A 72,089-nucleotide genomic window follows, 5' to 3' on the forward strand; every position below is an offset into this window, starting at 1 on the left:
ACACAATGCCTGGTACAGAATATGTGGTCAGAGAACACTTGCTGGATAGATTGATGTCTTCAGAACACTGTGAGTCAGGGTAGACAGATGTGAGTGAGGAGGATCAGAAAATGCCTAGGAAGTTTCCTAACATGAACTTGCATTCCATGAGCCTCTTTCTTTCACATACCACATCAACTCCATCAGCAAAGCCTGTCAGCTCTAGTTTCAATAAATCCAGAACCCAACCGCTTCTTACCACTTGTGCGGCTTCCACCCTGATATGAGTTACCACTCTCTTCTGAAGTATTGCAATACCCTCCTAACTGGCTTCTTTCCATCAATCCTTCCCTTCTTCCAGGGAATTCTCCATACAGCAATCAGAGCAATTCTTTCAAAACATAAGTCAGATCATGTCACTTCTCTGTCTTAAACCCTCCAATGACTTTCTGTGTTACTCAGAACTAAAGCCAAAGTCTTTACAACAGCTCTCAGCCCACTGTCCCACCTCCCCTTGTCTCTCTCCTCCTTGCTTCCTTGGGTCCTTCACCTCACCTCCTTGCTATTCCTCCAATACGCCAAGAATGCTCCTACATCATGGCCTTGCATCTGCATGTAATAAGTGCTATATGAATATGAACATTTATGGCTATTATTGTTGTTCCCTTTATTCAGTTCTCTCTCTTTCCCTAGCATTGGCATGACTGGCTTCCTTGCTTCACACTACTCCAATATCACTCGATTAAGGAGACTTTTCTTCATTAACTGGTACATCAATCTGGGCCTCAGCAGAAAAACAGACATCACATTGCCATTTTATGGGTTGAATTGTATTCTCCCAAAGATACGGAGAGAACTGAAACCCCAGCACCTCAGAATGTGACCTTATCTGGAAATGGGGTCATTGCAGATACAATTAGTTAAAGTCATATTGGAGTAGGGAGGGACCGTTAATCCAATATGACTGGTGTCCTCATAAGAAGAGACATAGGGATGTGGACACACAAAGGCAGATGATGATGGAGGCAGACACCAAAGTGCTGCGGCTGCAAGCCACAGAATGCCAAGGATTGTTGGAAAAGCACCAGAAGCTAGAAAGAGATGAGGAAGAACTCTCCCAAATCTCAGAGGAAATACAGCCCTATCAACACCTTAATTTTGAACTTCAAGCCACCAGAAATGTGAAAAAAAAAAAATTTTTTTTTTTGAGATGAAGTTTCGCTCTTGTTGCCCAGGCTGGAGTGCAATGGTGTGATCTTGGCTCACGACAACCTCCACCTCCTGGGTTCAAGTGATTTTCCTGCCTCAGCCTTCCGAGTAGCTGGGATTACAGGCATGTGCCACCAGGCCTGGCTAATTTTGTATTTTTAGTAGAGACGGGGTTTCTCCATGTTAGTCAGGCTGGTCTCGAACTCCCGACCTCAGGTGATCTGCCCACCTCAGCCTCCCAAAGTGCTGGGATTACAGGCGTAAGCCACTGCGCCTGGCCAAATTTTGGTTATTTTAAGCCACCCAATTTGTGGTACTTTGTTATGGTGGCCCTAAGAAACTAATATGGATATATATTCTGAAAACATTCACGAAACAGATGCTTTGCAATGATGTGGGAGAGAGAACAGGGAAACTGCAGGGAGAGTACATATCCCTGGAGTGAGAAATAAGGGTCCTCTAGGCTTGAGGGGGCAAAGTGAGGAGCAGTTACCAGAATCACCTGGAAAGGAGCCACGCTACAGAAGCAGTGACCTTGTATCAAGTGCACTGCCAATGTCAAAGAGGAATAAATTCCCTAACTTCACCCTCCTCCCTCAAACCTATCTCCTGCAGAGATGCCCCAGGAAGCCAATTGCGGTAGTCCTGCAGATTAGGCTTCTTGGGGTTAATTTCTGGGTGAAGAAGGAGACAAAAAGAATACTGGGGGTGGGGTGGAAATGAAACATAAATGGAACAATCTGTAAAGCAATATTCCCTTTCCAGAGCACTATTCATCCTCTTCATGCATTTTTTAAAAATGGTGCTTATCATCTGATGTATAATTTTTTTTATTTTTAGTGTATTATCCGTTTATTATCATACTAGAATAAACTCCATGGGTGCAAGGACTTTGTTCTGTTTCCTACTGAATCCTTAAAAATTATTTGTTGGACGAATGAATTGTCTAGTCTGGCATTTTTACCCTGGATTTTTTAAGTCAGCAGCTGCTGTATCTCTTCTTGCTCAGCCTCTTCCCTAAAACCATTTGATGGATTTCCAAAAATGCAAGCAATGCTTGTTATGAAGCATGGAATTTAATCTTGGCCCAATAGCTCTAGAAGGGAGGCTCAAGGCCCATCCTACAATGCCTTGCTGACAAGAGCTTCATCTTGGTGGGATTTTTGTGTTCTGGAGTAGGAGTGGAAGTGTCATTATCTAGCATGTCTAGTGTGCAGTTTTTCTAGAAATTCAAAACAAAATTTTATCTTAACATTGTACTTCAGAAAAATGATATTGTGCAAACATTTTAATTAACTGACATCTAAAATCTGTTGCCACAACCACAGTCATGTGCCAATGACATTTTAGTCCATGCTGAACCACATTTATGTATGACATTTTAATGGAGCTGAAAAATTCCTATCACCTAGTGATATCTTGGGTGTCATAATGTTGAAGTGCTATGCATTATTTACAAGTTTGTGGTGATGCTGGTATAAATATACCTATTGCACTACAAGTCATATGAAAGTCTAACACATAAAATTATGTATTGTATATAGTACCTGATGATAAATGATTGTTATTGGTTTATGTATTAACATACTACACTTTTAAAATTTGGGACAAGGTCTCACTGTGTCTCCCAGGCTGGAGTGCAGTGGCACAATCACAGCTCACTGAAGCCTCAACCTCCTGGACTCTAGGGATCCTCCCACCTCAGCCTCCAGAGCAGCTGGGACTACAGGCGTGCATCACCATGCCTGGCTAATTTTTAAAAAAATTTTTTTTTGTAGAGACAAAGTCTTCCTATGTTGCCCAGGCTGATCTTGAACTCCTGGGTTCAAGCGATCCTTCCATTTTAGCCTTCCAAAGTGTTGAAATTACAGGTGTGAGCCACAGTGCCCAGCTTGTACTATACTTTTTTTTTGAGACAGGATCTTGCTCCGTAGCCCAGACTGGAGTGCAGTGGTACAATCTTGGCTCACTGCAACCTCTGCCTCCTGTCCTCAGGTGATCCTCCCACCTCGGCCTCCCAAGTAGCAGAGACTATAGGTGCGTGCCACCACACTTGGCAATTTTTATTTTTTGTAGAGAAAGGGTCTCGCTATGTTGCCCAGGCTGGTCTCAAACTCCTGAACTTACGCATTCTGCCTGTCTCGGCCTCCCAAAGTGCTGGGATTACAGGCATGAGCTACTGCGCCTGGCCTTGTAGTATACTTTTTATTGTTCTTTTAGAGTGTACTCCTTCCACCTATAAAACAAAAGTTAACTGTAATATAGCCTCAGGCAGGTCCTTCAGGAGGTATTCCAGAAGAAGGCATTGTTATCATAGGAGATGACAGCACCATGGGTGTTATTGCCCTTGAGGCCCTTCAGTTTGACAAGATGTCGAGGTACAGGATGGTGATATTGACAATCCTAACCTGGTGTAGGCTTAGGCTAATGTGTGTTTCTTAGTTCTTAACAACAACAACAAAAAAGTTTAAAAAGTAAAAAAACAAAAAAAGAAAAGAAATAGGAAAAAAAAAAATGACCAGGGGCAATGGCTCATGCTTGTAATCCTAGCATTTTGGGAGGCTAAAGTGGGAAGATCTCTTGAGACCAGGAGTTCGAGACTGCAGTGAGCTATGATCATGCCACTGCCCTGCAGCCTAGGTGACAGAGCAAGATGCTGTCTCAAAAAAAAAAAAAAAAAAAAAAAAAAAAAGCTTATAGAATAAGGATATAAAGAAAATAGTTTTTTTATAGCTGTACAATGTTTGTATTATAAGCTGTTACCAAACAGTTAAAAAAATTAGAAGTTCATAAAGTTACAGCAAGCTAATTTATTATTGAAAAAGGAAACACTTTAAATTTAGTGTAGCTTACGTGTGCAGTGTTTATATATAAAGTCTATAGTAGTGTACAGTAACACCCTAGACCCTCACATTCACACACCAGTCACTCATTGATTCACCCAGAGCATTTTCCAGTCCTGAAAGCTCCATTCATAATAAGCACCCTATACAGGTGTGCCCTTTTAAATCTTTTTACACCACTTTTTTAACCATACCTTTTCTATGTTTAGATACACGAGTACTTACCATTGTGTTACAATTATCTACAGTACTGAGTACAGTAACATGCTGTGCAGGTTTGTAGCCCAGGAGCAATACACTATATCACGTAGCCTAGATGTGTAGTAGGCTATACCATGTAGGGTGTAATATATTACATTCTATGATGTTTGCACAACAATGGAATCGCCTAATGACACACTCCTCAGAATAAATTTCTTCATTAAGTGACGCATGACTGTATTTGTGGAAACATATTCTTTTTTTTTTTTGAGACAGAGTCTCGCTCTGTCTCCCAGGCTGGAGTGCTGTGGTGCTATCTCAGCTCACTGCAACCTCTGCCTCCCAGGTTCAAGTGATTGTTGTGCCTCAGCCTCCCAAGTAGCTGGGACTACAGGCACGTGACATCACGACTGGCTAACTTTTGTATTTTTAGTAGAGATGGGGTTTCACTATATTGCCCAGGCTGGTCTCGAACTCCTGAGCTCGTGATCCACCCATCTCGGCCTCCCAAAATGCTGCAATTACAAGTGTGAGCCACTGCACCCGGCTGGGAAAATATATTCTTTTCTATGTCTAGAAAGTTTCTAAGAACTCAAAGCAATGCTTACTTCTAGGGAGGTGGGAGGAAGACTTTCATTTTCAACCAATCCCTCCTTTTCTACAGTGGTTTTTTTTTCCTTTTGCCACAAGCAAAAAAAAAAAACTTTTTTTTTTTTCGCATTCACTAATATATGGGAAGGCATCTCTCTCCTTGTTTTTCCGCAGACAATAATAGTTGTAGCAGGAAGCTTTTAATATTATAACTGTACAGCATATTTCAGGTTTTTAAATATTTTCACATTTTCTTATAACTGTTGTAAATTATAACTAAAATGACCTTACCATGTTTTCAAACAACATGTACAGAACATCCACATTGTGCTAGTTACTTCAGATAACAAGATGCACAGGACTGACTCAGCCCCTGTCTTGTGGAGTCTACAACTGAGTTAGGAGTCAGTCAGCATCCACTACTGAGCACCTACTGTGTTCTAGGCACTGTTGTAGGTGAAAACAGTCGTGAATATAGGAGTGTCTCTCCCTAAAAAGCAAGTTGCTTGCCTAGAAAAAAGGCTTAGGCCAGGTGCAGACACTCATGCCTGTAATCCTAGCACTTTGGGAGGCCAAGACGGGCAGATCACAAGGTCAGTAGTTCGAGACCAGCCTGGCCAATATGGTGAAACCTCCACCTCTACTAAAAATACAAAATTAGCCAGGCATGGTGGCACGCACCTGTAATCCTAACTACTTGGGAGGCTGAGGCTGGAGAATTGCTTGAACCTGGGAGGCAGAGGTTGCAGTGAGTCAAGATTGCACCACTGCACTCCAGAGTGAGACTCCATCTCAAAAAAAAAAAAAGAGAAAAAGGTTTAATACATGTTTAATGTATATTATTAAATTTGTTGGAGAAGTCCTCTCTAAAAAAGTAAAATTTGAATTGGAACCTGAAGTTGAAAAGGAGTTAGCCATTCAAAGATCTGGGAAGATAGAGTTTCAAGCTGAAGGAACCTCAAGTGCAAAGGCCCTGAGGCTAGAAACAGCTTAGCCTGTTTGAGGGCTGAAAGGGAAATGGATCACAGTGAATGAGTAGGTGAGAGAAGGAAAGAGATGAGGTCAGAGAAATTGGTAGGAGTCAGATCACGTGGGCTCTCCAACACCATGTAAAGAGTTTGACTTTTATTCTAAAATGTAGATATTAAGCATAGATACGACATGCTCTGATTTATGGGTTTAAAAGGCCACTCTGGCTGCTGGGGAGGCTGTTGGGGGTAGAGTGGAAGTGGAAAGACCAGGTGGGACGCAGGTGAAGGATAATGATGGATTAGCTTAGGACTGTAGAAGTAGAAACGGTGGAAAAAAGGTTGACTTGGGGATATACTTTGGAGAATAAGGTTGACAGGGCTTGATAATGAATTGCATGTGGTGGCTGGGAGTGGGTAGGGAAGACAGTTATCACGGATGAAGACCAGATTTTTGGTCTGAGCACCTGGGTAGATTGTGGGGCCATAAACTAAGATGCGGGAAAACTGGGAGAGGAGCAGTTTGCAGGGGGGAAGGAGGTCCAAAGAGAAATCAATTGTTCTCTTTCACCATATTAAGTTTCAAAGGCTTGTTACATATTCAGGTGAAGATATTGCTTAGGCAATTGGCTAACTCTATAGCTAAGGGGAGAGGTCCAGGCTGAAGGTATTTCAAAACAAGGGCCAAGATGAAACCACCTGATGACTACGAGTAGCTATAGGAAGAGAGAAGGCAGAAGATTGCATGTTTAACTACTACGAAGCGAGTTATGTGCTGTGAAAGGGGAAATACCAGGTTATTGGAGGGAGAAGCTGGTCAAGGAAAGTTTCTTGGAAACATTAAACCCAAGCTCTTAGAAGCCACTGAAAACCAGGCAGTGACACTGTATTAGTGAGGATGCTGTCCCAGACAAGTAATTTGTAATTGGTCGTAGAGCTAGTGGCCTGACTAGAACTGTGTTTTATACTTGAACTAAATCAAATGTGCCACAGGCACATTTAAAACAGAGGAGATTATTTATAATATTATTATATTTATTATAATAAACTCCTGTTTATTATAAAACAGAGGAGAAGAGCTGGGCGTGATGGCTCACATGTAATCCCAGCACTTTGCGACACCGAACCAGGAGGAATTACTTGAGCCCAGGAGTTCAAGACCAGCCCTGGCAACATAGGGAGAACATATCTGTACAAAAATAAAATAAAATATCAGCTGGGAAGCAGTGGTGTGTGTCTGTGGTCCCAGCTACTCAAGAGACTGAGGTGGAAGGATCTCTTGAGCTCGGGAGGTTGAGGCTGCAGTGAGCCGTGTTTGTGCTACTGCACTCCAGCCTGGATGACAGTGTATTCCCCTCCTTTAAAACAAAAAAAGAGGGGAATAGTGCCACACCCTGGGATACAGGCTCTGGAGTCATTCTGTCTGAGGTCACATTCTGGATTTGCCATTTACTACCGGCTGGGTGATTCCAGGTGCATTACTCAACATCTCTGTACTTCAGTTTTCTATCTGTAAACGCACTTTCTACTAATAGCTAACGGTTTACAGACTGTTTATCATGATCCTGGTACTAAGATTTTACACACAGGGCCAGAGGCGGTGTCTCACACCTGTCATCCCAGCACTTTGGGAGGCTGAGGCGGGCGGATCACGAGGTCAGGAGATCGAGACCATCCTGGCTAACACGGTGAAACCCCGTCTCTACTAAAAATACAAAAAATTAGCCGGGCATGGTGGTGGGCGCCTGTAGTCCCAGCTACTCGGGAGGCTGAGGCAGGAGAATGGCGTGAACCCGGGAGGCGGAGCTTGCAGTGAGCAGAGATTACTCCACTGCACTCCAGCCTGGGCGACAGAGCGAGACTCCGCCTCAAAAAAAAAAAAAAAAAAAAAGATTTTACATGCAATATTCAACTCCCCCCTCCAATAATCAATGAGTGACATTATTATTTTCATTTTACTGCTGAGGATCCGGAAGCACATTCACCCATTCCACAAATATTTACTGTGCACCTGCAATGTGCCAGGCATGTTCATGGGGGAACACAGCAAAATCTTTGCCTCTGTGCAGCTTCAGTCTGGGGTTTACAGGAAAAGGAGAAAGATGATAAACAAGAGATATGTACATTACACGGTAATTAAAAGGGGATACCTGCTATACAAGAAAAACACAGCAGGATAAGACAGATAGGAAGTTGCGATTTTAAGTAAGGCAGCCACAGCAGACCTCACCAAGAAGGCAACATCTGAGCAAGGATGTTAAGGAGGGCAGCCGGGACAAGTGCAAAGGCAGGCCCTGAGGTGGGGGCAGCCTATAATCCACCCGTGGGGAGAGTAAGGCGACTCGGAGAAAGGCGAGGGACTAATACATCCGTTCTAATAACTCTGACTTTAACTCGGGGCTAGATGGGGAAACACCGGACAGTTGTACCCCGAGGTGCGACAGAACTTGACATTCGTTTTAAATCGGTCCATCTGTTTAGGCCCAAGGACCCAAGGCTAGTGAGGGAAAACAAAATTTGAAACGGGCAGTCCGGCTCAGTAGTCTGTGCTGTCGGGATTAAAGAATCAGTCGATACCCCCAGGGCTGAGCCCCGCAGCCAGTGCCCCGCGGGTGCTGGCCCCTAACTGTGGTTACCGCCATCCTTTCACTTAAACTCCGCCCCGATTACTCCCCCGCTCCAGGGCTCCGCATCCACTCTGCCGGGTCTCCACGTAGCGCTTCCCGGGCTACATATTGCGTAACTTCGGCAGTCAGGCGGAGTCTGCAGACGCGGAGAGGCGGCGGGCGGAGAGAACGCCCCAGCAATAGTCGCTAGGAGGAAACCCCGAGAGCCCCTGCCGCCCACGTAACGCGCCTGCGCAATCCGGGTCCAGGCCGCCGACATTCCAGAGCCGCTTTCCGCCCCGCCCCCAATTCCGGGGCGGAGTCGTCTGCCGCGCCTGCGCAAAGCGTCGCCGCACCCCCACGCCTGCGCGCTCCGCCCGCCCGGCCCCATCCCCCCAGGTTTTTCGCGTGGGGGAGGGGGCACGTCTCGGCGAGTCACGATGATGGCGGCCACCATCCTGTGGTGAGCTAGCGGATTCCCTGCTTGTCTCGCCGAGCCCCTTGCGTCTCCTGCACACTCAGTGGCTGGAGCTCGGCGCGTGAGGAAGCACGGCGGCCCGAGCTCGCGGGGAAGGCCGCAGTCGCGGAGGCAGCGGCGCGGTCCAGGGCACGGGCTGGGGGAGAGGCCGCTCCGCTGGGCGAATGTGACAAGCCCCCACCCCCACCGCCTTCCTCCCCAGAGCGCGAGGAGCGCGGGCGACCCCGGGGCCCCGCCAGGCCACAGACCCCGCCCAGCGGCCAGCACCCGGCGCAAGCCCGGCAGCAGAGCTGCGCGGCGGCACCATGCAGGTCACCCTGAAGACCCTCCAGCAGCAGACCTTCAAGATAGACATCGATCCCGAGGAGACGGTATGCGCGCGGGCCGGGGGCAGGGGCGGCCGCGTGCGGGCCGCGGGGAGCGCCAGTAGCTCGCGGGGCCGGCGGCGCGCTCCAGCGGGGGAAGCCCCGGAGGGCGCGTTGGGCCCTGAGTCCCGGTGCCGGCCCTGGCCGTGGCGGCGTACAGCGGAGCCAACTCTCCTGGCTTGGCCACGGGCTTTGTGGCAGGAGAAAGGGGAAGCAGTGGCCGGACGCCGAAGGCCTGGTGGCAGATGGCGTGGAGCGCACGCCCGCGGGCCTGGGCCTAGGAGCTCGTGCTAGCGGGGCCGGAGGGGGATGGGGAGGTCCAGGCCGTCTCGGCAGTGGGGCCTGGCTTTCTGGTGTGGGTGCACAGGTGGGGGAGGGAGACGTAGGCGTCGCCACTACCCATGTGTGGACCTGGTTAGGCGCTTAGGTCCCAGAGTTGGTAACCCGAGAAGATGAGCCTTAAAAAAAAAGTATCAGGTTCCATTTGCCGCCGAGTGAGAGGTGAGTAGTGGTGAAAATGAATTTACCCCTTTCCCCTCAGAATTGTTAACCCTTTTATTTGCAAATGAACCGTTCTGCTGCCTTCCTCCCGCCACCAAACCCACACCCTTGCGTAGATTGCGCTTTGAGGCCTCTTTAGTGTTGGTTTTAGCGTTAGAACCCTTCAAATCCATCCAGGCTCAAACTAAACTTAAGATTTAACGGGTTTTCTGCATTAGAAATCTTGGAATTGTAGGAGTTGGAACCCTGCACCCACCCTCCCCCGATCCCCCAAACAGTAGCGGTTCAAGGGGGAAAAAGAAAAAAAAACAAACTTTGAATCCCTTCTGCAGTTAAAGCCTTAAACATTTCAGAAGTCCACATTATACATTTTTCTGTATTTGTGACTGCATAAAGAGACACTGTTGAGGTCAGTACAACTTTATGCCAAGAAGCTAAAAACGCCGTGTGAATTTACTGCTTATGTTCGGGAATACACCGCTAAGATTGTCATAACGCTAAGTTTAAACCAGCAGCTTTCTGCCCAACTCTATTTTTAAAAGTAGTTGATTCTATTTTGGGTGGAGATCAGGGGCTTTGGTGTTAATTAAGTAGACCTAAGTTCCATTTGTGGTTTTGTAACTTATTTGCTATGACCTTGGGCAAATTACGCTATCTTAGTTTCATCTTCTGTATAATAGGGATAATGCCTGCCTTGCAGAGATGTGAAGATTAAATGGTATGTGTTTACTTGGTGGTCAGTAAGTGGAATCGATTATTTAAACAATGGATTCCTTTAAGTGGAGATACAGTGTTACGTTTTACTTATCTCATTTAATCTTAAGTTTTGTACATCTTTAATTTTTTAAAAAACAACCTTTTTGGGATTTTGGTACAAAATTATTTGATTTCAGAATATATGTAGGTGTATGCTGTGTGATTGACTTCTTAAAGGAACAGTAGATCTAAATTATACATGAGAAACTTTTCAGTGTCCTCAGAAGTAATTGACAACACCCTGTGGACTGACAGCACTAATAGAATCAGATTCCTCTTGAGTATTTCTTTACTGCTTAATGTGTATTAATAAGTTGAAAGGTGAAAGTTAGAATGGAGTTTGATGATTTCAGACAAACTGTGTGAAATGCCTATTTGACTTTGGTTCTTTGTGGTAACAAATGTTGGTGCCACAGTAACTTAATCGGCTTATAATACTCAGTTAATTTCAGAATTATTGAAACCTAAACAAATATTGTGGCTTTTTGGTGAATATTTGTGGGCGTATTGAAGTTATGCAGTGACTCTTTCAACAGCTCCACTAAAGTATTTATGATCTGTAGGGTTTGTTTAGCGTTTTAGGTGCTTTACACATGCAGTGTTAACTGAGAGTCAATGCTGTACCTGTGTTTATATAAATTCTTAACTATTTTTGCTGTTTTCCAGTTTATTTTCAAGGAAAAGTAGTATGTTATACTTCGGGAAGTATATTTTTGAGAAGCCCATTGTTAGGGAGTGGCTTCTACAGCTTTTGCTGCTATTTACATAACATATAATTTTGTTTCTATTAGTATAAAAAAACTAATACTGTTAGTCTGGGGCACGAAATTAAAGCATTTCCCCTGGGATATATGGAACGTTTGCATTTAATGACTTGTCAGTTTTTATTTTAATGACTTTAGGAAATAGTTTTCATGACAACATTTTCAATTCTGTATTTGTAGTGTGTTTTATTTAATATTTGTTTTTGATACGACACTTTAGAGTTCCAGTAAGAAATACACAAAATTGTATTTAATAGAGCAACACTAAGTGTTCTGTTTGTAAGTTGTTGTGAGAACTAGGTAACCAAGGATATTAGAAATAGATCTAAAATAAAGACAAGATTGGATCTTACTGAGACCTGTATTTTGGTCGTCTCAGAGTTTTGTCCTTGTTTAAGAAGGAACCAAGGAAATTAAGTAACTTACGTAGCCAGTATAGAAGCTCTTGTGAGCTTGAGATGAGAATGAGCAAAAATGGAAGAAAGGACTGTGCGATAAGGGGAATCATGGGAGTGATTCATTTGTTGAACAAGTAAATGTTTAGTGAGCTTTGCTGGCAGGACTGGAGGAGTACAGGGACCTGTAGAATGTGACCTGGGGCTTCTGGGAGCCTTATTGACTTAGTCAAAGCTCAGTAGCTATAGAGTAGGGGATATATACCTTGGAAAAAGCAAGATAATTTGTTTTAAGGTGTTTTTATTTGCGCTAGTTTTAACAAAACTTTCTTAGACTTATTAGGCATTTTGTACCATTTACTTGACTATTACCGTGGTACATTACATGACCACTGCCTTTAGTGTTAACCTTTACAAAGGTCTTTATTTTTACAATTGTAATGCAAACCGTCTTATAAAATATTCAAACAATACAGAAACAAAATGAGAAGGTGGTATGTGTGGGGTAGGGAAATCATTGCTAGGAGATGTTCTTCATTGTGTGCTCTTTTTTTTTTTTCTTACTGTAAAAATTGTGGGAGACATTTAAGTAGCCTACATATTAAAGCATTTTGAGATGTCTAATAGACCACTGCTTCTCTGAAATTTTTTAAAATTCTGAAGTTTAGGCTGGGCGCGGTGGCTCTTGCCTGTAATCCCAGCACTTTGGGAGACCGAGGCGGGCAGATCACAAGGTCAGGAGATTGAGACCATCCTGGCTAACACAGTGAAACCTCGGCTCTACTAAAAAAATACAAAAAATTAGCCAGGTGTGGTGGCATGCTCCTCCCGAGTAGTCCCAGCTACTTGGGAGACTGAGGCAGGAGAATCGCTTGAACCCTGGAGGCAGAAGTTGCAGTGAGCTGAGATTGCGACATTGCACTGCAGCCTGGGCGACAGAGCGAGATTCTGTCTCAAAAAAAAAAAAAAAAAAAAAAATTTTTTTTGAAGTTTAATGGTGTCGTGGACATTTAGAGGGAAATGGAATAGTTTTTAAGTTCAGTGTTATAGTCACTTAGTTTTTTATATTACTGTTGCTTGAAGCCATTAAGAAAGGTAGATTTAAGAATAAACCTTTTGAGATAAAAAATACAGTGCAATATTTTATTGCATCACTGAAATGGTGAAAAGAAAGAGTATGTGGTATACAAATTAATCCTGCAGTCTAACTCTTGACACTGTTTGCTTTGAACAACTAAAAACAAAACTCAATAAATTTGAGATGAGACTTTAAATGCAAAAGCTGAAATGTGATTGTATTACTATATAAGTGACATTAAAATTCTACATATACTTTGGATGTGTTTGCTAAGAGAATTGTGAAGATATCATTGTTTTAATATCTGTAAATAGCATATTAGTATGCTGTGAAGAATTTTGTGGTTTATCTCTATAATGTGATTATTATAAAATACTGCTTTACCCAGCACTTTGGGAGGCCGCGGCGGGTGGATCACCTGAGGTCAGGAGTTCAAGACCAGCCTGACCAACATGGTGAAACCTGGTCTCTACTAAAAATAGAAAATTAGCTGGGTATGGTGATGCATACCTGTAATCCCAGCCACTTGGGAGGCTGAGGCAGGAGAGTCACTTGAACCCAGCAGGAGGAGGTTGCGGTGTGCTGAGATGGCGCCATTGCACTCCAGCCTGGACAACAAGAGCGAAACTCCATCTCAAAAAAAGAAAAAAAAAGTGTGTGTATATTGCTTTAGTACTTGTTCTGTATTATAATACAGTATTTACTAGTCATTTATCAGTGAATTATTCATGTGGTGGTTTATTGTATTTTCAATATAGTCATGCTAGATACAATTTCATATTATAGAAGTTTCCTAGATTAAGGCAATAAGTAGTACATGTATTAAAAATACTGAATCACAGAGGTGAAATTAAGAGTTCTTGGCATATTGGTAGAACAAGATACAGGAAGAAACTGAGAAATCTGGTACACTTTTTGCCAGACTTTTGCTGTTTTGATGCCGGGCACACAGTAGGCATTTAGTAAAGATCTTTGAATGAATTGAATGTATTCTTTTGGTAAACTGGCAAGGCAGTGATCCCCCAATGTAGTGTGTTTGCATGTTGATTTATTTGTTTAATAAATACTTTCTGTGTACTTACTAGATGTCAGGCCCTGCTGTGGTGGTGTGTGCATTCTAGTGGGATAAAACTGTCAAAAAACAAATTTTAAAAACCAGGTAATGGTGTAAGTGCTATGCAGAGAGTTGAAATAGGATAAAGTATTTGATAATACTTCACTGAGTGGCTACTTTTTTGTTTTGTTTTGTTTTGTTTTTGAGACTGAGTCTTATTCTGTAGCCTAAGCTGGAGTGCAGTGGTGCCATCTCGGCTCACCTTCAGCCCTGGGGCTCAAGCGATTCTCCTGCCTCAGCCTCCCAAGTAGCTGGGACTAGAGGTGTGCTCCATCACACGTGGTTAATTCCTTTGTATTTTTAGTAGAGATGGGGTTTCACCATGTTGCCCGGGTGGTCTCGAACTCCTGAACTCAGGAAATCTGGGTGGCTACTTTTAAATTTACTAGTCACTGAAGGCCTTTCTGAATAAGGTGACATTTAAGCTGAGAGCTGAGTAAAAATGAGCACTTGAGATGAGGAGAGTGTTTTCTGTAGGGAACTGCTAGGGCAAAGACCTTTAAGAATGTGTTTTGGGAACTAAAAAAGCCTGCATTGCTAAGGTGATGGATAAGAGATAAGAGAGTGAGTTAGGCAAGTGGCCAGAGCATTGTAGGCTAGGGGTTTTCAGGGTAAAATTGGAAACATTTACAAGCAGGACAGAAATCTTTGTTTATATATCTCTGTCTCTCTTTTCTCTCTCTTTTTCCCTCCCTCCCTTCTTTTCTCCCTTCCTCCCTTCCGTCTGTTTTCCTCTCCTTCCCTCCTTCCTTCCTTTCCTCCCTTCCTTCCCCACTCCCTCCTTTCCCTCCCTTACTTCCCTTCCTTTTTCGACAAGGTCTTGCCCTGTCACCCAGGCTAGAGTACAGTGGCATGATCATAGCTCACTGCAGCCCCAAACTCCTGGGTTCAAGTGATCCTCCACCCTAAGCCTTCCCCAGTAGCTGGGACTACGGGGGCATGCCACCACTCCCAGCTAATTTTTATGTTTTGTAGAGATGGGGTCTTGATGTTTTGCCCAGGCTGGTCTCCAACTTCTAGCCTCAAGTGATCCTCCTGCCTCAGCCTCCTAAAGTGTTGGGATGACAGGCACAATCCCGCATACCCAGCCGGGAAATATTTCTTTTAGGATTTTTAAAGGTTACTTTGATGCTGTGGGGTGGGCAAGAGTGAAAAGCAGAGACATCAGTTAGGGGGCTTGTGCAGTAGTTTTAAGTAATTGAAGCTTGAACTAGGGCAGTAGCAGTGGAGATGTAGAGGATTTGGAGATGTAGAGCAGAGGAGATGGAATTAGGATATGTTTTGAGAGGTACAGTTGGCTGTACCAGTTGCTGTGTGACCTCAGGCAAGTTACTCAGTATGTGCCTTTTGGTCCTCTGCTGTAAAATGAGAATACTAGTATGAAAGTACTAAATTATTGGTATATGAGTTTTGAAATAATATTAACAGTGCTTGGTAATGTGGTCCGACTCTTCCTCCATTGTTCTTGCTTAGAAAGCCTCAAATATGATTAAATTCAACTCAATGTTTGTACTTGCACCTGAGTGGCCAGAGATGCACCTGTAGCCACATTGACTTGTCTCACTTAAATTTATGAACATTAAGGAACTTAAATTCATGAGCAGTAAGGAACACTAAGACACATGAAGGAACCTTAATTGGGTCCTTAGTGTGCAGCACTTGACAGTCTTACAGTTTACTAGTCACTCTTCCACTGCCACAGGATGCTTTCATGTAATCTACCTTCCTTATTTTCATTTGACGACCCTAGTCTTTATTTGATTGAGAATTTAGAAATAATCGAGACAGAATGTCTACAAGGTCCTACCATAGCTACCTGCTAGCCTCCTGAATTGTGGATGGTGCTATCTAAGGCAGGTCCTTCCACTTTTCCACTATACTTCATCCCCTGTCATGTGTGAAGGACATCACTCCATCAGATCTTCTTTTCTCTTCATCACTGATTTTTCCCATTTCTAGGGTATACAAACAATTTTTCCCCACCTTAATGATGCACTCCCTCATCTCCACATCCCTCTGCTGCCCTATTTCCCTGCTTCTCAAGAAAATTCAGGAGTATCTCTTAATTCTGTTTACTTTTTTCCGCATCTTGCTCTTTTCAGATCTACCATACTGTTCCTAAAAGGGAGTCCTCACAACTTTGTACTTGTGCTTCATCCTTAAGCACAATACTTTAAAAAAAAATCTTTCTCCTCATTATTAAAATGGGAGTAATAATAATTGAACTGCTTTCCTAACGGTTGTGAAAATCAGGTGAGATCATGGGCATGGAAATTTTTAGTGAATTGTGAAATTAGAAATAAGTTTTGCAGTTTTTAAACAACCTGCTTTCATCAGTTTTTATTTTGATCATTTTACTATCCTTCCTTTAAAAGGTTTGTATGAATGAGATATTCTCATTCTCTTAAATTGACATAATCAGCAATTTTGAACAGTGTGTAAAAGCAGTGAACAAGGTCCTGCTGTGATAGATTCCATATAGGATTCCGGTTAATTTCTGAAAGAAATTTGCTGAATTTAACCCTACTGTGGCACAGTGAATCCTGCCAAAGGACACTACGCCATCTGTTCCCTATAAGTTTAGATAAATAAATGTCTTTTGTAGTGTCACGAACGCTAATCTTACAACCGAATTAGCTTTATAAACCTTTTAAACATTATATAAACTTACTTCAGCAGAGCAGGTAGACCAGCTACAAATGACTGATAATACATGAGCAGATCCTAGAGGCTTAAACGGGTAGATAAAATTGTTTTCACCCATTATTCCCCACACACTTCTGGTTGAATTAGGTAGGCACCTTGTTTTTGCTGGTGCACTGGAGAGATCTATTCTTTGCTTATATAGAAACTTACAGGTATTTTGGGAATTCTGCTTACTCAATTTTCAAACTCCTGTGTTTCTTTTGATCTTGTTGAAATCATACTGTTAGGAATATATTTTAGAATAGATTAAACTGGCATGTATTGGCTGACTTAAGAGCCTAAGTACCGTTTTAGATGGTATTTAGGCTCATTTCTGTGGGACAAATGGGTTTTGAATTTCAAATCATTTATTTAAAATAATAGCCTTTTGGATCATAACCCCAATTTGAGGATTGCCTTTGTTATAGTGCCTGCCTCTTGTCGTATAATTCATGTTATGTTATCAGTTATTGTTTCTGTTGTAAAAATTGCCTTTACTAAATTATTTTATTGCTTGGGTCCAGTGAGGAGATTTTTCCTGTTTGTGCTGAAGTCAGCTGACATTTTTAAAATCAAATTTGTATTTGTAGAATTATCAGGAACCTACCTTGGTACAGAAATTCCCCAGGAAGTACTCTGGTCCCTGTACCAGTTTCTCAAGTGGAAGGAGATCAACCAAAGAACCAAAAAAGAAAAAGCATTGCCCATAGTGTAAACATAAGAAATCCTTTAGTAAACATATTTGGCTTTGGGAATCTCCTTTATTTTGCTAATTGTTGATTGCCAAAATTTAATTGCTATTACTGTTTTTTAATTAGGCCATGTAGTATTAGAACTGCCTTAGACCTTTTTCTTTTAAATGAAGTCTCTTTTTTTCTGTTTGAAAGTCCAGTTTTCCCTGAATTACTAAATAATTCAGGCTTGTTGTTGTAAATATAGTAAAATGTAAATGTCTTCTAGTCTTTTTTAAAAATATATTTACACATAATACATGAACAGAGCTACACTGTTTAAAAAAATTAATTAGCAACTAGCCTTTTTTCCTCAAAGATAGTTATAAATATTTCATTCGTTTATATTGCATAGTGTTCAAATGAATGTATGTACATTAATTTATTTTACCACTTCTCCTTTGTGGATGTTTAGGGTTGTTTTCAGTCTTTAGTATTGCAAACAGCATTGTAGTGCACATACTTTATACCTTTGTCTTTGAAGTAGTTACATAAGCACCTCTAGCATTGATTTCTAGATGTGGAATTATTTGGTCAAAGTGTGTCAGATTGCCTTAAAAAATTCCTGGTCAGGCCGGGAGCGGTGGCTCACGCCTGTAATCCCAGCACTTTGGGAGGCTGAGGCAGGCAGATCATGAGGTCAGGAGTTCGAGACCATCCCGACCGACATGGTGAAACCCTGTCTCTACTAAAAATACAAAAAATTAGCTGGGCTTGGTGGCGCGCACCTGTAGTCCCAGCTACTTGGGAGGCTGAGGCAGGAGAGTCACTTGAACCTGGGAGGTGGAGATTGCAGTGAGCCGAGATCGCACCATGCAGTCCAGCCTGGTGACAGAGCGAGACTCTATCTCAAAAAAAAAAAAAAAAAAAAATGCCTGGTCAGTGCTTACAAACATTATTTGTTATTTATAAATACCATCTTCCATATGAGTAGCCAGGATTCAAATTTAGGGACTCTGCCTCTAGAACCTATGTGTTTAACCTTTCTATTTCATCTGCCTTAGTGTACCCATCAGAAAAAGGATAATAGTATCTACCTGTGTACTAGTTAACCTATTACTGCATAACACATTACCCTAAAATGTAATTAAAACAGTAAACACTTACTATTTCATAGTTTCTGCGAGTCAGGAATTCAGGGGTATTTTAGCTCTGTGGTTCTTATTCAGAGTCTCAGGAAGTTGCATTTAAGGACTTCATTCTGTACGTTAAAGGCTTGACTGGCTGGAGGGTTCCCACTGAAAGTGACTTCCTCACATGGCTAACAACTTGGTGATGGTTATTGACTGGAGGCCTCAGATCCTCCCCATATGGGCCTCTCCCCAGGATGCCTGAGTGTCCTCATGACATTGTGGCTGGCTTCTCCCAGTGTGAGTGATCCAAGAGAGCAAAATAGAAACAATGGCTTTTATATATAAACCAGCCTCAGAAGTCACACTTTTACTTCAGCAGTATCTTACTGTTCTTGTGAACTAGCCATAATTCAGTGTGTGAAGGGTGTGTACGAAGACTTGAATACCAAGAGATGGGAGTCATTGGGGGCCATCTTGGATGTTGGCTGCTACAACCTCATAGAGATGTAGTACAGATTAAAAGAGTTAATTATTGTGTGGCTCTTAGTACACTGCCGGGCATATGGCAGGTACATAGCCTACATTAGCTTTTATTCAGATGTTGTATTTCAGGGCTACCCATTAAAACTTTACACCATTATTTTTATTCTACGTAGTTATAACAGTAATAAGGAACAACATAGTTACAGAAGTAAGAAAGAAAAATAATACTGTAACATTGAGCAAGCTGTTATATGGAATATGCAATTGCTGACCTAATTAACAAGCAGTAGCCTAGAAATCTTATGCAAAGTGCTGTGTAAGAAGATTGACATGGCAGCTCATTATACTATCATAGGAACATGATTTACGAGATATTATTTTGATGTCTCATGCATGACCTAAATTTGTCAAATGAAAATGACTACTTTTTTTAAGAGACAGAGTCTTGCTGTGTTGCTCAGGCTGGAGTACACTGACAAGATTATATCTCACTCCAACCTTGAACTCCTGGGCTCAGTCAGTCCTTAATCTCAGCCTCCTGAGGTAACTGGGACTACAAGCAGGCACCACAGCACCCGTCTAATTAAAAACAATTTTTTTTGAGGTGGTGGCTCACTATGTTGACCAGGCTGACCTCGAACTATTGGGATAACAGGGGAAAGGACTACTTTTAATGGTTGTTGGCCTGAACTAAAATAGTGCCATTGCCACAGAGATGCACAGTAGTGCTCACATTAGGAAATAATTAAATGGTAAGTTTAGCTTTGTGGCTTTGTGGTGGCACTTTTTTTTTGAGATGGAGTCTTGCTCTGTCGCCCAGACTGGAGTGCAGTGGCGCGATCTCGGCTCACTGCAAGCTCCGCCTCCCGGGTTCACGCCATTCTCCTGCTTCAACCTTCCGAGTAGCTGGGACTACAGGCGCCCACCATGTGATGGCACTTTTAAATACACTATTATGATTGTCTTCCTTTGCAGGAAAAAGGAAAAACCATGCCCATCATGTTGAATATTATATTGAGTATGTTTTTATTTTTAAATGTACAATTTTATAAGAGATAATTAAGTAGCTAGAAAAAAAATGTTTGATTTCTTGAATGTTAACCATGGCTTTGTCTCTAGTGGAATTGATGATAAACCACCATTATTTATATAGCGGGATATGCGGCGCAATGAAAGTTCTAGCCCTGGTTATGTACTGGGACTGTGGTGCTCACGTTTATATTCACTCTGTCGAGATGGCTTACTGAAATGGGAGGGTTGGCATGGGGCTCAGCGCAGTTATAAAGGAGTCATAATTGCATCTGTTGTGGGCCATATCCTTTCCAAGAGAAACCTGTGCTGAGTTCTATCTCTTCCTTTGAAGCATCCAGAAAGAAGGCAGTCTTTCTTGCTAATCTGTTTTAAAGTACGCCCAATTAGATTGGGTTAGGGATGATTAAAACAAAGTAATTTAGATACAGTTCTTCCACAGATACATTATGGTTTAAATGCCTCTAGGACATCGCCTGAAGGTGTTCAGTAGAGAGTTAAGTGTGTATAAATGAAGGTCAGGGAGAGACAGCTGGGCTAGAAATACAGATGACATCTGCATAGTTATTAAAACTAGGAGTAGACACGATGGATTATCCTGGAAGTCTAAGTTTTAAACACTTAAAGGGCTGGCCAGGGAGGAGGATTTCGTGAAGCAGTGAACGGAGAGATAGGAAAACCAAAAGTATGACATCCTGGAAGCCAAAGGATGGTAGTATATAAAGGAGGGACAAGTCAGTACTGTCACACGTGACAGGAGGAAGATAGGAGAGGATTAAGAAGTGTCTTATTATGATGTTGCAGAATTCAGTGATATGGGTAAAGAGCAGTGTTAATGGAATGGCCAGTGGTGGGGGCGGGGAGGCGGGGGGCGGCACTACCAGAGAAAATAAGAAGCAGAATGAGAATAAATTTCATGTTTTTGTTTATCAGCACAATATTGCTCTCTTTTGAGTAGTTGGTTTTGGATTATGAGTAAGTGAAGACAGTGGTGTGTATTTAAGTTTTTGAATAATTAGATTAAGAGGGAAGAGAGAGAGTCTAGAAGGAGTTGAGATTTTTAAGTGTTTGTTTTTAAAATGATAAAGAATTAGGTCTAAGTTTGAATGGAAGTGAACTGAGTGAAGAGAGGCTGAAAAAGCTGGGGGAGATAGGCAATATAATGAATTTAGTAAGATACTGAAAAATACTTGGAGGCGAACCAGAGGACAGGTGGAAAGAATTAGGTTTGAAAGAAAGGGATTCTTCTTTCATTTAATAGGTGAGAAGGAGATGTAGGTGGGTCTGGATGGAGATGTAGGTGGGTCTGGATGCGACAAAGTTAAACAGAAAGTTGAAAATAAGTTCCTCTATCTTCTGTTTTTAATAAGGTAGAAAGTGGTCACCTGCAGAGAGTATGAGAGGGATGCTGGGAATCAGATTTAGAGTAGAATGCAGATTTAAGATATTCTTTTGGAGTATGGAGAATAGGGCTAACCAGGGGGAACAGAAGATTTAGTGTATCCTTTTCTCCACTGGCATTTAGAAAACTGGGTATAAATGTAGATAGGCAGTCTCTTAGGTAAAAGTTGAGATTTGTTAGCTAAGCAAGGTTAGGACAATGAGACACTACAGAGTGGTTGGAGTAAATTTTAGAGGTTGAGTACTGACAGAAACAGACGGTGTTGGTCCAAATACAGAATTTTGTGTGTCAGGAGCAGCAGAAAGACAAGGAAGTTTTTGATATTAGAAAGAAGGTGATAGGAGCAGTGACAGTGTTGTCTAAGCAAAATAGAGCTGATAGTGAAGATCAAAATGAAAGTAGAAACTCTAGGGATCAAGTCTTACGGAGGTTCAAGAGCAAGTATAGTGAACAGTTACTAAGAGCTGGTGGGAACAGGAGATTGGTCACTTATAATTTTAAACATAGAGTGGTTTGTAGATGACAGCATTCAGCCTGTATTCTGTGAGTATAGATTGGATTGTAAGTAAAGATCACTGTTTTGTTCAAGGTGAGGAACAATGCCAGAATTTCAGACAGGTCAGTGAACCTGGTTCCAAAGTCTTGGGCTGTTATTTTCTTTGAAGTGATACTGTTGGGTCAAATCCCCGTGCCTTGCCCCACTACCTTAAAAATGTTGAAGCATCTTGGCATGTTGCCGTCAAAAATTTTGATCATTTGATACTTTAATTCTTATTCTGAGAATGTATTTCTTCACTTTCAATGCCAAGAATTATTCAAACCAGTCTTTCCAGTGTGGTAGTCTATTGGATTAATAACATGAGGCATCGTTTATGTGTTTGGTTACTAATGAAGTTGAGCTTTTCTGTGCTGTGACTGCTGTGACTGTAATTGTGAATTGCCTGCCGTGTCATTTGTCCAATTTTTTTATTAGTGCACGAACAGTTTTGTGCCTTGTTTCTCTTTTTTTTTTCTTCTCTCTTTCTTGAGACAGTCTTGTTCTGTTACCCGGGCTGGAGTGCAGCGGCGTGATCTTTACTCACTGCAGCTTCAGCCTCCCGAGTAGCTGGGATTACAGGCATGCGCCACCATGCCCAGTTAATTTTTGTATTTTTAGTAGAGACGGGGTTTCGCTATGTTGGCCAGGCTGGTCTTGCACTCCTAGCCTCAAATGATCCACCCACTTCGGCCTTCCAGAGTGTTGGGATTATAGGCGTGAGTGAGCCATTGCACCCAGCTACCTTTTCTCTTTTTTAATTGTTTTTTTTTTTTGAGATGGAGTCTTGCTCTGTCGCCAGGCTGGAGTGCAGTGGCACAATTTCGTCTCACAGCAACCTCCGGCTCCCTGGTTCAATTGATACCCCTTTCTCAGCCTCCCAAGTAGCTGGGACTACAAGTGCGCGCCACCATGCCTGGCTGATTTTTGTATTTTAGTAGAGACGGGGTTTCGCTGTGTTGGCCAGGATGATTTCGATCTCTTAACCTTGTGATCTGCCCACCTTAGCCTCCCAAAGTTCTGGGATTACAGGCATGAGCCACTGCGCCAGGCCTCTTACTTTCTTTTATTATTTTTTTTATTTTTATTTGTCCTTTTTTTCTGTTTGAGTTGCATGTTTAGCCTGTTAATTTTTCTTCTTTGTTGAATAAACATTTTTAGTGTTTAGCCTACAATTACTTCTTTAGCCAAATCATATAGGTGTTTTGTATGGCGCCCCCATTGTTATGTTCTTAATATTCTGTGTTTGTTTTGTTTTGTTTTTGAGACTGAGTCTTGCTCCTGTTGTCCAGGCTGGAGTGCAGTGGTATGATCTTGGCTCACTGCATCCTCTGCCTCCTGGGATTCAAGCAATTCTCCTGCCTCATACTCCCAAGTAGCTGGGATTACAGGTGCCAGCCACCATGCCCGGCTGATTTTTTTTTTTTTTTTTTTTTTTTTGAGACAGAGTCTCGCTTTGTCACCCAGGCTAGAGTACAGTGGCCGGATCTCAGCTCACTGCAAGCTCCGCCTCCCAGGTTCACGCCATTCTCCTGCCTCAGCCTCCCACGTAGCTGGGACTACAGGCGCCTGCCACCTCGCCCGGCTAGTTTTTTGTATTTTTAGTAGAGACGGCGTTTCACCTCGTTAGCCAGGATGGTCTCGATCTCCTGACCTTGTGATCTGCCCGTCTCGGCCTCCCAAAGTGCTGGGATTACAGGCTTGAGCCACCGCGCCCGGCCCGCCCGGCTGATTTTTGTATTTTTAGTAGAGATTGGGTTTCACAGTGTTGGCCAGGCTGGTCTCAAATCCAATCTTAGGTGATCCGTCTGCCTTGGCCTCCCAAAGTATGGGATTACAGGCGTAAGCCACTGCGCGCAACCTTAATATTTTTTAATCAATTTTGATTTCTTTGAAGCAAAAGTTATTTAGTAGTAAATTACTAAAGGGCCTTTTTGTTTTGGTCCAGCTTTTCTTAATTTATGGTGCTGTTTTTTTTTTGTTTTGTTTTTGTTTTTGTTTTTTGTTTTTTGTTTTTTTTTCCTTTTGTCCTCTCCTCCCTCATTTTTGATATATAAAGCTAGAGAGTCCTGTTATTTAGGCTTTTTGAAATATGAAATATTTAAGTCTTACTTCATTGAAACCTGTCAAGAATGAGATATTCCTGCATGTTTATTTTCTTTTACTTGTTACTTCATATGTGTCTTTTTTTCTTTACATATGTCTATGCTCTGTTCATTTATTCATCGAGCACAGGATAATGGAGCACCCACTCCATGCCAGGCCAGTATGTATTGTTCTGAGAACTGGGTTCATGCATAGAGCTACACTTGATCTGTAATTTACTGTAGTTTTCCTAAATAATCACACTTGCAAATATTGTATCTTGTCTTTATAAACAAAATTTGAAATGAAATTTACCATTCACCACTGAGTGCTCCACCCATGCTCTGGCATCAGTTAGTTGACTTGGAAAGTCTTTTAGCATGTAGGATAGCAGTCCTCAAATGACTTGGTTTCAAAACTTGTTTACATTTAAATAAGTTATTGAGGGCTGGGATTACAGGCATGTACCACCATGCTCGACTAATTTTTTTTTTTTTTTTTTTGCATTTTAGTAGAGACAGGGTTTCATCATGTTGGCCAGGCTGATCTCGAACTCCTGGCCTCAGGTGATCCTCCCACCTCAGCCTCCCAAAGCGCTGGGATTACAGGCATGAGCCAGTGTGCCTGACCCAATGTACTTACATTTATTAATGTTTACCATATTATAAATTAAAACAAATTTTATTAATGTTCATTTAAAAACAGATATAAATTTATTATAATAAATTTTTTTTGCAAAAAAAAACTATGTGCCAAAATAACAGTAACAGCAAAGCACTGAGAAGACTGACTCTGTTTTACTTTTTTTGCAAATCTGATGTTTGGCTTTAAAAAAATTTTACTTGCGTTTCACCTTTGAAATGAGGAACAGTGGAAAATAGTGAATTGGGATTTTTGTGATGGATTTCTACTTTGGGGAACATCAGAATAGCAATAATGCTACTGATCCATTTCAGGAAGATCAGTACAGCAAGAATGGTATTTGCAGAATACTTTTTGGAGTCATAAGGGATGGTAACCTCTTTATTTCCGTCTCCTCGTCTATAAAATTGAGTGGGTGACATTTTCTTTTGTCCCAGAGTTTTGAGGATTGTGTGAAATTGTATGTTAACATTTGAAGCTAAATAAGCTTTTTTTATCTTTGAAGTACACACCATCACTTTTTAATTGTAGAAGAGAAACCTATATTTGTATCCTTTTCTGTCTAAAACTCAGAGAACTGTCAACTTAGATAATTTTCAAGAAGTGTTCTGGGAGATTGAAGGAATTTGAATTTTTCTCCTTGGTTCTTGTGTCTTTAATGAAAGTAGTTCTATAAAGGCAAATGAGAAAGCCATCTCTGCCTTTTTTTTACTCCTGTGCCTCCCTACTTAACAGGTTAAGAAGTCCATTAGACTCGTTTTTCTAAATACTGTATAATGAGCCTAATTGTCACACAATTTTAGGAAATGAAGAGACTCTAAAGGTCATGGATTCCAGCTCCTCTTATAGATGAAACTGATTCTGAGAGAAGCTAAGCTGCTTGTTTAAGAGCATTGAAGTTGTCTGGTGGTTTTCAGCCTGGGCTGAACTTTGGAACCACCTGTAAAGCTTTTTAAAAATACTGATGTCAAGGTCCCACCCTCAGAGATTATGTTCTAATTGGTGTTTGTAAAGCACCCATGGTGATTGTAATGAAGCATAAAACTTAACATGAATTATTTGCCTTTTAGCATTCACAGTTTAACCTTTAACATTGAAGTATTCTTCTTGTTGATGAGACTGTTTTATTTCTGAGACTTTTTAGGTGATCGAGCTTTACTTTCTTGCTCCGTGGGAAATAAATCCATAAACATTATATAAATAAAAACTTTGATGTTGAAAACTTTATTTTAAATTATCAAGTCAACTAGTAAATTTTTAAAAATCTGTGTGTATCAGATGGTGTTAAAGTTTATGCCTATCATAACTAATATGAGTTAATATTGAATCTTTTTTGATACAAATTGGAAAAACAATCTTTGAGGTTTTGGAAGCATTAATAATTATGTATATAATTTTTGTCTTCCATTATTTATTCAGATTCTGGATTGTCATTTTTTGTTTAGACTTTTTCCAAAACAGATCTTTATTTTTCCTATAGGTGAAAGCACTGAAAGAGAAGATTGAATCTGAAAAGGGGAAAGATGCCTTTCCGGTAGCAGGTCAAAAATTAATTTATGCAGGTATGAATTAAATATTAAAATTAACATGCCATGTCTTGATATTCTTTTAGTTTTAGAAATGTTATCTTACATATTATAGTATATTCAAATTGTCAGAAAAATGATTGTACAAATAAAAGCATTGAAAGAGCAGTCGTTTGAATCTAATATTGATATTCAATCTTCTCTTTATTCACATTTGCCCTATGTATTTTTCCATCAAACGGTATTTTGTTTCATCTTTTGTAAGCATCATGTAACTGGCTTTTGTGTTTTTAATGAAACTGAGCTTTTTAAAAAAATTTAATTGAAACCATTTATACTGATTGTGTTATTATTACTATGTTTGGAATCATTCCTGTAAAATTAAGTTTTAACCAAAACCGACTGAAGAATACCGAAAAAACACATCACACAGAAAGACATTGACAGGAAGAAAAGGGGATTATGTAAAGAATTCTTAGAAGTCAATAAGGAAAGGATGACCAATAAAGCAACAAAGGATAAGAGTAGGAATTATAGATTTAACTAGCCTCACTAATAACCAGGAAAATGTATATTAAAAATACACTTGATATCCAAATTTAGTAGAGAAAATGCTTTCGTTGTAGATGTTAGTAAGGTGGGTGTTTGATCGCCCATGGATTCTTCTATTTTTCTGAATAGTGTTTCCTAAAGTGAGACAGCCTGGCGGAAATGCTAACACGGTGATTCAGTCCCATTTTTATAGATATGAGTTTAGAAGCCTAAAGAATAATTCCAATTTCCAGTTCCTCGTTTTGGCCTGTTTTCTCATTCCTATCCATATTCCTTTCTGTCTTAATGTTAGCAGCTTTTGATTCAATAGCTTTTTAAAGATGGAACACTAAATTCATGGAGCAGGAAACATCAGGGAGTCCTACTTACCTAATATGTGACCTTCAGCACGATCACAGTCTTTTGTACTTCTTTGTGCATTTCTGAGTTCTGTAGCATCTTGCCCTTTGTTGTGTATCATGTCGTTTTCTGAAGTACTTTTAGTATCTTGCTTTGATAGTGTTAGAACATTTCTGATTTATCAGATAATCGGTATTTTGGGGAGCAGGAAATTTGTTTCTCTTCCCTTCTTCGTATCAGAAAAGAATATAGGTTATTTTCCAGAGGACCCCTGTGCAATCAGAGTATTGGATTTTCTTTATCTTCATGATCTCCTCCTTTTCAGGGTCTCTTTCATATTTTCTTGCCCATTAAGTCCTTTATATAATGAAGTAATACATTTGTAAAAATTGATTGTCATTCTATATACACTATATAAGTTTGACATTTTTCAGTTAAATGCTTATGCCTTTTAATTTTGTTTATTTTGAGAGAGGGTCTTGCTCTGTCACCCAGGCCGGAGTGCAGTGGTGTGATTATAGCTTGCTGTATCCTTGAACTCCTGGCTCAAGTCATCCTCCTGCCTCAGCCGCCCAAGTAGCTAGGACCATAGGCATGTGCCACAGTGCCTAGCTAATTTCGAATTATTTTTTTTTTATAAACAGGGTTTTGCTATGTTGCCCAGGCTGGTCTCAAACTCCTGGCCTCAAGCTGTATTCCCTCCCCAGCCTTCCAAAGGGTTGAGATTACAGGCGTGAGCCACCATACCCTGCCACTTAGGAATTGTTTTATTTTTATCTCAATGGATTGGTTTTTTTCTTTGGGAAAAGTACTGACTGATAGAATTTATGTTGGTGATTCATATTTTAATATTTCTGAAATAATCATATTTCAAGTGGAAAGTTGTTTTAACTTATGTGTAAGAGAAAGATTATGCCTTAAATGATTTTTTTTTTCTCTTAATGTATTAGGCAAAATCCTCAATGATGATACTGCTCTCAAAGAATACAAAATTGATGAGAAAAACTTTGTGGTGGTTATGGTGACCAAAGTAAGTTTCAACTTCATTCTGTATATGTTTATGCATGTAAGTCTTTTTGAAAATGATGACCCCAAGTCCACACAATGGACACAGTTTATACACATCCCTAGTGGTGTGCACTTTACTATGAAGCTTTTTAAGAATTTACCTTAAGTGAAACATAAAGTTATTAATGGTTTACATTATTATACATTAAACTATAATTTAATATAGTTTTAATAAAATTTTATGTAAATTGAAACAATTGAAACACCGATAGGAAGAAAAAAATTAATATTCAGATTATGTAAAGAATTCTTAGAAATCAGTAAGGAAAGGATGACCAGTAAAGCAAAAAGGATGAGAGTAGGAATTATAGATTTAACTAGCCTCACTAACCAGGAAAATGTATACTAAAAATACACTTGATATCCAAATTTAAAATGTTAAAATTATTTTTGCTAGAGTAGTGAAATCATTTATTATATAATTCTTTTAAAATGTCTTTATAAATGGAATAAATGTTTATTCTGTAGTTTTCATAAGTTTGTCTTAAATAGACTTGCTAAATTATGTACTAGTCCTAACAAATTCCTCAAGGCAGAAAAGACATGAAAGCTTATTATTACAGTGATATTTCTTAGTGAAAGAACATGTTTGTAGAAACTAGAATAGGGAAAAGGCAACTAAAGAAATGATGGAATGATTTTTGTGAGGAAGTTTTAAACAGATACTTTCTTGTGATTTAGTAGGCTGGAATGTATTTGGAACAATTTATGAAAGTAAATTTTTTTTAAAGCAGAGAATGAACATGGATTTTTTTAAGAGACTATATACTTGTTTATTTAAAGATAATAATGCAGTATAGAATTAGGAGACAAATGGAGAAGTGGTACGCATGACATTCATTTTTAGGATTGGATTGTCATAATCTGAGAAAGAACAGTGTTACTTGTAGCAATGAAAATAAGTTTAAATCACTAATTTGAAACCACTTCATCAAAGGCCAAAAGTGGAATAAATGTGGGTTTTTTCTCAAAGTCACAAAATAATTAATAGTAATAGAAAATAGAGTTGAAATAAATTTTAATTACCACATCCTTTTATACTGGGAAACAAGCAGCTAAATAATTTACATGTGTTGAACTTGAACATTTTTTAATTTGTTAAGAACCATATTGATTTTGCTATACTTAAGAACTTAACTCACTCTATGTTAAGCTTTAAAAACAGAGAAGCAGAATCGTAAGGAAACCTTGTATCATCTAGGTTTTTTATTCAACTATGGTAAAATATAATAACAAACTTCCAGTTTAATCATTTTAAGTGTACAGTTCAATAACATTATAGTTACATTATTTTGCTGCTATCACCATCATATAAGTGAAATCCTATGGTATTTGTCTTTTTGTGACTGGCTTATTTCACTTAGCATAATGTTATCAAGGTTCATCTATCTATGTTATAGCATGTGCCAGAATTTGCTGAATACTGTCGTATTTTCCTATCTAGTTTTAGCATACATAGTACATAATGGAAAATGTGATAGCCACACATTTTTAAATATGTTTTCTTACTGGTCTTAGTTTCTTTTAATATTACAGTAGTCCTGACTATTTAGAACACAAGAATTAAGCAGAAAAAGTCTCAAAGGGTGCGTGTATTTGAGGAATAGATACTTGAAGCCTGTTATTATATTACATACAACTCTTTTGTTTTTCCTTCAAGTCTTTTATTCCTAATAGTACATAGGATTCTAATGATATTTATGACTATTTTATTTTGAAGTTAATAGTAGAGGACAACTATAAGAAGGAAGGGAATGCTGCTATAGTAAGGCATTATAGAAGCACTGAGAAATGACCTTATTAATACAAAGAAGGGAAAGGAAAGAGCTAGTAAGATCAAAAGCAAGAATAAAAACTAAAAAGCAGAGAGGGACTTGGTACTGTTTAGAATAAAGAATAAATAGCTGTTCTTGGCAGTAGGAACCTTGAAGATAAGTCATTTTGCAATATTATTTTGATAACAAATAATTGAGAATATTAAATGAGTATACCACATTTAAAAGTACATTTTTATCTAGATTGGTTATTACAAAGTTTTGGTGCTTAAAACTCTGAATTTTCATGTTTGTGAAGCTCCAGTAGATCCAGAATGACCTGAGGATTTCAGCTCATTGAAGTTTTAGAACGTTAATAATCTGCAGAATATTATATTGGCTGTTAAGAAAATTAAGCTAAATAGGAAAAGGGAGTAATGCTAGTATTTTTTAAAAACTTATCACCTTTCACTAACCTTTTTTTCCTAATGTCTTCTTTATTAAATCAAAAAGACACAAGGCAGCTCAGCTTATTGGTTTTAGAGTTTGTTCATGCTTGTGGCAGATTTTGTTGAATTTAAGTCCTGTCTTCCACCAAAATATCTACCTTTGGTCCTTGGGAAAGTTATGAACTAAACAGGTAGCATTGACAGGCCTTAGGAGAAAACTAAAACTCATGTAGTATGATTTTTACACATGTACAGTTGACCCTTGAATACCACTGAGCTTAGAAGTGCCAGCCTCTCCCCTACAGTCAGAAATCTGCATATACCTTTTGACTCGCCCAAAACTTACCTACTGATAGCCTACTCTTGACCAGAAGCCTTACTGATAAACAGTGGATTAATACATGTTTTGTATGTTACATGTATAATATACTGTATTAAAGTAAGCTAGAGAAACTATTACTAAGAAAATCATGGCCAGGTATGGCAGCTGATGCCTGTAATCCCAGCACCTTGGGAGGCCAAGGTGGGCGAATTGCTTGAGCTCAGGAGTTGGAGATCAGTCTGGGTAACATGGTGAAACCTTGTCTCTACAAAAAAAAAAAAAAACAAAACATTTAGAGGGGAGTGGTAGTGTGAGCTTGTAGTCCCAGCTACCTGGTGGTGGGGGCGGGGGCAGTGACTGAGGCAGGAGCCTTGAGAGGTTGAGGCTGCAAGGAGCTGTTATCACACCACTGCACTCCAGTCTGGGCTCCAGATAGAGTGAGACCCTCTCTCAAAACAAAACAAAGAAAATCACAAGAGAGAATATTTTTGGTGTTCATTAAGTGTAAGTGGATCATCATGAAGGTCTTCATCCTTGTCTTCACACTAACTAGGCTGAGAAAGAGGAAGGGTTGGTCTTGCTGTCTCAAGGTGGTAGAGGTGGAGGAGGTAGAAGGAGAGACAGGCACACTCAGTGTAACTTATATTGAAAAAAATCATCATATAAGTGGACCCAGTGCAGTTCAAACCCTTGTTGTTCAAGGGTCAACTAATTGTTTTTTTGCTCTGTGGAAAGCTTTATGGCTCTACTTCCAGTTCAGAAAGTGCTGAGCATGTGGAGGTAACTTAATTTGGCCTTCATTTTTCTGCTTATCTACATATGCATCTCAAAGTATTGTGAACCTTTTTGTACTTGGACCTGTTGATTTGTAGTCAGTTTTGAGATTTTCCTCCCTCTTCTAAAATACAGTACGACAGAATATTTGACATGTTTGTAAATAAACATTTATACTGCCATTTCAAGAACATTATTTTGGGCTGGGTGTAGTAGTTTATGCCTGTAATCCTAGTGCTCTGGGAGGCCATGGTGGGAGAATTGCTTGAGGCCAGGAGTTCAAGACCAGCCTGGGCAATGTAGCAAGACCCTGTCTTTAAAGAAAATTATTTTGGTAATGCTTTTAAGTGGTATTAGGTACTTTAAAGTTACAACTCAGGTACATAAAGTTTTTTTGGGAAAATGATACAGTTTTCTTTTTTGTTTTATATATATATATACACACACACACATACTGTATTTCAAATTTTTGACTTTTTATATTAACTTGATATGAAGACTGAAATTGTTGGGTAAAATTAATTGTGGTTGATAATTAAGATTAACATATGCTCTCATGAGCTTTGAAAGAGTAACCATGAGTCAGACTGCTAATATTGATCATTTATTGTGTCATTTTACAAAATTATTTTCAAGTTACAGGTTGTTATTAGTGCTATGTTTGTGGCATCCTGTAACGGTATAGTGTAATTAGAGATGTCAATATGTAGTATTTTATCGTAATTTATTTTGCCTTTTAATGTGTTTAGCCCAAAGCAGTGTCCACACCAGCACCAGCTACAACTCAGCAGTCAGCTCCTGCCAGCACTACAGCCGTTACTTCCTCTACCGCAACAACTGTGGCTCAGGCTCCAACCCCCGTCCCTGCTTTGGCTCCCACTTCTACACCTGCATCCATCACTCCAGCATCAGCGACAGTGTCTTCTGAACCTGCACCTGCTAGTGCAACTAAACAAGAGAAACCTGCAGAAAAGCCAGCAGAGACACCAGTAGCTACTAGCCCAACAGCAACTGACAGGTAGGAACTGGATTCTAGGAAATTCTATCTCAAAATCCGTGTTTAACAGGAACTTCATGCATTTATTTTGATTATTGTTTTGATTAAACTGACTGTATCTACTATGTTAAGCCTTTTTTAAACGTTTGACTAAAACATATGCTGTGTCTATTTTGATAGTTTGCTAAGGAAAATATAAGTACAAATTTTCATAATCAGATTTCTGTACTCTGTTGACTTGGGCAGGGTGGGATGCAGTGGGAAGGAGAGAGCAGGTGAAAATCATTTTTTAGTAGAAACGTTAGGAAATACAAATAACCAAAATGAGTCAAGGATTATAACATGACATTGCCACCCTAATCATCATTTCTACTTGATCTGTATTCTTTGTGGTCATTGTCATATATATCATAAGCATCCTTCCATGTTAGTAAATCTTTCCAGTAGTTTATACATTGTGTTTGGTTCTGACATTTGTTAGCTCTTGTAACCTGAACCTATGGATTGTTTCAATTTTTCACTGTTGTATCTGTATCTTTGTGAACTTGTGTGGAAATTCAAGCTTCTGCCTGTGTAGATCTTTAGGGGAAAAAGGGAAAAGAGTGTTGGGATATTTGAGGAGCAAGAGATAATTTCTTGTGGGAAGTTGACAGCAGACACACCTCAACTAAGTGGCTACTTAGGCAGTTAGGATTATTGAGCAGTTTAAGACAAGATTTTTTTTTTTTTTTCCTCCCCAGATGATCAGGTAAAATGACCAAATGCTTAAGTCAGAGAGGTCTCTTGGTTGGAAATCATTCAGCACAATTCCTTGATCTAAGAGCATGAGTTATATTATGACCAGCCTTCACTGGCACTACAGCTGTTTGTGCTTTGTGACTTAGAGCAACTCAGGACCTCAGAGGTAGTAGCTATATGATCCTTGCAGTCAGAATCAGACACAGTGGAAAACTGTGCAGTGACTGGAAGGGTTAACAGACATGGAAAGGGGTTAAGATATATATAACAATGATCAGAAAGATACAGTTGTGATCCTTCATTTTAGTGTTCTGCCTTTGAGTGTGGTTTCTGTGTCTAACTTAGTCAACCGTGTTTGGAGGAGTCTGAGCCACCGGATTTATTGCTTACTCAGGGGTCTCTTTCTAAAGAATTGATTCCCTAAGAAGATAACATGGGTTTAGGGCAATAAAATATTTGCGCTGTTACTTGCCTAGAACACTGATTTAAGTATTCTGTGACACCATTGCCTAACTTGATCCATCTTTCCCATGTACAACTAGAAATGCATTCAACCATCTTATCCTAGTGGATACCACGTAGAGTCAGGTTAAGCTGTTACATCACAGAGCTGTTGATCAGGTCTGTGTGTGAGAGGGAACTTAGAAATTTAAAAAATTGGTTCACCAAAGCACTTAAATATTGCAAACTTAATACGTCTTAAGTCATTCGGCACAGTACATCTTATTCTCTTAATTGCTTTAAGCTCCTTTGAAAAAAACTTACAGTGTGAGAATTTTAAAGTTGATCAATACATTTTAATGTACTAATGCCATAGATTTAAATTTGTTTCTTCAGTAACTCTTTTTTTTTTTTTTTTTTTTGAGACAGAGTCTCGCTCTGTTACCCAGGCTAGAGTGCAGTGGCACGATCGCGGCTCACTGCAATCTCCACCTCCCGGGTTCAAGCGATTTTTCTGTCTCAGCCTCCTGAGTAGCTGGGATTACAGGCGGATGGCACCACGCCCAGCTAATTTTTGTATTTTTAGTAGAGAAGGGGTTTCGCCATGTTAGCCAGGCTGGTCTTGAACTCCTGACCTCAGGTGATCCACCTACCTCGACCTCCCAAAGTGCTGGGATTACAGGCGTGAGCCACCACGCCCAGCCCATTAACTCTACTTTTATTTTCTTCCCGGAGTTGCAGTTTTACTTAACGTTATTCTAAAAAGAGCCAGGATTATCTTTTCAGACCTACAGAAGTTGCGTGAGTAACTTGATGGTCATTGATCCCAGAAAGCAGATACTAGAGTTTCTTAGTTGGACTTTGTATGCCAACTGCTTATTCTTATTTCTGAAAATTTTACCTCAGAGAAATGTAGGAAGAGAGGAATGAGAGAAACTCAGAAAATAAGCTGCTTAAATGTGTCTTAGTTCCTTTATCTTTAGTGGAAAATATCTACTGTCCTGTGAAACACAAAACCTAGTGAATAATTATCAGGAGATAAGCTGATAAGAGTTTGTGGAATGTCAGGAAGTCTGTTTATGACCATTGACCTGACGTTTGTTATTAGGGATTTGTTTCTTTAGGTCAATTTTGTTCTTTTAAAAATTGTCTGTTACAGTGCAAATTCCACTTGATATCTACCTGAGAGGAACTGCACTTGTGCCCATGACCGTATTGTTTGTAATTAAAGGACAAATTGGAATCCTAAATTGACCTGTGGTTTATTTGTAGTAGAGAATAGGACTGCTCAAAGTGTAGTTGTCAATAGGCCACATCAGCATCACTGGGTGTGTGTTTGACATGAATTCTTGGGCCACCCTGGACCTGTAAATCAGAGTTATCTGGGAGTGGATCCCAGAAATCAGCAAGCCCTCCTGGTGAATACTTGGGATTCTTGAACTTTGCAAAATTTGAGAAACCCCGCTATCTGATACTGCAAGACAGTTAAAGTATGTACTGTATAAACATGTTAAATAAGTGTGGTTTTGAGGCTTTGTTATTGAGTGAAAAAAGCAGGTTGCAAAAGAGTATAGGCGATAACCATAAACCAGACAAAACCCATAAACAACATCATACATTTTCTGTGGGCATGCATGTTAATGTGTAGAAGAGAAGTAGGCAAGCATTGACATATAACTGATGAGTGGTTTCCTCTGTGGTTGGAGAGGGGAGAAGTAGTGAGACAGAATCAAGATTAAAGAATAGTGGTTAAAGTATAAGTACACCCAGTCTTATCTGTGGTGTTTAAAGAGAACTTCTTAAAGACAATGTGTGATAATAGTGTAAATTATTCTGAGGGAGACGAGTCTTACCGGATTTTAAAATGTATTATACAGTAGTGATTAAAACAGTTTGGAATGACTCATATTACAAAGATTGGTCAGGGAAATCAACAATAGCTGAGAAATAGACCCAAATAGATACAGGAACTTAATAGAAAATAAAGATACAATTTCAGAACAATATGGGGAAAATGCTGTTGAGATCTCATCATCTGGAATGAAAAAAGAATGACCCCTCATACTATACACCTGCAAAAATAAATTACAGATGGATACGGATTTAATGCAAAAGAAAAGCCGTAAACTAATGGAGAACAAGGGAACGAAAGAATAATCTTCACTTTGCGAAGTCATTCCTAAGCAAGACAACAACAACAACAAAAAAAGTTGTAACAGGAAAGATTGATAAATTTGACTACAGGAAGAATTTAAATGCAGGAAACCAAACTACACATTCCTTAATAAGAGCTTAATTTGGTCTTTTAAATGGAATACTGTGCATCTGTGGGAAGAAATTGAAGTAGATTTGATTGTGCCGACATAGAATGATTGTTAAGTTAAACACAAAAGCTTAAAAAACAAAACAACAAAAAAACTAAGACGCAAATTGTTATTCTTTTAAATAGAAATTGGTGTCATAGTGGTGGTCTCTGGGTTAGAGGTAGGAAAATTTAGTTTTTATATATTGTGCTTTTTGAAATTTTATTTTCTCTGTATTAGTTTTACAGTATATTTAATGAAGAACTTAAAAATTATACCAAAGGATTATATTAATCATAATACTCATATTGGGTGTTATGATGCCAGGCACTTTGCTAAGCAGTCTACTAGTGTAGCCCTACCCACAACACTCTGGAGTATATGATACTATCATTGACCATTGTAGTGATGAAGAAACAGGCTTAGAAAGGTTCAGTAATTTACGAATCCAAACTTGGGTTTTCTGCTCTTACTATATACTACCAAGGGCTTTCTCAGAACTGAAATATAATGGGTGTTTTTTTTAATTGAGACTCAGGTCTAAGTGTTTATGCGTGTCTTCTTTAATTTAAACTTGCAACTACTACCTTTACCACTGTTGTAAACTTAAGTTTATTTTTCTTTGGCCTGCTCTTCATGGTCTTTCATAATTTTCTTTTATTGCAGACTTCTCTGTAGTTTCCCAACAGAAACTTAATCTTTTTACACTGATTTTCATTACATTCAAACTTGGATTTAACCCATATCTACTTTTTTTGCATATGCTATATTTCTTTATTTGAATGTCTTCTTTCAGTGTCCTCGTTCAGAACTTATCTGTAAGATCTCATTATGTAAAGACTATAGCCTGATTTGGTTCCTCCATGTGCTATTTTACTTTATACTGCTTTTGATATTTCTTCTGGTGTGACTTGATTTATAAATTATTTAACTTCTCATGTAAATTACTTCAGGTAAATAATTGTGCATTATCTTTTTTGTATTCAGTAGATGCTGTCTGTTAGGATATTATTCTATATATTTTGACATTTAAAATGATGGATTCTCAGAATAGGAGGAATACCAAGATTGAACATTTTTCCCAAGCCACAAATGTTGTAGATAAAGCTTTTGGATTTAATCTAGAAGAGACAGTTTAAATACTGTAGTCAGACTTTTATATTTAATTAAAATCAAAGAATCTGTTTACAAATTGGATAGTTACTAAACTAATGTAAATTAAATTGTATATACTTTTTAAAATGTGATTGTTCTAAAATCCTTTTACAGTACATCGGGAGATTCTTCTCGATCAAACCTTTTTGAAGATGCAACGAGTGCACTTGGTAAGTATCTACTTTTCCTTGTAAACAACTTGTAAAGAGACAGGTAAGAGGCTTCACTTTTCTAGATCGTGATAAAAGTGTTAATAATTTGCATGGTTATTTATAATCAAGCTGTAAAATGATTGAATTAAGTAATTATTCAATTAAGTGTTACTAAAGACTTTTAAATTAATATTTATGTATTGAGTTATTTAAAACTTGCTCTGAGTTGAGCATACTTGGTTAAAGCAAATAAATTTCCATTTTCCAGATGGAAATTTTATATGTGATCCTAACATGGTTGATCTGTGTATGGGTTTATTACAAAGGGTCTTTGAAATGGGTATGACATTTTTCTAGATCTGTCTTACACTTCATGTGTATTCACCTTCAGACTTAATTCCAACTTGATGGCACTGTACATTCACATCTATATCATGTTGCTTGCATTGGCTTGCAGCAAAAATGCTTTTTTATCCCAACTTTTACCTGCTGAATAATGCCTTTCCATCTCCCATCACCCCAGTCTATCAAAATGAAGCACCTTTTTTCTCCAATTGTAGCATCTCTGATATAGTTCCTGCTAATTACCGGTTTATTGGCTGGCAACTCCATTCCTACTGTTTGGTACTCTTAAATGGCAGGGAGGGAGAAAGCGAGGAATAGGTAGAAACAGCAGCTTTGGTGCAGTACAGGCTCTGGATTCCTGCTTAGCTTCTATAGCAGCAGAGTTCCAGCAGCAGTACCACCTCCTAGCATCTGAGTTGGTTCTCTGACCTAGTTGAGCTGGAACTCCATGATGCCCTCATTGCCATGGAAAATGGCATGTACATATAGTAGCAAAACAGTAGTTTAAATTATCTAAGATTGCCTGGGTGTGCCAACCCCAGATTTTCATCTTTGAGGAATAGTGTCCTAAAACACTCTGCTATCAAATACAGTATGAGTTAGTCTCCAGCCAGGAAAATAGAAACCACTCTATTTCAAACAGGGAAAGACTTAATCTCAGGAAATTGTTAGGAATTGGAAGGGCTGGAGAATAGGATTACCCAGAGATCAGTAAACTGTCTGTGGCCTCGGGGCTGGAGCCAGCTGGCACTTGCGGCTAATGGTGCTGAAGGCTCTGGCTGTGGTCACTGCTGCTGCAGCTGTAATGCATTGATGCTCCTGAGTGGGAGCCTGGGAGGCCATGCTGTAGCTGCTGCTGCTACACTCAAGCCTCTGTGACTGTGTCTTACTTCCCATTCTCAACTTTATGGTGTCGGGATCCCTCTACATTTTCATCTTTAATTTACCCAAGTCTCTATGTTGATTCCCTGCTTTTTTATTTTATTCTGATTTATCTTGTTGCTGCACAAATTAACTTTGCTTCTTTAAACTTTCCTTCTTTGGCTTCTGTGACACCACTCTTCCTGATCCATACCTCAGGCTCTTCCTTCTCAAGCTTTTCTTTTCTTTTCTTCTCTTTTCTTTCTTTCTTTTTTTTTTTTTTTTGAGATATAGTCTCGCGCTCTCGCCCAGATTGGAGTGCAGTGGCGTGATCTTGGCTCACTGCAACCTCCACCTCCCGGGTTCAAGCAATTCTCCTTGCCTCAGCCTCCTGTGTAGCTGGGATTACAGGCACATGCCACCACGCCTGGTTAATTTTGTGTATTTTTAGTAGTGACGGGGTTTCACTGTGTTAGTCAGGATGATCTCAATCTCCTGGCCTTGTAATCTGCCCGCCTCGGCCTCCCGAAGTACTGGGATTACAGGCGTGAGCCACAATGCCCGGCCAGTTAATTCTTTTATTTTACCTATTAAATGTATGAGTTTTCTATGGTTCCATTCTAGGCCATAGTTCAAACTATGGGAATGACCAATACCGTCCATATACTATGTAGATTCCCCAAATTATAGCTGCAGTACAGATCTCCCTCTGAACTCCCAAACTCGTATCTTGACATTGTCAACTAGAAAACTTAGAACCTCCATGACTGTAGGTTTCAAACTGACTCATTTTTTATTCCCCAGTCTGAGTCTTTCCTTTTGTTCCCTTCTTACTTGTACCATCATTCATTCATCCACCCTCTGCCTCTTTTGGCCCAGTGAGTCTCTTTCTTTTCCTTTCTCTCCTCTCCTCTCTGACCTCTCTTTCTTCTTCCTTCCTCCTTCCCCCTTCCACTTCCTCCCCTCATTCCACAGTTACTAATGACTCCCTCTCTTAAAGTCTCTGGAATATTTGTTTTCACTGTCATTTAGTTGCCTTAGTTCAGGTCCTTATTTCACTTATACTCTTGCATTATCCTTATCCACCTGGTCTACCTCTTCCTTACCAGAGTGTATTTTCTAAAAAGCAACTCTGATGGGGTCTTTGTTAATTCCTTTAATAGTTCCTCATGACCTAGAAAGTAAGTCCAAAGCTTATTCTTTTTAATTTTTAAAATTTGTATATATTTAGAGAGTACAAGTGCAGATTTCTTACATGCATATATTACGTGGTGGTGAAGTTTGGGCTTTTAGTGTAGCCATCACCTGAATAATGAACATTTATTGTACCAAACAGGAAATTTTTGAACCCACACTCCGCTCCCTACCTTTTGTCATTTCCAGTGTGTATTATTCCATTCTATATGATGTGTGCCTATGGTTCAGCTCCAACTTGCGAGGACATGTGGTATTTGACTGTTTCTGAGTTATTTCATTTAGGATAGTGGCCTCCATAGTTCTATCCATGTTGCTGTAAAAAAGACATGATTTTATTATTTTTGATGGGTGAGTACTTTTACACACACACCCCATTTTCTTTATCTCATCCTCCATTTAATGATTCCATATCTTTACTATTGTGAATAATGCCATGATTAACAAACAAGTGCAGGTATCTTTTTGATATAATGATTTATTTCCCTTTGGGTATATACATAGTAGTGGAATTTCTGGATTAAATGATAGTTCTGTTTTTAAGTTCTTTGAGAAATTTCCGTGCTGTTTTCCATCAAGGATGTACTAATTGACATTCCTGCCGGCAGTATGTAAGCATTTGCTTTGCATCCTTGCCTGACATCTGGTGTGAGATGGGGCATCTCATTGTGGTTTTAATTTGCATTTCTCTGATGATTAGTGATGTTGAGCATTTTTTCATGTTTGTTGGCCACTTGTATGTCTTCTTTTGAAAAATGTCCAGTCACGGTTTTTGCCCACTTTTTAATGGAGTTATTTGGTTTTTTCTTGATGTTTAAGTTCTAGATAACAACACTTTATTAGATTTCCTATGCCAGTGTCCAGAAGAGTTTATCTGGGTTTTCTTCTCGGTTTTTTGTAGTTTCAGGTCTTAATATTTAGGCTTTAATCTGTTTTGAGTTAACTTTTGTGTTTGATGAGAAGTCTGGGTCTAGTTTTATTCTTCTAAATATGGCTATCCAATTTCCCAGCACTGTTTGTTGAATAGGGTGTCCTTTCCCCGTTGCATGTTTTTGTTGACTTTGTTGAAGATTAATTTGGTTGTAGGGTATGCGGCTTTATTTCTGGGTTCTATATTCTGTTCCATTGATCGATGAGTCCGTTTTTATACCAGTACCATGCTGTTTTGATTACAATAGCCTGGTAATAGTATTTGAAGTCAGGTAATATGATCAAAGCTTATTCTGAATGGCATATATATAAAGTTCTTCATCACCACCTCTTTGGCCTCATTACTCTGTTTCTTGTCCAGTCTCTCTTGTTTTGTTTGTTTGTTTGTTTGTTTGTTTGTTTGACTCACTCTCTGTCTTTGTCACCCAGGCTGGAGTGCAGTGGCGCAGGCTCAGCTCACTGCAACCTCCGCCTCCTGGGTTCAAGAAATTCTCCTGCCTCAGTCTTCCAAATAGCTGGGATTACAGGCACCTGCCACCATGCCCAGCTAATTTTTGTGTTTTTAGTAGATATGGGGTTTCACCACGTTGGCCACGCTGGTCTTGAACACCTGACCTTAGGTGATTCACCCACCTCGGCCTCCCAAAGTGCTGGGATTACAGGTGTGAGCCACCATGCCAGCCTCTCTAGTTCTTTTTACAAGTCATTTGCCTTTGGACTTTTAAGATCTAAAAAGTATCACACTGCTGATAAGTATTTTTTGAGATTCTATAATTTAACTAGGAAACATGATTTTAGGAGTCATAGTATAATGATTAGGTGTGGAGACTTCACTGTCAGCCTGTGTGTGTTTGTATCTCTGCACCATGACTTAATACTTTGACCTTTTTTTTTTTTTTTTTTTTTTTTTTTTTGAGACAGAGTCTTGCTCTTTCACCAGGCTGGAGTGCAGTGGCATGATCTTGGCTCACTGCAGTCTCTGCCTCCGGGGTTCAAGCAGTTCTCCTGCCTCAGCCTCCTGAGTAGGTGGGACTACAGGCACGTGCCACCATGCCCAAATAATTTTTTTCTATTTTTAGTAGAGATGGGTTTTCACCATGTTGACCAGGATGGTCTTGATCTCCTGATCTCGTGATCTGCCCGCCTCAGCCTCCCAAGTGCTGGGGTTACAGGCGTGAGTGAGCCACCACGCCTGGCCTTTACCAAATTATTAATCTCTCCAAGCTGTAACCTCCTCATCTTTTAAAGGAGTTGAAATTAAACCTTTCTTATGAAGTAGAGAGGACTAAAAGAAAAACACCATGTTAAAATAGTGCAGTTCTGATTTTCTGTAGCTCTTAATTTCAGTTGTATTGATACTGATTTCTGTATCTGGGAATTGGGTTACTGAAAGTGTATTGCTACTTGAGTTGCTTTGTGCTTGAATTATATCAGATAAGAAAATAAATAATTAAAAATTATTGTTTTATGGGATGGGAAAAGGAAAGTCATTATTTTAAACAAGATATCAAATGATTAATCTTTTTGTGATATTTAGGGGTTTTTTAGCTATTAAACACCTTTATTTGGAAAATTCTGCAGAAAAATTTATTCAACAGATACTCGGTGTCAGCTGTGTATCAGGGAAATATGCAAAATGGCATGGTTTTCTGCACAAACTTGCATTCAGTTGGGGCAAGAAAAAAATAAACATTAAAAGAAAAAAAGATAAATGATATTAAGAACACAAAGGGCGTCCCTAAAGAAAAAGCAGAAGGCTACCTGGGATGGCTAGGCAATACCTTTTAAATATAGAACTGAAGCATGTTGAAGGAACTGGCCATCTAAAGATGGCTGGTGTTGTGTAAAGGCCCTGAGGCAGGAAAAGGTGTGGCCAGCTGAGTGTGGTGGGTGGAGCATTGTTGAGGGCTGGGAGCCAGAAATGAGATGAGGGGTTTTGTGTGTGTGTGTGTGTGTGTGTGTGTGTGTGTTTTGCAACTGGCTTTTGCAACTGGCTGAAGAATAGATTGTAGATATGGAGACAAGAGTTGGAAATGGTGTAATCCCATGTAGAGACTGTTGTGGGCTTGTCTTCAGTGATGATAGTAGAGAATGAAGAGGTGGGTTTGGGGTGTAATTTAGAGATAGAACTTAACAGGTATGCTGGTAAATGAGGTGTGGAAGGAAGAGGAAAAGGAACTGAAATCCCCAGGGTTTCTGTTCAAGCACTTAGGAGGTGAATAGAGGTGTCATTTGTTTAAAGAGAGCAAACAGATAATGGTGGGACACATTTGAGAGGGAAATCTGAATTGCAATTAGTTGAGGAATGAGTGGAATGTGAGAAAGTGGACACATGTTCAATAGCTGTGGCTGTGATGGGAAGAGAGCAGATGGTTCCTCAAAGAGGAATTAGGATGAAGTCAAAGGAGGGAGGTGTGTTTTTGTTTTAGGGTGAAATATAGGACATAGTTAACTACTGACCCAGGATAATTACACAGAGAGGGAAAGATGGTGGTGGAGAAGAGAGGATAACAAAATCCAGTTTGGTAATGGTCCCCAGAACACAAGCGGAAGAGACAATAGTTTAAGTAAGGTAAGTTTATGAGGAAAATAACTTTCATTTATTCAGAGTGTTGTCTGTGCTGAGAGGAGGGAGCATAGGAGTCTGTAAGAAGTGACTTGTTGGAATATTAGCGCTTAGGGCATTTTACCAACTTTGTATAGTGTACAAGATTTTAACTTTCTAGCTCCTAACCTCTTTCCCCACTGTTTTAGCTATATAAGGTATCAAAGGGAAACTGAACTTGTTGCATCAGAGTTGATGGTTTGAAATGCCATCCCTTCCCCAGCATGTTTTCAGAATTCAGTGTCTCTTCTTACCAGTTGCCTTCTTTGACCTCCTGATTCTCCCTTACCTTTGTACCTCATTTTTCTATTATACTCTGAAACGTATTATATGAGTTTCCTGTTGCTACTGTAGTAAGTTAACACAAACTTAATGGTGTAGAACAACACAGATTAACTATCTTCTAGTACTATAGGTTAGAAGTGAGACACAGGGCTCACTGTACTAAAATTAAGGAGCTGGAGTTCCTTTTTGGAGACTCCAGGGAAGAGTTTTTTTCCTGATCCTGTCCAGTTTCTAGAGACTGTTCACATACCTTGGCTGGTAGCCCCTTTCTCCATCTTCAAAGGCAACAGCATAACATCTCTCATCCTAGTTTTGTCTCCTCCTCCTCACACCTGTTTCTCTGACCCTCTCATCTGCCTCCTCCTACTGTTCTTAAGGATTCATGTCATTATGCTGGACACACTTAGATAATCCAGAATGAGGTCTCTATCTTAAAGGCAGCTGATTAGCAACCTTAATTTTATCTATAACTTCAATTTCCGTTTGCCATGTAGTCTATTTATAGGTTCCAGGAATCAAACCGGAGGGCATCTTTGGGGGACCATTACCTACTATATATATGTTGTAATTTATACTGTTACTCATCTTTGTATTCCTAGCACAGTTGTGCCTGAAATGTTGTATACATGAATCAAGAAATGTATAGAGAATGCTTATTAAATGTTCCTTTTCTTTCCCCTCCACCCTCCCTTTTTAGTGACGGGTCAGTCTTACGAGAATATGGTAACTGAGATCATGTCAATGGGCTATGAACGAGAGCAAGTAATTGCAGCCCTGAGAGCCAGTTTCAACAACCCTGACAGAGCAGTGGAGTATCTTTTAATGGTGAGAAACATGTTTTACTTTACTTCATTCTAGTTGTTTAAGATCAAAATCTCAAAGAAACAGATTTTAAAGGACCACTTCACCTGTATGATATATGCTAGATGATACACAGTGCTTTTTTTTCTAGTATGTTTGTAATTTTGTGTTGATAAAATGTAATATTTTTTAATATAGTGGTCCAGCATTGTAGTAGCTTTTTAGGTACCACTGTGCATGAATTATTAAGAACAAAAATTTTAAGCTTGAGAGTCCGGGCCAAATTCTTTTGCTTATACTGTGTATATATCTGTAATAAGTTGCCAGCTTTTTAAAATCTGGGAAATTTCACATATAAGTACAGATTTCTGGTTTATCTGGACAACTTTGGATCCCAGATTTTTGCAAGGGATTAAGGAAAATATTTTAGATCATAGAATCTAATTCATTATCCTCTGATTCACTCTGTTACCAATGTAACATCACGCATTTAACGAATGATGTTACTTACCTGGTTCCGTTAGCATCTGAATTTGTTTTTATAGTCAGTGGGAGTTGAGGGACTTTTTGAATAAGGTTTTCTTTTTTTACTGGTAATGGGAGTTTTTGAGAAATAGATTGTTGTGGACATTGAAACACTTGGTATTAAGATGAAAGTCTGCTAGTTTTACAGATGTGACACAGGCTAAAGTAATTGAATTAACTTTTAAAAAATCTTCTATAATTGTCTGGTGTTTTGGAGTATTATCAAAGTCTGAATTGCCCTAAATACCATCTTAGAGTTGCTCTTTTTGTATCTTAGAGTTAACTCTTTTGTCAATTAATCCACAGTTTAACCCATTCCTTTATGTGTAGGTTGTCCTTTGTGTCTAAGTTGTACTTCTGTTAAAAATTCCTTTCAGGTAGCTGGCTAGTTTCAGAAGAGTCAGTTATAAGCCTCATAACTGTACTCTGCCTCCACCATTTATTTGCCATGCATTTGGATGTGAAGTTCACAAAAACTTTTCTTAGCATATTATTTTATCTTTCTAAATTCCCTTTTTCATTGTCTTCTTGAGTAGTGTCTTTAAATGCTGGCAGTTTATCCAGTTTGTTTGGAATTCTGGAATTGATTGTTGTGAATTTGTTTGGTGAGGGGTGCATACCCTAAACAGATTGTATAAAAGTATTAGCTTTTATGGAGTGGCTTTCATTTACACCTGATTTAGAATTCTGCATAAGTTCAACAGTATCAGTTATTGTGATCTAATGGATGTGGAGTTTTGAGGTATAAAAAAAAAGAATCATTGTTACCAAAGTTGCCAAATGCTAAAACTGCTGTATAGCATCAAATGCAAATAAATAGATGAGTCATGAGTTCATCAAACAATTTATAACTAAAATGTTTTTTATATGTTTGCTGTTTGTTTCATAGACTGGAGGGGAAAAGTTGCCTTTAACTGTTACTAGTTAACAGATAAGGTGAATGGGTGGAAAGAAGAAATGTTGAGCACTTACCTAATAAGAGGCTATGTAACATGTGTGAGAATAGAGGTTGATCTGTAGCAATGAAGATTAACTTTTTAGTTTAATAAAACAGAATTTGATGGATACTCTGGATCCTAAATTTGTATGTAGTTTGTTAGCACTTAAATAACTGCCTATCTAAGTTAAGGGTTTGAAATGATGAACTCATTCAAAAACATTGGTTTTAATGCCTGGAGTGACATCTAATGCATGCAGCCATTTTCCTGCTGTGTTGCCCTTCATCCTTTATATGTTGTTGCTTTTGGCTTCTGGCTTATTAGGAAATGGAAGCATTTATCATCTTATTCAATTGTAATACTTGGTTCTTTATTCTCTTCTTTTCAAAATCTGTAAGAACTTGAAAAAGACTTTTTTAAATTTTTAAATGACAAGTCTTATCAATCATGCGCATCAAAATAGATGTCCCAAAAGATTTTAGTGCATGCAGTTTTAAGCTCTTAATAACTTTAAAAGATAAGTACTATAAACTTACAAAAGGCATCACCTAAAAACTAAATGGTTTCAGTTTATTTTAGATCGATTTTGTGCATTTTGAAAAATTAAATTTTTGAAGATACTTGAGTAGCTCATATTTATGAGATACTTTGACACTTTCTCAAAGAAACGCTTTACTCAAAAGTATGTCAAATTTATGAGATACTTCTGAGTGACACTTACTCAGTACCATGGATCAGTAGAGGAGATCCTCCTGCCTGACCGCTGTGTACCTGGTCTGTATCCATTAGATATTTTTTCCCCAGGAGTCATTTCAGAACTGTCAAATGTGCATCAAAAAACTCTTTTTTTGGATTATCTTAAGCTAGGGTTGCAAATTCAATCCTTTTTGTCACTGAGTAACAGCTGATGAAGATTTCTAAGAAGTTAAAAAGTCAACTGAAGTAATAGCTGGCACAAAAACCTTTGGTTATGTTCAGTTTTGAGAAGGTACATGTATCAATATTTTTCAGATTTGACGCCAATTACGTGTGCCTGGTAGGCATCTTATTGGACAACACAGGGAAAATTTCCATCATCATGGAAAGTTCTGCTGGACAGTGCTGCTTTGCATTATTACAGCAATGTGGGTTTTTCTATAATACACCCAGGTCATTTCTAATCTAATTTTAATCCATGCAGCTTAATAATCCTTTACTTTTAATTGAAGCAGACGTCTGTTTGATGCTTTTGAAAATCAGACAAGATGTTAAATAGACTATAAATCTTTTACTCTGTATAATATTTAATTTTGCCTGAAGGGATATCTTAAAGCTTGGAAATTCTGTTATAGGGAATCCCTGGAGATAGAGAAAGTCAGGCTGTGGTTGACCCCCCTCAAGCAGCTAGTACTGGGGCTCCTCAGTCTTCAGCAGTGGCTGCAGCTGCAGCAACTACGACAGCAACGACAACAACAACAAGTTCTGGAGGTAAAGTGGAATCTTTTGGATGGAGAAGGAATGGCCCTGAATTTTTACTGTAAAATGATTTAATCTGAAATACTTCAGAAATGAGGTTCATTCCCAGAGCAGTTGAATGATTCATTAAGTTCTCTCCTCACTAATGTTTGAGAAAGGCCCAAAAGAAAGTCTCCCAAGTGGGTGTAAAAGGTATCTTTGCTGATATTAAACATCAGTGTTGCAGTTTTGTCAGAGGGTATATTCTGTTTTATTTGTTTTAAGGAAAAGATGCTTTCCAGTTTGTATTTAGTGTTACTTTCTGATGCTGTTCAGAATGGTTTGCTCACTTTGTCTCTTAACTCTCTCCATAAATTTTACAAAGTGTATGTAATTTCAAAGCCAGCAGGATTTCACTAGTTAATACAACCAAGGAAATGAGACCTTGAGAGGTTTCAAACCTTGTATCTAGAGGAGAAAGCAGAGCTTGAATTGAAGCCTCCTTACTGGGGTACTGACCATACCCACACATTGCTATAGGTCTGACTACAGAGCAGAGCCTGGAACCTGCGGGCTTAGGAATTATGCAGTGTTCTCCTTCGTTCGTTCTTCTGTATATTAATAAAGTAATATAAACTGTTGATCTTGAAAAGGCCATTCTTTTATGCATTTCCTAGCTCTGATTATGATAGTCACCTCTGGTTGACAGAGGTCACTCAGTGCTTTGTGTACAGTCTCCAGAGGACAGGCCTTTTTTTTGTTGTGATTCAGCATGGGAGTGGAAAGAGATGGCCACAGCTCTGCTTTGGATTTGGGGTTCTGTTCCTTTCAGCACTTATTAGGTAACATAGTCTCTAAGTCTCATTGCCTTCACCTATAAAGCTAGTATTATATATGGAAGAATAAAAAACCCATGTGCTATGGTCATTTCAGTTTGAATGATTGTCTTCCTGAATAGGAAATTACAACATACATCTAAAAATTCTCTTTTCTTCATTAGGAATCTCAAAAACATTATTCCTTTATGTACAATTTTTTGTTTCCCATAGCATAACCAGAGAAGTACCAGCACCCTGAAAAAGTCACAAGTTCTGTATTTTATATTTTATTTGGCATTATTAACATTTATTATTGTGAATGGATTTTAGACTGAAGAGTTTAGGTATATTAGTACTAGATTGCCATACAGCTTATTTATCTGAAGTTTTTGTAGTTCACAAATGTTTGAAATTTAATGGTAATAACCAGAAGTCTTCCTTAATGTAAGTTTGTATTAAAATTTCTCCTGATTTGCAAACCTGACCTCAGACTTTAAAAATCTCTCTACTTTGGTTTAGCATTTCCTAGGAATTCAAGCTCAGATTGTGTTCTTCTAGGGGTTTTCATTGTTTATAAAGTAGTGAGTTTTTGTTTTTGTTAATTGTGTATATATTTCTTACGAACTTTTAAGCAACAGGAACAACTTTTAGTACTTTTTATTTTGATAGAACACGCGTAGCGAACAAGTTTCTAGGATTATTTTATAACCTTGAGTGCCAAAGGCAATTATAGGCAAGTTTGGTTCATGTTACAGTCAGCGTTCTGCACTCCCTGCATTTGCTAATAGGAGTAATTTTTGCCGTATAAAACTTGCAAGTTGATACGGTCGGAAGATTTCATCATTATTTACTTCATTTATTACATCTGAGAAATCATTTTTTACTTGATAGTGTTTGCTCTCTAAATGTGTTGTTTAACCACTCTTTGTATATGTATTTACTGCTTTTGTTTAAAAACGTTTGTGTGTATTTTAGGACATCCACTTGAATTTTTACGGAATCAGCCTCAGTTTCAACAGATGAGACAAATTATTCAACAGAATCCTTCCCTGCTTCCAGCATTACTACAGCAGATAGGTCGAGAGAATCCTCAGTTACTTCAGGTGACTAATCAGTGTCAGTTTCACAAATAGGTTAGAGTGTATCACATTTTGAAAAAGTCCATGAATGGTCCTTCCCTGCCTCAAATACAACTCTGTATTTGAGAATGGTGAATGTATTCTTCCAAGCTACACTTAGTAGAGTATTGTAATCTGGATAGGTGTACTCAAATAACAGTTGGGGTATAGAGGTTGGGTTAAATTAAGTTGACCAAATAATAATAAGTTTGGGAAACATTTTATATTTCCTTCTTGGAGATTCCCAGTAGACATTAATATGTTAAAGAATTCGGGAAGCTGTTTAACAAAGAAACTGCCTAACTTTAAATCACTTTTCACAAGCTTATTACTTAGTTCCTTTTTCTTAGGAACTTCTAAGCAATAGGAACAACTTACTCTTAGGAAAAATAGGTGTGGAGCTTCTTTAATGCTCAGATCACCAAGTATTTTGAATTTTATACAGCATTTTAGTGCCCACTAGTGTGGAAGGTAAAAATATATGCAAGTATAAAGAATAAGTTCTGTTCTTATAGTACCACAGTAGTTTGCTTGTTTTTTTTTTTTTTTAGCACAGGAGGCTCAGAGCCTTAAGAATTTGAATTTCTTCACTGTTTACTTTGCCCAAAAGTACTGCATTTCTTTACTAATGTACAAGAAATCACATCCTTCCAAAGACTGAATAATTCAGAATCCCTAAAATACGTTTGCAAAAGTGTAGCCTTTTCTCTTAGTAATATTTAGAATTCCTCTTTTCCTGTAGATGCTTAATATCAATGTATTATTTTTCTCTGTCATTCACATCACCACAGCAAATTAGCCAACACCAGGAGCATTTTATTCAGATGTTAAATGAACCAGTTCAAGAAGCTGGTGGTCAAGGAGGAGGAGGTGGAGGTGGCAGTGGAGGAATTGCAGAAGCTGGAAGTGGTCATATGAACTACATTCAAGTAACGCCTCAGGAAAAGGAAGCTATAGAAAGGGTGAGTTTAAAACTTTAAAAAAGTTAGTTCTTGGCTGGGCTCACGCCAGTAATCCCAGCACTTTGGGAGGCCAAGGTGGGCAGATCACCTGAGGTCAGGAGTTCAAGACCAGCCTGGCCAACATGGTGAAACCCCATCTCTACTAAAAATACAAAAATTAGCTGGGAGTCGTGGCACGCACCTGTAATCTCAGCTACTTGGGAGACTGAGACAGGAGAATTGCTTGAACCCGGGAGGCAGAGGTTGCAGTGAGCCAAGATTGTGCCACTGTACTCCAGCCTGGGTAATAGAGTGAGACTCTGTCTCAAAAAAAAGAAGAAAAATTCCTTAGTCACACTAGCCCCGTTTCAAGTGCTCAGAAGTTACATGGGGTTAGTGGCTACTATTGGATAGAACCAATGTAGAACATTTTCATTTACTGGAGATAGTTCTGATGGACAGAGCCAAATAGAGCATTGCCCAATGGATTGTGGTAAAGATAGACTCCTCTTAACCCTGTTCCGCCATCTTGTCTTCTGTGAAGCCAAAGGACAAGCAGTAAAGGTATAATTTTATTGCTGTGTTAAAATTCAAGAAGAAAAAGTCTTAGAAGTGTATACCCAATTCTAGATTTTTTCGGGTTTTTATTTGTATTTATTTTTTATTTATATTAAACATCAGAACTCTGCTATCCTGATTCCAGTAACCTAGTTTTTATATCGTGATTAGTCGTTCTTTTTCTCCCTTATTTTTACTGTAAACAGGGAATCGTAGTAATCGTAATACTTGCCCTGTCTTATGAAGTGTTTTGACGTGGAAATCAGATAAAGTGCGTATTAGTGTGGCTTTCTAAGTAAGTTTTGAAATTGGGAAGTGTTAATTGTTCCCATTTTATTATTGTTTCCCAAGATTGTTTTGGCTGTTCTGGATCTTTTGCATTCTTGCACAAATTATAGCATCAGCTTGTCTCATTCCTGCAAAAAAAAAAAAATTCTGGTTGGGATCTTGATAGGGATTGTTTTATTCTATAGATGAAATTTGTGGAGTATTACCATAGTAATAATAAGGTTTTTCTATAATTTCTTTCAGTAGTGTTCTATAGTTTTCAGTGTAGAAGTTGTGCGCTACTTTTTAAAAAATTATTCCTAGGTATTTTTATTCTTCTTGATGCTGTTATAAATGGATTTTTCTCTTAATTTCATTTTCAGATTGTTCATTGCTAACTATATAAAAATACAATTTAATTTTGTATATTGATCTTTTATCTTAAACTTGAACTCTTATTTATTCATTAAGTAGTTTGTGCATGTGTTCATTAGGATTTTCCATATGCAAGGTCATGTCATCTGCAGAGAGGGACAGTTTTACTTCTTTTCCAATATGGATACCTTTTATTTCTTTGTCTTGTCTAATTGCCCTATCTGGAGCCTCCAGTATATTATTAAACTAGCAAGATCCAGCAACATCCGTGTCTGGTTCTTGATCTTAGGGGAAAGCATTCAGTCTTTCATCACTAAGTATGATGTTATCTGTGGGTTTTTTGTGGATGCCCTTTATTAGATTGAAGAAATTCCCTTCTTTTCCTAGTTTGTTCATCAGAAAAAGGTGTTGGATTTTGTCAAATGTTTTTTTCTTTTTTTATTAAGATAATCATGTGATTTTTGTCCTTTAGTATGCTTTTATTACATTGATTGATTTTTGTATGTTGAACCAACCTTGCATTTCTGGGATAAATTTTACTGGTCACAACGTATGATCCTTTTTATACGTTGCTGGATTTAGCCTGCTTGTATTTTGTTGAGGATTTTTGCGTCTGTTCATAAGTCATATTGGTCTGTAGTTTTTTTTTGTGATGTCTTTGAATTTGGTGTCTGGGTAATACTGGCCTCTTAGAGTGAGTTGGGAATTACTCTCTCCTCTTCTGTTTTCTGGAAGTATTTATTAAGAATTGGTGTTAATTCTTTGAACAGTTGATAGAATTCACCAGTAGTCTGGGCCTGGGCTTTTCTTTTTTGGGAAATTTTGTGATTACCGATTCAGTCTCTTGTTACTTGTCTATTCTACTTTTCTGTTTCTTTTAGAGTCAGTTTTGGTGGTTTTTAACTTGGAATTTGTGTATTTTATCTGAGTTGTCTAATTCGTTGGCATGCAGTTGTACATATTTCCTTATAATCATTTTCTTCTTTTGTTAAAGTAGTAATATTCCTGCATTTATTCCTGATTTTAGTAATTTGAGTCCTAAGATTTTTGTTTTTTCCCTTCAGTTTAGCTAAAGGTTTTAATTTTGTTGATTTTTTTTTTTTTTTTAATGACAAAAATAACTTTGGGTTTTGTTGATTCTCCCTATTGTTTTTCTAGTCTTCTTTTTTTTTTTTTTTTTTTTAATCTCTCTAATGTTTATTTCCTTCTTGCTTGCTTTTAGTTTGTTCTTCCTTTTTTAGATTAGGTTTAGTTTAGATCTTCTTTGTTTAGTTTTAGTTTCAGATTAGATTATTATCTATCTTTGTTAGGATAGATGTTTGTAGCTATAATATTCCTTCTGTGTTTATGCTATAGCAGCATTCCATAGGTTTTAGTATGTTGTGTTTTGCTTTCTTTAATCTGAAAATGTTTTTCAATTTCCCTTTTGGTTTCTAATTTAATTCATTCGTTATTTAGGATTGCGTTAATTTCTACAAGTTTATGAATTTCCCACATTTTCTCCTTTTCTAAATTCATTCCGTTATAATCAGAGAACATACTTTCAATACTTTTCAACTTACTGAGGTTCGTTTTGTGGCCTAACATGGTATTTCTGAAGAATGTTCTATGTATACTGAAGAAGAATATAATGTAGTTCTTATTGTGGTCTATAAATACCTGATAGATCTAGTTTGTAGTCAAGTCTTCCTCCTTAGCTGTTTTATCTATTATTGAAGGTGGGGCTATAGATTTCTCTAACTATTATTGTTAATTACCAATTTCTACCTTTAATTCTCAGTTTTTATTTTATGTATTTTGTGGCTCTGTTACATATGTTTATAAATGTTGTGCTTTCCTGATCCTTTTTTATCATAAAATGCCTTTTGTTTATAGTAACAATTTTTATCTTAAATCTGTTTCATCTGATATAGCCATTCTAGCTCTTTTTTGGTTACCATTTGCATGGTATATACCTTTTTCGATCATTGTGTCTTTGAATCTTTAAATTGTGTGTTTTGTAGAAGCAGGCAGTTGGATTGTACCCTTTACTTCGCCTATCCTAGCTTTAATCTGGATAAAATCCAGATAACAAACGGATTTTTAAATTTCTTCTCCTTTCATAGATCAGTAGTTATTCGTGATGAATTCGGATTTTTGCCCAAATTTTAAGGGTCATTTCCGAATATAATCTAACAGCAGTCCTCAACCTTTTTGGCACCAGGGACCAGTTTTGTAGAAGACCTTTTTTCCTACCAACAGAGGTGGAGTGAGCGCGTTGGTGGAGTGAGCGCGTTGTTTTTTCTACCAACAGAGCGCGCACTGTTCCACCTCCGATTATCAGGTATTAGTTAGGTTAGGAAGTGGGGCGGGGTGGTGGTTTTGGGCTGAAACTGTTCACCTCACATCATCAGGCATTTGTTAGGCTATCATACGGAGCACAGAACCTAGATCCCTCACATGCACAGTTCACATAGGGTTCACGCTCCTATGAGAATCTAATGCTGCCGCTGATACGAAAGGAGATGGAGCTCAGGTGGTAATTCGAGTGATGGGGAGTGGCTGTAAATACAGATGAAACTTCACACTTGCTCACCCACTGCTCACCTCCTCCTGGGCAGCCCAGTTCCTAACAGGCCAATGGGTGGTGCCAGTTTGCGGTCTAGGGGTTTGGGACACGTGATCTAACTCAAAGTGATTGAGACAATTGAGGAGGGTGACATTTGGCTGAGTTTTAAAAGGCTTTTAAAAGCGGTGAGTATTGTCACAAGTGGTTTTTAATAGACTAGGAAAATGAAATTAAGTAGCTAGTATTACCATTTAAAATGCTGTGACTGTTAAGCAGATAAAAATAGAACACTGTCTTTACTTCAAAATGTACAATGTGTTATTACTACTAATTGGTCACCTGGTTTTCTAGTATGGAGTGTTGAATAAAGCAAGGAGATTGAGAGTGATGTTTGATCCAAATGAAAGACATTAGTTGGCATTAATAAATAAAACATTTGCTTTTAATTTACAAATAATTAGATGAGGTGGTTAAACTATACTCCAGGTACTCTCATCCTTATCTTCACTCTTAATATACTAAAAACCATTTGATTTACACATTTTGTAGTCATTTATTTTTAAACCATAGCAATTAGCAGCTAATATTTAATTAGGCCAAAGAGTATTTGCATAGTATCTCTTAAGCTTTAACTAGAAAACGAAGACTTTTTTAGGTGATTAGTAAAGGAAAGGGTCTAGATTCCATCTAATCCCTTGGGTTGGGCAGTAAATCCATATTCAGATAGGGATGAATTCATGTAAAATTCTCAAGAGCTTTTTTGGGTTGCAGTATGTTTTTGAGTAATGATCTGTCTTTAGTGCTATGCTGGAATCTGTAATATGTAAGTAAAATTAAATGTGCCATAATTGGTGTGTTGGATTTATATTTTTTTTCCTTTTTCTTCCAGTTAAAGGCATTAGGATTTCCTGAAGGACTTGTGATACAAGCATATTTTGCTTGTGAGAAGAATGAGAATTTGGCTGCCAATTTTCTTCTACAGCAGAACTTTGATGAAGATTGAAAGGGACTTTTTTATATCTTACACTTCACACCAGTGCATTACACTAACTTGTTCACTGGATTGTCTGGGATGACTTGGGCTCATATCCACAATACTTGGTATAAGGTAGTAGATTGTTGGGGGTGGGGAGGGAGGGATCTAGGATATAGGGCAGGGATAAATACAGTGCATGTCTGCTTCAATTAGCAGATGCCGCAACTCCACACAGTGTGTAAAATATATACAACCAAAAAATCAGCTTTTGCAGGTCTTTATTTCTTCTGTAAAACAGTAGGTAACTTTTCTTAGGTTTCACTCTTTTTAGTGTACTAGATCCAGAAACTTAGTGTAATGCCCTGCTTTATATTTCTTTGACTTAACATTGGTTTCAGAAAGAATCTTAGCTACCTAGAATTTACAGTCTCTGTTTCATGGCAACACTGGATAATGGCTTTGTGAAATTAAAAGAATTTTTGTAGCGACTGTAAACAGAAATGCCAAATTATCAAAGGTTAATTGTTGCTGCTTCAAAAATAAGTATAAAATTAATGTGTAAGGAAGCCCATTCTTTCATGTTAAATACTGGGGGTGGGGGGGAGAAAGGGAACCTTTTCTTAAAATGAAAATAATTACTGCTATTTTAAAATTTCTTGATCATTGAATGTGAGACCCTTCTAACATGATTTGAGAAGCTGTACAAGTATAGGCAGAGTTATTTTCCTGTTTACATTGTTTTTGTTTGTTTTGGGGAAAAATTGGTAGGTGTCTAATTACTGTTTACTTCATTGTTATATTGCAGTAAAAGTTTTAAAACAACCATTGCATGTTTGCTTTTGATGTATCCCTTTGTGAAATTAGCACTTTTGGGGCCAATGGAGAAATGCAGCATTCACTCTCCCTGTCTTTTCCCCTTCCCTCAGCAGAAATGTGTTTATCAGCAAGTCGTGAGTCAAACTGCTGCCTTTTTTAAAACCCACAAAATGCTGATTCAGTTCAAAATTAATGCAAATGTTTCAAAACTGGGTTTCTGATATTTGTAAATGTGTTTCTTTATTAGATAAGAGTGTATTACCATTAAAGTCATTAGTATAATATCGCTTTCAAAAAGAGATGGTAGAGAAAACTATAGTCCAGCATCTTTTATTGCATTGGAAAGACTGGCAAAATCTTTTGGAAGAGTTGGGAGATGTGGCTGGAAAGTACTTTGGAAAATATACAATCAAGATATCTCATGGCATATTAAAAGAAAAATCTTAATAGCAGTGTTGGCTTTTATTTGGATTTTTTCATCTCAGTTTTTCCTTTGGAATCTCCTTCATTGGCATTGTTATTTGATCATAAACGGGGCAGATGTGTACTTGTTCAGTTTTTCAAATCTGTTTTCCTGAGTATAAATAAGAGTATTTAAAGAAATAATTTGGGTTGTTTTTGTTTTTTGTTTCTTTTTTTTTTTGTTAACCATCTGATACTAAGATGATGAATTTGCACAGATTTCTCTCTGCATAATTTCTCAATATCTTTAGCACAGTATGGTGATGACTTTCAAGCATTTACATCACGTACTCATAACCTATTTCTTATGAAAATAAATGAAACTGGCTGGGTATGGTGGCTAACGCCTGTAATCCCAGCACTTTGGGAGGCCGAGGCGGGCAGATCACTTGAGGCCAGGAGTTCGAGACCAGCCTGACCATCATGGCGAAACCCCATCTATACTAAAAATACAAAAATTAGCCAGGCATGGTGGCGCACGCCTGTGGTCCCAGCTACTTGGGAGGCTGAGGCATGAGAATTGCTTGAACCCGGGAAGTGAAGGTTGCGGTGAGCCGAGATCACACCACTGCCATAAACATGACAGGCTTTTGGACTTTGTATTACCTGTATGTTTTATAATGGATCATGCATAATTTCTCAGGAGAATAAAATGAGAATTCGTATATACGTTCATCATTCAAGTCAGAGCAATGAGTTGGGAAAAGAGGTGGCATTTCTGGTCGGATAATGGAATACTCTCATTTATTTTATGACATTCTCTGTCTACTCAGAGCATAGTGAAAACTGGAAACAGAAAAAAAACAGCAGCCTCTTCCTTGGAAAGTGACAGCAGAAGGTGGCATGGAGCTTTTGTCCTTGGACAACAAATCCTGGATATACTAGGATTAATAATTATCGGAAGACAGCTCAGGCCAAGTTTTGATCGTTCCTTACAGTACCTTGTTTATCTGCTTCTTAAAGAATCAGCCAAGACACCATAAAAGAAATAGGCTTTTTGTGCCTTTTGCTGTTATTGTTTAATTTACAAACTGTTTTGGTAAATCTCTTAATGTAAGTAGCTGTTTGACTTTGGAATTTCGCATTTGAGGTATACTGTCATTTCTTGAAATCTTTTTCTTGTTTAGTTGCTCTGTGGGAAATGTGAGGAAGCCTAAGTTTGTATATGTAAATTTCTTATGCCATCCTCTAGTCAAATATTTTTTTTTTCATTGTTTAAAAATACTGAAGTGTTCCAATATAATTTTTTCCTGTACTGGATGGCTAGGATTCTAGAGAATTGATTATAAAATATTTTCAATACATCCAACATTGCACTTCTCATTTTTTAAATGATTCAGTCACATAGAATCAGATTGAAAGTTGACAATGCTTCTGTCACTGATACTTCTTTTTACTTCAGTAATTGGTGAGTGTATCATGTAGGAGGCCCAGGCACTAGATTGACTTTACTGGGTCTCCTGGTGCTTTTCTCAGTCAACACAGAGATGGGATATTTGCTGGGATGTTAAGGTTAGTGAGGTCTTTTAGGGAATGCATAAAATTTCCATTGTTCCATACTTCTTTTCTGAAGCAGCCAGCCAAAGCCTGCTACAAAATGTTCTACTGAAAGTAAGCAGTTGCAGGCAATGAGTGTTCGTGACCCAGTCAGTTCTGGTGGATTCTCCAGCCATAAAGTTCACTTGGCCTCCCCTGTCCATTTTCCCTATTTTTCCTCCTAAGCCAAGGGCTGGCATCACCAAGGGCTGGCAAACTACAGCTTCATGAGCCAAATCTGTCTTATACCTGTTGTGTGGTCCATGAACTAAGAGTGATCTTTACATTTTTAAATGGTTTCAATTGTATATGTTTTTTATCACCTCAGCGTTTCAGTTTACATTTCAGTGTCCTTAAAAGTTTTATTGAAACACAGGCATGCTCATTTGTTTACATATTGTGTATAGCTACTTCTGCGCTACAGAGGTTTGCTGTTGGATAGCTGCAGCAGACTCTGTGGCCTGCAAAGCCTAAATAATCACTGTCTGGCCCTTTACAGCAGACATTTGGTGTCCCTGTTCAAAACCGACTAGTCTACGTAGACCTAAGTTATGTGATGCTTTTTATTCCTCTCCTGACATTCCTGGACTCTTGACTTCAGGTCTCAGCTGTAGTTCGGCTTCCATGTGACTGTCACAGATCTTTAGAGAGGAATGGTATAACCCCCATTGTCCACTCACAGAGGAACATTGTGAACCTGATGTACTGGCCTGGTGGTATCTAAGTTACTCTTGGATGTTGCTACACTGTTTCTTATTTTTACAGTAGGATAATGAAGTCCATCACCACATTGTCAAAAGCACCTGGCATAGTGTGACAAGTCAACCAGAAAAGAAAAGCCAGATGAAAGCATCTGGAAATTCTTATGGCCTGGATTGGAGTTGGGGCAACAGGAGGAAGCGTCTTAACTGCAGCTAGAAGAAGAGAGTGGTGGAACCCTGGAGGGAGAAGTTACAGTAATTGGACCTGTTGTGGTGGGTGGGTGGGTAGCTTCCAGAACTGTGTACTTTGTGGATGGGAGGATGGAAAGGGGAGTGATGAGGCTGAGTTGAAGGCTTGCATTTGCTAGGAAAAAGATACTGCACTGTCAGTAACATTTGGGGAACTGCAAGAACGGTTGCAAGTTGGTTGTAAAGAGCCTTCACTGTGGTGAAGTTAGATTTAGAAAGCGGTGGTCCCTCATGGAGGGTTTTCACTGTGGAGAGGAGCCTGGGAGGACCAAAGAAACGGATGACAAGTTTGCTTCCTGTGTGGTATGGTGCTGCAGATACCAACATGGTCTCTGCCATTGAGCTTGATGTACTGTTAACAGTGGCCATTTTAATAGTAATGGATCCTTTACAGATCTAACCTGTCTTCCACGAGTACAAATTAGAAAACAGTCATCCCAGACTTCTGCCTCATGTCTTAGTCATACTTTTTTCCATTCTTGTTGCCTTTGAAGTATGCACTCCTCGTCTTCCTATTCCAGAACTTCCTAACTCGGCTTGCAGTAGGTATAGATGTTTAGAGATGGTGATTTTCCTCAGCCCATGAGGTCGTCTTCAAGGCAGCTGGGGAACCTAGGCTCTAACCCCAGGCAACCTCATCTGTTTTCCCAGTGTGTTATACAAGTATCGTGTTTGCCATGTTGAAAATACCAGAAAGCTCTGTCCTACACGTGTAACTAACTTTCTAAATGAGCTTTGCATAAGTCAGGGTTCTCCAGAAAAAAAACAGGAAAGGAGATTTATTATGGAAATAGACTCATCTGATTATGGAGACCTAGCAGTCCTACAGTATGCTGTCTGCAAGCTGGAGAACCAGGAAAGGAACTGGTGTAGTTCAGTACAAGATCAAAGGCCTGAGAAGTCCGAGGGAGGGGTCGGGTGCACTGGTGTAAGGCCCATGGTACCCAGAACAGGAGAAAGGGGATGTTCAACTCAAGCAAATTGGCCCTTCCTCTGCGTTTTTGTTTGGGCCTTCAACAGAATGGATGACACCCACCTGCATTGGTGAAGGTGGGCATCATCCAGTAGATGTACTCTGGTCTATTGATTGAAATGCTAAACTCCTCTGGAAACACCCTCACCTGCACACCAGAAATACCGTTTTACCAGCTATCTGGGCATCCCTTCACCGAGTCAGGTTGACACAAAACTATCACAGGCTTCTCAGCTGTAAATGGCCCTAGTGTGCTGACCAGGACTGGAACTGCCAGTTGGGTTGCCACCTGAGGCTCCTGGGATGTTTGATGCAGATAACTGGATTTGGATGTTGACAGCTTCCCCCTCTGTAAGTTTCAAAACTGTTTCAGAATTGTTTCAACACTGCTTTTGTTTGGCTGCACAATCATACAAGCCATATCAGTTTTGTTTGCACACAATAGCAGATTTGAGCACAATATATTGCTTCAAAATTCATTGAAAATGTATCGAGAATATTTGGTGGTGGTACTATGTCTTAGAACAGCTTGGGGGTTCGGTTTTTTGTTTACTGAATGATTTTATGGACCCTGGAGTGATTTTTGCAGCTTAACATTTTAGTTCATTGTAGGCGTCTTTTTGTTGTTATTTTTTTGCATAGGGAGCTGTCAGGCCTGCTTCTGCTTAACAGCATTTTGACTGTAATTTTTATATTGTCTTCGGTTCTAAGGAAATTGCAAAGTTAAACGTGTTTTTTAACCAATTCGTTTCTTACTACTTAATTGTAAAATATTTTCAGTCATATCTTTAACTGTTGTAATTCAAGATGGTTTTATCATTTTTATACCATATTTGCATATTTGCAAAGAGCATTGGCAGTTTTTTCATACACAATTTCACACTTGCAGAAAAGTTGCAGGAACAGCATAGGAGCTCCCACATACCCCACCACCACCTTAGAGAACCTTATAAAATTTTACACTTGCACCAACATTGCCCTCCAAGCAAAAGGGCCCGATCCAGGTTAACACACTGCGTTTGACTGCATTTAATGAATCTCCAGTTCACATTCTCAGTCCCTCTCCCTCCTTGATCTTTATGACCTTAACATTTTTTGAAGACTGTAAGACAGTTGTCTTATAAAATGTCCCTCAATGTATGTTTGGTGTTTCCTCATTACTACCCTTGGTATGTGTGTTTGGAGGAAACAGAAGTTTTGTTGTGCCCCTCTCGCTGCACCCCGTAAGGTGACACGGTGTCAATTTGTCCCATCATTGGTGGTGGTCACTTGGACCCTGAGGCAGATGGCGTCTGCCCGTCTTCCCTGGAAAGTTACTCTTTGTCCCTTTGTATTGGATAAATATTTTATAGGGAGATATTTTGAGCCTTTGTAAATATCCTATTTCTCATCAAAATTTGGCGCATTCGTTTTAGTATTGTTGTTTCTTGCCTGAATTATTACTGTAATGGTTTCCAAGTGGTGATTTTCAAATTCCTTCTACATTTATTAGTTAACATTGTCCTGTATTCTTACTCTTTTTCCCCTCATTTATTTGTACCTGTATGGACTTTGATTCCTATTTTATTGGATGGTATATAATCCCTTACTATCATTACTTTGATGTTGGAATTGTCCCGGGTTCTGTGATTGTGTGTGTTCTTTTTTTTTTTTTTTTTTTTTAGCAGAGACAGGGTTTCACCATATTGGCCAGCTGGTCTTGAACTCCTGAGCTCAAATGATCCGCCTGCCTCAGCCTCACAAAGTGCTGGGATTACAGGCATGCGCCACCGCGCCTGGCTGATTGTGTGTTTTCTTAAAGTTGGCTTCTGTGTTTCGACATGCCATTACCCTCTGAGTACTTCCCTACTTTCTGGCACAGTAATGTATTCCAGGCTCTTGTACTTCCTGTGCCCTAGTGCTGGAATCAGCCATTTATGAAAGAGCTCTAGCTCCCCTTAATGTAGATTGTATTTAGAAAACAAACCCTTGTTCTAGGCATGCTCACTGCTATTAAAGAGTCTCACTGCTCCCAAGCCGTCTAAGTGGACACACAGTAAATACATACTTATATTTACATTTGATACATAGATACTGAAAAGGGAGTTCACTCTGGTACCATTAATTCTGATCCAGTGCCATAAGGTTCACGCTGGGCATGGTGGCTGATGCCTGTAATCCCAACGCTTTGGGAAACCAAGGTGGGCGGATCACTGGAGTCCAGGAGTTCAAGGCCAGCCTGGGCAACATGGTGAAACACTGTCTCTACGAAAAATAAAAAAATTAGCCAGACATGGTGGCGCGTGCCTGTGGTCCCAACTACTTGGGGGGCTGAGGTGGGAGGATCGCTTGAGCCTAGGAGGTTGAGGCTCCAGTGAGCTGAGATCATGGCACTGCACTCCAGCCTGGGTGACAGAGGGAGACCCTGTTTCAAATAATATAATAATGCCCTAAAGTTCATTCTATCTTCTCCCTTCCCATATTTCTAATTCCTTCCAGGGCAGTGAGAAACTTGGCTCCCATTATCCTCAAAATAATTTCACCTTCCCTGAAGGTAACCAGCGCCCTGCAGCACTCTGCTCCCTTTCTTGTGCTTAGCTGCCACTAGGTCACTTTCCTGCGCAGCCGGGGCATTTGTATTTGAAGTGAACTTGGAAATGGAGGTGAAATGTGTTTAGATTTCCTAGTGTGGCGCTCCTATGATGGAGCTTCTAGGAAAGCACAGCTACATGGGAAAGGAAGGACCTTATTTGTTCTGCTCCAGTTGCCGTTCCACCGGAAGGTTACCTCCTACTTGGAGTTTAGGACCAGTGTGTTTTAGGTGCTTCTTGTGAGAGACAGGGTTGGGGGTTAGGGGCAAATGCAGCCTCACAGGCTAGGCTGGTAGTGCACCTGCCCCCCACCCTGGCATTGCGCCCTCCTCTCTGTCCTGGCACATGTTGCTGCTCTGATTCATGCATCCCATGAACAAGGAGCAGTTGCCATGTGGTTTGGAATTTTTCCCACCTCCTTTATGTTGCTAATTTTTTTATATACAAAATATGGCCACTCTTACAGGAAGCCTTCCCCTGACCCCCTTTTCCCCTCTAATTTGGGCCAGGAACTCCTCTGGGTTCCCTCAGCTGTTTTTGAGTGTCTACCATCAAAACCCTGAACCGGGATTGTCTGCATTTGGTGTATCACTGAAAGCACTGAACGAGAGAAAACTGGTGAGCTCTTTCAAATTCTGGACTGTGCCTTTCATCTCTGTCCCCAGAACCTGGTGAAGGGCTGGACCAAAGAGACGCTGAGGCATCATTGGATGGATGAGCAGACAATGAACAATAGTTGAAATGCCTTTTGTCATCTTTCTTGCGGCCCTTAGTAAGCGCCCTCTTTACCTTTTCCAGAACCCTTTGGTTCTGAAAGTGGCCTGAGAAGATAGTCAGTGAACAGTGCCTGAAAGGCAGCTCTGTTTTTCCTTCCTCAGCTCCAAGGACCTTTCCACCAGGTTCTGAAAGACTTGACACATAATGCACTTAGCTAGCTGGTGGTGGAGACTGCAGGGTTCTACTGACCAGTTCCAGATGGGCGTGCATCTGAGACTTAGTTGGAGAGCACACTGACAGCTGCACTCCCAGAAAGCCTGTGCTGAGGCCAGGTCTGAGGGCCTGGGTTTGAACTTGGAGTCCATCGGGCCCGATTGTTATCTTCACAGCCACATCAGCTGGGTGACCTCGGCCAAGTCAGTCTACCTCTGCTCTTGTTTTCTCATCTGCAAAATAGAGCTGCAGATGCCTGCCCCAGGTCGCTGGTAGAGATCAAGTGAGAGAGTGGATTGAGAACATCTTTACAAAGGCCAGGATTGTTTTTTGATGTGGGTGCCAACTGCCTACCCTGTAGTCAAAGACTGTCTGGGAAGAGAAGTTCTCTTTGCCTTTCTCCCATGACGAGCGTGTTGCCGAGTTATTTCCAGGAGCGTGGGGTGAGCCTCTTTGATCTCAGGGTGCCATTGCCTTCCCTGCTTCACTGTGATCGGCTCAGCGTTCCCAAGCGGCCAGTGGGCTTCCCACTCAGCTGGGCAGCACCGCCCAAGCATTTGGCGTTTGGGGAACAGAAAGTTTTTATTTTTATGAGCTGTTTCTGAGCAATGCCTTGTTTTCTTCTGTCTGTTTCTAGGCCACAGGTTTGGCAGCTACATCCAACCTCCAGGTCTAATTTGGCAGAGAACCAAGCAAACCTGCCAAACAGAATGCCCACTGCTCCTTCCCATCTCGAGGAACTGTGTCTTCTCAATGTTTTCTTTTGATTTCCTCTGACAGTCTTGCTGCTCTTCCAGAGGCACAGGAACTCAAAATTGGGAAGGGCTTGAGGGTGACCCCCATGATCAAGTGCAGTGCCCCCACACATGTGACTTCAGCCTCCACATGCACACTTCCAACAACTGCACACACTCCCTCCAGCTCAGACCTTTTAGATTTCACACACTCCAGTGGTGGAAGGGTCACTGTGTTAGGATTCCTGATCTTCCTCTCTAACCAGGCTATCCTCAGGTTCTAGTTCACTTCTGGGGGTCACCCTGAGTCAATTTAACCCCTCTTTCCTATGTCAATCCTTTATGAGAAGAGTGGTTGCGTTCTCTCTGACCACATCCCACCCTCCGGCCAAGTCTTCAACTGAAAAAAGTCCCTCAGTTGGAATGAGTGTATTCAGTCCTTCTCATTCAGATGAACCCAATACTTCAGGAGGGGCTGAGCAATAGGCACTACAGGGGAGCCTTCACCTCCCTTGTTCTGTGCATAATACCTCTATTAATGCAGCCTAAATTTGGTCTTGCTGGTTTGGCAGCCACATCACACTGTGCCCTTAGACTAAGTGACTGTGCTAATATGCCAGACCTTTCAAGGTGTCTATGCATTTGGGGGTCATAAATAGCCTACTAAACAAATACTGCTGTTTTCATAAAGTTCTATTCTGGACCAAGAAAATGGAGCTATCATTTACAAGTCCAGTGTCTCACCCTGTGCTAAGTGCTTGTATGAGACACTTTTGCCGTTTTACAAATGGGATAACAGGTCAGGGTAAAGCTACACAGCTACCAAGTGGCAGAGCCAAGGGGCAAACCTAAGTTGATTGGTTCCAAAGTCACCCTAAGTGACACTGTCTCCCTGTAGCTCCTGCCCCTTCACATTCCCTGAGCCAGTCTCTATCCCGCCTGTGATTTCTTTTTTTCTCTCTGCCGTTTTGACAGTTATTTGTTCCTCTGGTGATTTGTCTGGTTATTGCTAGACCAGCGGTTCTTAACATGCAGTATGAGGACTATTTTCAGGGGGTGGTTCTATGAAATCATAACTTTTTTTTTTTTTTTTTTTTTTTTTTGAGTCTTGCTCTGTCACCGAGGCTAGAGTGTAGTGACGTGATCTCGTCTCATGGCAACCTCTGCCTCCCGGGTTCAAGTGATTTTCCTGCCTCAGTAGCCCAAGTAGGTGCAATTACAGATGCCTGCCACCACACCTGGCTAACTTTTTAAATTTTTTTTATTTTTTTTAAGTAGAGATGGTGCTTCATCATGTTGATCAGGCTGGTCTTGAACTCCTGACCTCAAGTGATCTCCCTGCCTTGGCCTCCCAAAACTGCTGGGATTACAAGCCTCAAAATTGTTTTCATAAAAACACTAGGCCAGGCACGGTGGCTCACGCCTGTAATCCCAGCACTGTGGGAGGCCAAGGCCGGCAGATCACCTGAGGTCGGGAGTTCAAGACCAGCCTGACCAACATGGAGAAACACCATCTCTACTAAAAATACAAAATTAGCCGGGCATGGTGGCGCATGCCTGTAATCCCAGCTACTTGGGAGGCTGAGGCAGGAGAATCGCTTGAACCTGGGAGGCAGGCGTTCCAGTTAACCGAGATTGTGCCACTGCACTCCACCCTGGGCAAAAGGGTGAGACTCCATCTCAAAAAAAACAAAAAAACTCTTCTGAGTTTCTCAATTTTTAAGAGGGAAAAGGACATAAGACCAAAAAACTTGAGAACTGCCATGTTAGGTGATGGTTCCCTGTTAGAGATGTCAGATGACTCAGAAAAGAGTACCTGGGAAGGCCACTGGGGCACTGGTGAAGTGTCCCCTCTTGTCTCCTGGAGACACGGTTGGAAACTCAGATACCTGGTGCTGTGTGATGCTTCTCCGCCATTCTGCTCTCCATTCCTGCTTTCAGGAAAACAAACTAAACTCCCTGCTTGGCTTTCAGCGTTCCTTATAAACTTGCCCCAATTTACACCTTCAGCGTCGTCTCCCTCCCTCTCCACCACATTCAACAGGGCTTCGTTATACTGGCCTTTTCCGCCCCTCTGGTGTGCTCTGCCTAGAAACTCCCCTATTCCTCTCTCCTCAGTAGGCCAACGTTTAAAACCCACTTCAACGTGGCGAGGTGCCGTGGCTCACGCCTGTAATTCCAGCACTTTGGGAGCCCGAGGCGGGCGGATCACGAGGTCAGGAGTTCAAGACCAGCCTGGTCAACATGGTGAAACCCTGTCTCTACTATTAGCCGGGCATGGTGGCGGCGCCTGTAGTTCCAGCCACTCGGGAGGCTGGGGCAGGAGAATCGCTTGAAACCGAACGACGTTACAGGCTCTGTGAAAGCTTTCCTGCCCCAGAGCCAGCAGAGGATTGTTCCCTTGTTCCACTCCCTGAATATGTGGTACACAAACTGCGTATCTGACCATAGCTATTGATTTGCACATTTGTTTTATAGACATTAGCCTCAAAACCAAAAGCAAAACTGGCCTTATCGGCAGTAGTGGGAGTTCAGCACCTATAACTGACAAGGGAACTGGAAGGAAGTTTGCTTGAAGTCTTTGAAGGATAAAGGGTGGGAGAGGAAGGAGAGTCTGTCTCACATTGTAGGGAGGAAGTAAAATAGAAAGTCCAAGTAAGTGATGGAAAAAGCCAGGACCTGGCATGCCACAGGCCGAACACCTGGAGGGCAAATGCTGAATGCTGTGTGCCGGCACGCCCCCTTGTGGTGAGGGAGAGCCGTGTAGTTTCAGGGGAGGGGCACAAAGTGGGGAAGACCCAGCATCCCCTGGGTCGCTGAAAAGCTGTGGGAAATCAGGTCGCTGGAGGAAGGGAAGACGCTGGTCTGGAGACCCAGCTCACACTTGCCTCTATTGCCCAAACTACAGGGGAAGGAGGAAGAGAACAAAATCTCTAACTTCAGGTACCGAGGGCTCTATCTGCATTGACTCATGCAGTTCTAAGAAGTGTCGGGCGGGGCGCGGTGGCTCACGCCTATAATCCCAGCACTTTGAGAGGCCGAGGCGGACGGATCACCTGAGGTCAGGAGTTTGAGACCAGCCTGACCAACATGGAGAAAACCCGTCTCTACTAAAAATACAAAATTAGCCGGGTGTGGTGGCGCATGCCTGTAATCCCAGCTACTCGGGAGGCCGAGGCAGGGGAATCACTTGAACTCGGGAGGAGGAGGTTGCGGTGAGCCAAGATCACGCCATTGCACTCCAGCCTGGGCAATAAGAGCGAAACTCAGTCTCAGTCTCTTTCTCTCGCTCTCGCTCTCTCTCTCTCTCTCTCTCACACACACACACACACACACACACACACACACAGTCATGCAGAGGAGGAAACAGGTTCAGAGAGGGTTAGCTGTGTGCCCAAATTCTCGTAACTAGAACAAAGCCGAGGGAGGCTGGGGACTTACCTGGCTCCTGGCCGCCTCTGAGCCCATTTAGACCAATTTTGTGTGTGTGTGTGTGTGTCTATACAAATATTAGGGTTGCGGGGGACAGTGAGCTTTTCTTCAGTTATCTGAGATAGCTTGAACTTTTGCCCTCTTAAGCCATGGCTGGAGGAAGAGGCACAGGGAAAACTGATAGGATCTGGAGTCAGATGAGTGGGTTTTTTCAAGTTTATTTTGCCGTAAATGCAGCAGAGTAGGGATAGAGAAGTCTGTCCCGTTAGAATAATCAATCCTTTCACCTTCAAAAGCCAACCAAATAAAGACAACTCGTATAAGCAGAAAGCCCTCTGGGAGGCATCCATAGGTCATGGCAGGATCCTCTATCTGGCCTGTGACACCACCTGAAGCGCCCCTCCCCCCTCCCATCTCCTCTGTCTAGCCCCGAGCCAGTCCAGGCGGTGCTATCTTCCAGCAGGAGCAATGGCCATTCTTAAGCCAGAGGTCCCTGCTGCCCCTGGGCAGGGGAGATGTCTGGGGAAAAAGTGAACCAAGAATCTTTCCAAAAGGCCATTCTTTCTTGTGGCCTGGAATGCCTTTCAGCCTCCTGTATCCCTTTCTATAGGACTTTACAAAGCTCCTAATCTCAAGCTACACAATGCAACTTTGAGCAATGATGGATTTGCAATAACCCCAGAAAAGCTGGCTTAGGCCTCATAGATTTCTGCATTAGCTTAGAACTCACACACATAACAATGGCTATTAGCCTGTTTGGGGCCCAGGCAAAGAGGGCTAGCCTCCAGACCTTTGCATATATCCCTCCAGGGTCTCTCTGGATACTTCTTCCCCTAGTTTTCCCATTCAGCCTTCTAGACTCAGCCCTTATTCCTCATCCCAGATATTCCTTCTTCCCCAGGCTTTGCCACTGGTTGCCACTGGACCAGGACCCACCCATGACCCTCTCGCTGGACCAAGGGAGTCTCATGAACACTTTCACCACCTGACACTGGACTAGGAGTCTCCTGTGACATCCCTCACGCCCCCACTGGACCAGGAGTCTCCCATGGACTCTCCTGTCAATACTTGCCCTTGACACAAAGCATTGCCTCTGTCTGATTTTTTTCTTTTTTTTCCATCACGAGAGTGCAAACTCCTGGAGGGCGGGCCTGTATGTTTTTCTTCTGGATATCTTACTACCTGGCACCTAGTAGGCGCTCAATACATTTTGGTTGAATACATGAATCAGTGACAAGGAGTTTCAAGCCTCAGATTAATAATCACCTCCATAAAGCCTTCCCTGATGCTTCCCTACCATAATGAAAAAAAAAATTATAAGTGAACGGCTTTTATTTTCAAAATGTTTGTTTTTCTTTTCTTTTCTTTTTCTTTTTTTTTTTTTTTTTTTTTTTTTTTTGAGATGGGGTTTCACTTTTGTTGCCCAGGCTGGAGTGTAGTGGCGCAATCTCGGCTCACTGCAACCTCCGCCTCCCGGGTTCAAGCAATTCTCCTGCCTCTGCCTTCCTGAGTAGTTGGGATTACAGACATGTGCCACCATGCCCTGCTAATTTTGTATTTTTAGTAGAGGTGGGGTTTCTCCATGTTGGTCAGGCTGGTCTCGAACTCTCGACCTCAGGTGATCCTCCCGCCTCGGCATCCCAAAGTGCTGGGATTACAGGCGTGAGCCACCGTGCCCGGCCTTGTTTTTTCTTAACCAATGAATTCATGTCATATATATTCAGAGTTTCTGCAGCAGAGTGATACGGGTTCTGGCCATGGCTCTGATATTGTCATTGTATGTCTGTAAGCCCAGTTTTCTCATCTAGAAAATGGAGATGTTTATAGTCATCCTTCAATAATCTGATGAGCAAGACTTTACCAGGTATGACAGCAACTCGTATCTGGCACACTAGTCATTGCTTAATGCAAGTACGTCCATGTATTTAGGCCACCATGTTGTAATTGCTCATTTACCATGTTTTCCCTTACAGTGGAGCTCCTCGTGGCTTCTGTTCCCACCCTGGGCTTGGCTATAGTTTGTGGAATTTAATGACTTTTCTGTCTTACCAAAGATCTTCTGAGTACTTAATATTCACTGAACCCTTAAGGTAAAGACCAACACTTGATACCCCCTTGGACCAGCAGAGAGAATAATGAATAAGGCAGGACCCCAGTCCTCCAAAAGGATCACCATCTGGGAAGGGGCCCACAGAGCAGCCAACTATAAGACTCCCGAGGAAATTCAGAGGTTAGAATGTGGGAGGGGACCACAGAGGTGAGAGAGACCTCCAGGGCCTGAGTCTGGGACTGAGGAGTGAGGAAGGTATATTGTTGGAAAAGAGGAGTCCTGAGGCAGCCGCTTTTGCAAGAACTAGCTCTTGATTGGCTGCTACTTCTCAGTCAGCTGGAGATGGTAGAAACCCAGCCCCATAGATTACTGGCCCTCCCATACTTTGGTGCAGGTACAGCCGCCTTCTTTGGGCATGACAGACATTTTCAGGTTTCTGCCATTGCTGCTCCATCCAGGAGCTCTGTCCTGGGCTGACTACTCAACAGACCTCCACTGGGTTGACTATTGTCTCCATATTCATTTGTTGAATTTGTGCTATTGATTCACTTATTCATTCATTCATGTAATATTTGTTGAGCGCTAACTGCCAGACCAAGTACTAGACTGAGAACATGGACTAAGAGCTCCAAACCCTGTCCCAAGCAGTTCTGTGACAGATAAAGCTTTCCAATGCCATGATAAGTACTATAGCAGATTCATGATCATCATAAAGATAGGACTCACAAGGTAATTGACAAGAAATCAAGGAAAGCTTCATGGAGCAGGGGATATGTGAACTGGGCTGCAAAGGTTCTGTAAGAGTTCACACAACAAGAGAAGTGAGAGGAAAGGCACCCCAGGCTGAGGAAACAGCTTTTGCAAAGGCACAGATGCAAAAAAGAACCGAGCAAAGTGGGGAATGAGGAGATTGTTGGTGTGGCTCAGACAATGGTCTAGAGGGTGGGAGATTAAGTTTGGACAGAGCCTAATTTACAGGGGGCTTAAATGCCATATTGGAGGCTCAGCCTTGAATTCAGGGTCAGTTGATAATCAACTGGGTTCTAAGGCCTCCAAAGCCTTCTTCATTAAGCCAAGAAATACTTCACGTAACACCCACTGCATGCCAGGCACAAGGAGGAGGCTCAACCGGAGGGGTTCCAGGACACTTGTCTCTAAAGCTACATTTTAATGTTTTACATTTGGGACTTCTGCATGTGAATCTATTCTAGATAAAAGAAGTGTATTAGCTAAAAAGAAACCAAAACAAGCAAAAGTCTGCAGCCAATTGCTTCCTTGGAGAGCCATTGCAGGTTTTGTGTTTTCTTGGAGTCGGGTAGTGTTATATGCTTGTTTTTAGCAGAGGACAAATGTGTTTAGATCTATTTTCAAAGGATAAAGATAATTATGAGGCTTCCCAGCCCTTCCCTGCAACCATAGTACAGGAAGCAGGAAGCTCACTGAAGCGGGGGCTGTTTCTCTGGGTTCTGAGCTCAGGACTGGTTCTCTCTACCCTGCAGGGTGCTCCCTAGGGAAGCCAACAATGTAGCTTCATGGGTTCCAAAAGGAAATACCAGTTTCTTCTGAGAAGGAACTTGACCTCTTTTGAGGCTGGGAGCATGAAGCCAGGGCAATCAAAACACTATCCCATTCTTTTTTCCTTCAAGGGAAAGAAAGACAGCTCTGAAGGTAGACTGGTGGTGGGGAAAGAGCTCAGTCTTTGAAATAACTCAAATCTGATTTCAAATCCTCCTTTGGCCACTTAGCTATATGATCTCAGATAACTTCCTCAAGTTTTCCCAGCCTGAGTATGTTCATCTGTGATGATAATTATTACTTACACCTACCTTCTTACCAGTTATTAAAACATATTACAAAGCCAAAGCCAAAAAAAGCAGCACGTGACAAAGCAAACAAATGGCACAAATAGAAAATCCTAAAACAGATCTATGATTATCCTAGAATTTGATAGGTGATAGACATGCTATCAAGAATCAGTGGACAAGCTGGGCACAGTGGCTCACGCCTGTAATCCCAGCACTTTGGGAGGCTGAGGCGGGTGGACCACTTGAGGTCCAGCCTGGCCAACATGGTGAAACCCAGTCTCTACTAAAAATGCAAAAATTAGCTGGTCATGGTGGCATGTGCCTATAATCCCAGCTACTCAGGAGGCTGAGGCAGGAGAATCACTTGAACCCAGGAAGTGAGGAGGTTGCAATGAGCCAAGATCGTGTCCCTGTACTCCAGCCTAGGCCACAGAGTGAGACTCCATCACAAAAAAAAAAAAAAAAAAAAAAGAATCATCATCATCAATGGGCAGAGGGTGGAATACTCGTTTAATAAATGGAATTGGGAAACTGGCTCCTATCTGGAAAAGAAAAAATCGTGTGTGTGTGTGTGTGTGTGTGTGTGTGTTATCTTTGGTTGACTGAAGATCTGAATGTAAAAGGTAAAACTATAAAAATTCATAGACTATGAAAATTATAGGCTGGTGCGGTGGCTCAAGCCTGTAATCCCAGCACTTTGCGAGGCTGAGGTGGGTGGATCACTTGGGGTCAGGAGTTCGAGACCAGCCTGGCCAACATGGTGAAACCCCATCTCTACTAAAAATGCAAAAATTAGGCACAGTGGTGAGTGCCTGTAATCCCAGCTACTAGGAGGCTGAGGCAGGACAATTGCTTGAACCTGGGAGGTGGAGGGGTTGCAGTGAGCCAAGATCGTGCTACTGCACTCCAGCCTGGGCGACAGAGTAAGACCCTGTCTCAAGCAAGCAAGTAAGCAAGGAAGGAAGAGGAAGGAAGGAAGGAAGGAAGGGAGGGAGGGAGGGAGGGAAAGACTCTGTCTCTGGAAAGGAAGAAAGAAAAGAAGGAAAGGGAAGGAGGGAAGGAAGGAAGGAAGGAAAAGAAAAAAGGAAAGAAAGATTATTGAACCTCAGAGTAGGTAAGAATTTCTTAAAGAAAATCTCAAAGTGGGGAGGTGAGACAGAGGTGGGCCCTGGGGGAACACGTGTTGCCATACAGAGAGGGGCCTCTATATGAAGCTTGCTTACCTGTCT

The 72,089-nt window shown here is 40.2% G+C and overlaps 1 protein-coding gene across 1 annotated transcript; it reads left to right on the forward strand.

Annotated features, from left to right (window-relative positions):
- The first annotated feature begins 8,829 nt into the window (after positions 1-8,829).
- RAD23B (RAD23 homolog B, nucleotide excision repair protein) lies at positions 8,830-56,024 on the forward strand. The gene is made up of 10 exons (XM_007968490.3): positions 8,830-9,246; positions 25,994-26,075; positions 27,881-27,960; positions 32,047-32,315; positions 37,046-37,101; positions 44,001-44,128; positions 46,899-47,034; positions 48,795-48,922; positions 49,729-49,899; positions 54,516-56,024. Exons 1-10 carry the CDS (start codon positions 9,181-9,183, stop codon positions 54,627-54,629), a joined length of 1,230 nt encoding a protein of 409 aa, XP_007966681.1. The 5' UTR covers positions 8,830-9,180; the 3' UTR covers positions 54,630-56,024.
- The last annotated feature ends 16,065 nt before the right edge of the window (positions 56,025-72,089 follow it).

This window comes from Chlorocebus sabaeus, chromosome 12 (genome assembly GCF_047675955.1).
Source record: "Chlorocebus sabaeus isolate Y175 chromosome 12, mChlSab1.0.hap1, whole genome shotgun sequence".
Classification (NCBI taxonomy): Eukaryota; Metazoa; Chordata; class Mammalia; order Primates; family Cercopithecidae; genus Chlorocebus; species Chlorocebus sabaeus.

Bases quoted from the DNA above. Each gene is read 5' to 3' on its own strand.
- RAD23B (XM_007968490.3), top strand. From the start codon at position 9,181: ATGCAGGTCACCCTGAAGACCCTCCAGCAGCAGACCTTCAAGATAGAC. The intron at 9,247-25,993 runs GTATGCGCGCGG...TTTTTCCTATAG, and splicing joins ACATCGATCCCGAGGAGACG to GTGAAAGCACTGAAAGAGAA. The intron at 26,076-27,880 runs GTATGAATTAAA...TTAATGTATTAG, and splicing joins TCAAAAATTAATTTATGCAG to GCAAAATCCTCAATGATGAT.